The sequence below is a fragment of the Balaenoptera musculus genome, chromosome 16 (assembly GCF_009873245.2).
Source record: "Balaenoptera musculus isolate JJ_BM4_2016_0621 chromosome 16, mBalMus1.pri.v3, whole genome shotgun sequence".
NCBI classification, from domain to species: domain Eukaryota; kingdom Metazoa; phylum Chordata; class Mammalia; order Artiodactyla; family Balaenopteridae; genus Balaenoptera; species Balaenoptera musculus.
In genome coordinates, this window is record NC_045800.1 from 41,079,269 (window position 1) to 41,151,357 (window position 72,089).

The 72,089-nt window shown below is 37.3% G+C and overlaps 1 protein-coding gene across 1 annotated transcript; it reads left to right on the top strand.

The window, feature by feature from the left end:
* The first annotated feature begins 21,284 nt into the window (after window positions 1–21,284).
* DKK1 (dickkopf WNT signaling pathway inhibitor 1) lies at window positions 21,285–24,400 on the top strand. Its single transcript, XM_036828886.1, has 4 exons — window positions 21,285–21,702; window positions 21,939–22,101; window positions 23,269–23,412; window positions 23,536–24,400. Exons 1-4 carry the CDS (start codon window positions 21,457–21,459, stop codon window positions 23,787–23,789), a joined length of 807 nt encoding a protein of 268 aa, XP_036684781.1. The 5' UTR covers window positions 21,285–21,456; the 3' UTR covers window positions 23,790–24,400.
* The last annotated feature ends 47,689 nt before the right edge of the window (window positions 24,401–72,089 follow it).

The window sequence follows — 72,089 nt, forward strand, 5'->3', positions numbered from 1 at the left end:
CCAGGGACAACTTCCCCGGGAGAACACACGGTGTGCCACAGGCTGCTGCAACGTCACACTGGCCTCTGCCACCGCAGGCTCACCCCGCATTCCGTACCCCTCCCTCCCCCCGGCCAGAGTGAGCCAGAGCCCCCGAAGCAGCTGCTCCTTTAACCCCGTCCTGTCTGAGTGAAGAACAGATGCCCTCAGGCGACCTACAGGCAGAGGCGGGTCCAAATCCAAAGCTGAACCCCGGGAGCTGGGCGAACAAAGAAGAGAAAGGGAAATCTCTCCCAGCAGCCTCAGGAGCAGCGGATTAAATCTCCACAATCAACCGGATATACCTTGCATCTGTGGAATACCTGAATAGACGATGAATCATCCCAAATTGAGGAGGTGGACTTTGGGAGCAAAGGTATATATATTTTTTCCCTTTTTCTCTTTTTGTGAGTGTGTATGTGTATGCTTCTGTGTGTGATTTTGTCTGCATAGCTTTGCTTTTACATTTCTCCTAGGGATCTGTCTGTCCACTTTTTTTTTTTTAATTACTTAAAAAAATTTTTTTTCTTAATAATTATTTTTTATTTTAATAACTTTTATTTTACTTTATTTTATTTTATTTTAACTTCTTTCTTTCTTTCTTTCTTTTCTCCCTTTTATTCTGAGCCATGTGGAGGACAGGCTCTTGGTGTGCCAGCCAGGTGTCAGGGCAGTGCCACTGAGGTAGGAGAGCCAAGTTCAGGACACTGGTCCACAACAGACCTCCCAGCTCCACGTAATATCAAACGGCAAAAATCTCCCAGAGATCTCCATCTCAGCACCAAGACCCAGCTCCACTCAATGACCAGCAAGCTACAGTGCAGGACACCCTATGCCAAACAACTAGCAAGACAGGAACACAACCCCATCCATTAGCACACAGGCTGCCTAAAATCATAATAAGGCCACAGACACCACAAAACACACCACCAGACTTGGACATGCCCGCCAGAAAGACAAGATCCGCCCTCATCCACCAGAACACAGGCACTAGTCCCCTCCATCAGGAAGCCTACACAACCCACTGAACCAAACTTAGCCACTGGGGACAGACACCAAAAACAACGGAAACTATGAACCTGCAGCCTGCGAAAAGGAGACCCCAAACACAGTAAGTTAAGCAAAATGAGAAGACAGAGAAACACACAGCAGATGAAGAAGCAAGGCAAAAACCCACCAGACCTAAAAAATGAAGAGGAAATAGGCAGTCTACCTGAAAAAGAATTCAGAATAATGATAGTAAAGATGATCCAAAATCTTGGAAATAGAATGGAGAAAATACAAGAAACGTTTAACAAGGACACAGAAGAACTAAAGAGCAAAAAAACAGTGATGAACAACACAATAAATGAAATTAAAAATTCTCTAGAAGGGATCAATAGCAGAATAACTGAGGCAGAAGAATGGATAAGTGACCTGGGAAGATAAAATAGTGGAAATAACTACTGCAAAGCAGAATAAAAAAAAAAGAATGAGAAGAATTGAGGACAGTCTCAGAGACCTCTGGGACAACATTAAATGCACCAACATTCGAATTAAGAGGGGTCCCAGAAGAAGAAGAGAAAAAGAAAGGGACTGAGAAAATATTTGAAGAGATTATAGTTGAAAACTTCCCTAATATGGGAAAGGAAATGGTTAATCAAGTCCTGGAAGCACAAAGAGTCCCATACAGGATAAATCCAAGGAGAAACATGCCAAGACACATATTAATCAAACTATCAAAAATTAAATACAAAGAACAAATATTAAAACAGCAAGGGAAAAACAACAAATAACACATAGGGGGATCCCCATAAGGTTAACAGCTGACCTTTCAGCAGAAACTCTGCAAGCCAGAAGGGAGTAGCAGGACGTATTTAAAGTGATGAAGGAGAAAAACCTACAACCAAGATTACTGTACCCAGCAAGGATCTCATTCAGATTTGATGGAGAAATTAAAACCTTTACAGACAAGCAAAAGCTAAGAGAATTCAGCACCACCAAACCAGCTTTACAACAAATGCTAAAGGAACTTCTCTAGGCGGGAAACACAAGAGAAGGAAAAGATCTACAATAATAAACCCAAAACAATTAAGAAAATGGTAATAGGAACATACATATAGATAATTACCTTAAATGTAAATGGATTAAATGCTCCAACCAAAAGACATAGACTGGCTGAATGGAGACAAAAACAAGACCCATATATATGCTGTCTACAAGAGACCCACTTCAGACCTAGGGACACATACAGACTGAAAGTGAGGGGATGGAAATAGATATTCCATGCAAATGGACATCAAAAGAAAGCTGGAGTAGCAATTCTCATATCAGACAAAATAGACTTTAAAACAAAGACTATTACAAGAGACAAAGAAGGACACTACGTAATGATCAAGGGATCAATCCAAGAAGATATAACAAATGTAAATATTTATGCACCCAACATACGAGCACCTCAATACATAAGGAAAATACTAACAGCCATAAAAGGGGAAATCGACAGTAACACAATCATAGTAGGGGACTTTAACACCCCACTTTCACCAATGGACAGATCATCCAAAATGAAAATAAATAAAGAAACACAAGCTTTAAATGACACATTAAACAAGATGGACTTAATTGATATTTATACAACATTCTATCCAAAAACAACAGAATACACATTCTTCTCAAGTGCTCACAGAACATTCTCCAGGATAGATCATATTTTGGGTCACAAAACAAGCCTTGGTAAATTGAAGAACATTGAAATAGTATCAAGTATCTTTTCCGACCACAATGCTATGAGACTAGATATCAATTACAGGAAAAAATCTGTAAGAAATACAAACAAATGGAGGCTAAACAACACACTACTTAATAACCAAGAGATCACTGAAGAAATCAAAGGGGAAATCAAAAAATACCTAGAAACAAATGACAATGAAAGCACGATGACCCAAAACCTATGGGATGCAGAAAAAGCAGTGCTAAGAGGGAAGTTTATAGCAATACAATCCTACCTCAAGAAACAAGAAACATGTCAAATAAACAACCTAACCTTGCACCTAAAGCAATTAGAGAAAGGAGAACAAAAAAACCCCAAAGTTAGCAGAAGGAAAGAAATCATAAAGATCAGATCAGAAATAAATGAAAAAGAAATGAAGGAAATGATAGCAAAGATCAATAAAACTAAAAGCTGGTTCTTTGAGAAGATAAACAAAATTGATAAACCATTAGCCAGACTTATCAAGGAAAAAAGGGAGAAGACTCAAATCAAAAGAATTAGAAATGAAAAAGGAGAAGTAACAACTGACACTGCAGAAATACAAAGGATCATGAGAGATTACTACAAGCAACTCCATGCCAATAAAATGGACAACCTGGAAGAAATGGACAAATTCTTAGAAATGCACAACCTTCCAAGATCGAACCAGGAAGAAATAAAAAATATGAACAGACCAATCACAAGCACTGAAATTGAAAGTGTGATTAAAAATCTTCCAACAAACAAACGCCCAGGACCAGATGGCTTCACAGGCAAATTCTATCAAACATTTAGAGAAGAGCTAACACCTATCCTTCTCAAAATCTTCCAAAATATAGCAGAGGGAGGAACACTCCCAAACTCATTCTACGAGGCCACCATCACTCTGATACCAAAACCAGACAAAGACGTCACAAAGAAAGAAAACTACAGGCCAATATCACTGATGAACATAGATGCAAAAATCCTCAACAAAATACTAGCAAACAGAATCCAACAGCACATGAAAAGGATCATACACTATGATCAAGTGGGGTTTATTCCAGGAATGCAAGGATTCTTCAATATACGCAAATCAATCAACGTGATACACCATATTAACAAATTGAAGGGGAAAAACCATATGATATCTCAATAGATGCAGAGAAAGCTTTCAACAAAATTCAACACCCATTTATGATAAAAACCCTCCAGAAAGTAGGCATAGAGGGAACTTTCCTCAACATAATAAAGGCCATTATGACAAACCCACAGCCAACATCATCCTCAATGGTGAAAAACTGAAACCATTTCCACTAACATCAGGAACAAGACAAGGTTGCCCACTCTCACCACTATTATTCAACATAGTTTTGGAAGTTTTAGCCACAACAATCAGAGAAGACAAAGAAATAAAAGGAATCCAAATCGGAAAAGAAGAAGTAAAGCTGTCACTGTTTGCAGGTGACATGATACTATACGTAGAGAATACTAAAGATGCTACCAGAAAACTACTAGAGCTAATCAATGAATTTGGTAAAGTAGCAGGATACAAAATTAATACACAGAAATCTCTTGCATTCCTATACACTAATGATGAAAAATCTGAAAGTGAAATTAAGAAAACACGCCCATTTACCACTGCAACAAAAAGAATAAAATATCTAGGAATAAACCTACCTAAGGAGACAAAAGACCTGTTGCAGAAAACTATAAGACAATGATGAAAGAAATTAATGATGATACAAACAGATGGAGAGATATACCATGTTCTTGGATTGGAAGAATCAACACTGTGAAAATGACTCTACTACCCAAAGCAATCTACAGATTCAATGCAATCCCTATCAAACTACCACTGGCATTTTTCACAGAACTAGAACAAAATATTTCACAATTTGTGTGGAAACACAAAAGACCCCGAATAGCCAAAGCAATCTTGAGAAAGAAAAACGGAACCTGAGGAATCAGGCTCCCTGACTTCAGACTATACTACAAAGCTACAGTAATCAAGACAGTATTGTAATGGCACAAAAACAAAAATATAGATCAATGGAACAGGATAGAATGCCCAGAGATAAACCCACACACATATGGTCACCTTATCTTTGATAAAGGAGGCAAGCATATACAGTGGAGAAAAGACAGCCTCTTCAATAAGTGGTGCTGGGAAAACTGGACAGCTACATGTAAAAGAATGAAATTAGAAAACTCTGTAATACCATACGCAAAAATAAACTCAAAATGGATTAAAGACCTAAATGTAAGGCCAGATACCATCAAACTCTTAGAGGAAAACATAGGCAGGATACTCTATGACATAAATCACAGCAAGATCCTTTTTGACCCACCTCCTAGAGAAATGGAAATAAAAACAAAAATAAACAAATGGGACCTAATGAAACTTAAAAGCTTTTGCATAGCAAAGGAAACCATAAACAAGACCAAATGACAACCCCCAGAATGGGAGAAAATATTTGCAAATGAAGCAACTGACAAAGGATTAATCTCCAAGATTTACAAGCAGCTCATGCAGCTCAATAACAAAAAAACAAACAACCCAGTCCAAAAATGGGCAGAAGACCTAAATAGACATTTCTCCAGAGAAGAGATACAGATTGCCAACAAACACATGAAAGAATGCTCAACATCATTAATCATTAGAGAAATGCAAATCAAAACTACAATGAGATATCAGCTCACACCGGTCAGAATGGCCATCATCAAAAAATCTACAAACAATAAATGCTGGAGAGGGTGTGGAGAAAAGGGAAACCTCTTGCACCGTTGGTGGGAATGTAAATTGATACAGCCACTATGGAGAACAGTATGGCGGTTCCTTAAAAAACTACAAATAGAACTACCATACGACCCAGCAATCCCACTACTGGGCATATACCCTGAGAAAACCATAATTCAAAAAGAGTCAGGTACCACAATGTTCAATGCAGCTCTATTTACAATAGCCAGGACATGGAAGCAGCCTAAGTGTCCATCAACAGATGAATGGATAAAGAAGATGTGGCACATATATACAATGGAATATTACTCAGCCATAAAAAGGAACGAAACTGAGTTATCTGGAGTGAGGTGGATGGACCTAGAGACTGTCATACAGAGTGAAGTAAGTTAGAAAGAGAAAAACAAATACCGTATGCTAACACATAAATATGGAATCTAAAAAAAAAAAAAAAAAGGTCAGAAAAACCTAGGGGCAAGACGGGAATAAAGATGCAGACCTACTAGAAAATGGACTTGGGTTATGGGGAGAGGGACGGGTAAGCTGGGACAAAGTGAGAGAATGACATGGACATATATACACTACCAAACGTAAAATAGATAGCTAGTGGAAAGCAGCCGCATAGCAGCGGGAGATCAGCTCGGTGCTTTGTGACCACCTAGAGGGGTGGGATATGGAGGGTGGGAGGGAGGGAGATGCAAGAGGGAAGAGATATGGGAACATATGTATATGTATAACTGATTCATTTTTTATAAAGCAGAAACTAACACACCATTGTAAAGCAAATATACTCTAATAAAGATGTTAAAAAAAATACACTAGAAGGCATCAATAGCAGAAGAAATGAGGCAGAAGAATGAATAAGTGAGCTGGAAGAGAGATTGGTGGAACAAAATAAAGAAAGAAGAAGGAAAGGAAATGAGGACAGTAAAAGAGACCTCTGGGACAATATTAAATGCACCAACATTTGCATTATAGGGGTCCCAGAAGGAGAGGAGAGAGAGAAAAGGCCCAAGAAAATATGTGAGGAGATTATAGCTGAAAACTTTACTAACATGGGAAAGGAAATATTCACTCAAGTTCAGAAAGCACAGAGAGTCCCATACAGGATAAACCGAAGGAGGAACACATCAGACAAATATTAATCAAATTGACAAAAATTAAAGAAAAAGAGAAAATATTAAAAGCAAAACGGGAAAAGCAACAAATGACATACAAGGGAATCCTCATAAGGTTATCAGCTGATAATTCAGCAGAACCTCTTCAAGCCAGAAGGGAGTGGAACAATATATTTAAAGTGATGAAAGGAAAAAACCTACAATCAAGAATACTTTACCAAGCATGGCTCTCATTCAGATTTGACAAAGAAATGAAAAGTTTTACAGACAAGCAAAAGCTAAGAGAATTCAGCACAACCAAACCAGCATTACAATTTGCTACAGGAACTTCTCTACGTGGAAAAGAAAAGGACAAAACTAGAAACAAGAAAATTATGAATAGGAAAGCTAACTGGTAAAGGTGAACAGACAGTAAAGGTATGAAGTCATCCACACACAAATTTGATATCAAAACCACCAATCATGAGAAAAGGAGAGTACAAATGCAGGATATTGTAAATGCATTTGAAATTAAGAGACCAGCAACTTAAAACAATCTTTTATGTATATAGACTGCTATATCAAAACCTCTTGGGAACCACAAATTGAAAACCTACAATATACATTCCATCCAAAAGCAGCAGAATACATATTCTTTTCAAGTGCACATGGAACATCCTCCAGGATAGATCAAATGCTGGGCCACAAAGCAAGCCTCAATAAATTTTAAAAATTGAAATCATATCAAACATCTTTTGTGAGTACAATGCTATGAGATTAGAAATCAACTACAAGAAAAAAACTGTAAAAGTCACAACACGTGGAGGTTAAACAATATGTTACTAAACAAACAATGGATCACTGAAGAAATCAAAGAGGAAATTAAAAAATACCCACAGACAAATGAAAACGAAAACATGACAATCCAAAAGCTATGGGATGCAGCAAAAGCAGTTCTAAGAGGGAAGATTACAGAAATATAATCTTATCTCAAGAAACAAGAAAAATCTCAAATAAACAACCTAAACTTACACCTAAGGCAACTAGAGAAAGAAAAACAAACAAAACCCACAGTTAGTGGAAAGAAAGAAATCATAAACATCAGAGCAGAAATAAATGAAATAGAGACAAAGAAAACAACAGAAAAGATCAAGGAAACTAAAAGCTGGTTCTTTGAAAAGATAAACAAAATTGATAAACCTTTATCCACAGTCACCAAGAAAAAAAGGGAAAGGGATCAAATCAGTAAATGAGAAATTAAAAAGGAGAATTACAACTGACACCACAGACATACAAACAACCATAAGAGACTATTACAAGCAACTATATGCCAATAAAATGGACGACCTACAAGAAATGGACAAATTCTCAGAAAGGTACAGTCTCCCAAGACTGAACCAGGAATAAATAGAAAATATGAACAGATCTATCACAAGTGTTGAAATTTACACTATGATTTAAAATTTTCCAATAAACAACAGTCAAGGACCAGATGGCTTCACAGGTGAATTCCATCAAACATTTAGAGAAGTGATAACACCTATCCTTCTGAAACTCTTCCAAAACAACTGCAGAGGAAGGAACAGTCCCAAACACGTTCTATGAGACCGCCATCACGCTGATACCAAAACCAGACAAAGATACCACAAAAAAAGAAAATTACAGGCCAATATCACTGATGAACATAGACACAAAAATCCTCAACAAAATACTAGCAAACCGAATCCAACAATATACTAAAAGGATCATACACCATGATCAAGTGGGATTTATCCCAGAGATGCAAGGATTTTTCAATATCTGCAAATCAATCAGTGTGATACACCACATCAACAAATTGAAAAATAAAAACAATATGATCATCTCAATACATGCAGAAAAAGCTTTTGACAAAATTTATTACCCACTTATGATAAAAACTCTCGAGAACGTGGGCATAGAGGGAACATACCTCAACATAATAAAGACCATATATGATAAACCCACTGCTAAGAATCAATTTTTAAAAAATGATTATACTATCCAAGGCAATCTACAGATTAAATGCAATCCCTATCAAATTACCAATGGCATTTTTAACAGATCTAGAAGAAAAAAATTTTAAATTTGTATGAAGACACAAAAGACCTTGAATAGCCAAAGCAATCCTGAGAAAGAAAAGTGTATCTGGAGGGATCAGACTTCCTCAGTTCAGACTATATTGCAAAGTTACAGTAATCAAAACAGTATGGTACTGGCACAAAAACAGAAATATAGATCAATGGAAAGGATAGAAAGCCCAGAAATATATCCACGCACCTCTGGTCAATTAATCTATGACAAAGGAGGCAAGAATATACAGTGGAGAAAAGACAGTCTCTTCAATAAGTGGTGCTGGGAAAACTGGACAGCTACATGTAAAAGAATGAAATTGCAACACTCTCTAACACCATACACAAAATGGATTAGAGGCCTAAATGTAAGACCAGATACTATAAAACTCTCAGAGGAAAACATAGGCAGAACACTCTTTCACATAAATCACAGCAATATTGTTTTGGATCCACCCCCTAGAGTAATGAAATTAAAAACAAACAGGACCTAATTAAACTTAAAAGCTTTTGCACTGCAAAGAAAACCCTAAACAAAACAAAAAGACAACCCACAGAATGGGAGAAAATATTTGCAAATGAAGCAACTGAAAAGGGATTAATCTCCAAAATATACAAACAGCTCATGTAGTTTTATATCAAACAAAAACAAACAACCCAATCAAAAAATGGGCAGAAGACTTAAATAGACATTTCTCCAAAGATGGAATACAGATGGCCAAAAAGCACGTGAAAACATGCTCAACATCATTAATTATTAGAGAGATGCAATTCAAAACTACAATGAGGTATCACCTCACTCCAGTCAGAATGGCCATCAACAAAAAATCTACAAACAATAAACGCTGGAGAGGGTGTGGAGAAAAGGGAACCCTACTACACAGTTGATGGTAATGTAAATTGGTACAACCACTATGGAGAACAGTATGGAAGTTCTTTAAAAAAAACTAAAAATAGAGCTTCCATATGATCTGGCAATTGCACTCCTGGGCATATATTCAGAGAAAACTGTAATTCGAAAAGATACATGCACCCCAATGTTCATTGCAGCACTATTTACAATAGCCAAAACATGGAAGCAACCTAAATGTCCACTGACAGAGGAATGGATACAGAAGGTGTGGTACATGTGGCACAATGGAATTTTACTCAGCCATAAAAATGAATGAAATAATTTCATTTGCAGCAACATGGATGGACCTAGAGATTATCATACTAAGTCAGACAGAGAAAGACAAATATCAAATGATATCACTTATCATATGATATCACTTTTATGTGGAATCTAAAGAAAAAGTGATACAAATGAACTTAGTTACAAAACAGAAACAGACTCACAGACTTTGAAAACAAACTTATGGTTACCAAAGGGAAAACCTGGGGGGAGAGGGATAAATTAGAAGTTTGGGATTAACATATACACACTACTATATATAAAATAGATAATCAACAAGGACCTACTGCATAGCACAGGGAACCCTACTTAATATTTTGTAACAACCTATATGGGAAAAGAATCTGAAAAAGAATGGATATAGGTATATGTATAACTGAATCACCTAGCTGTATACCTGAAACTAAGACAACATTGTAAATCAACTATAATATAAAATAAAAATTGAATTTAAAAGAAATTAGCAAAACTAATCGAACTATGTATCATGTTAAAAGTAGCCAACTTGGCTTTATCTCAAAAACACAAAGGTGGTATAACATTAAAAAAAATAATAATAACCTATTTGTATCACTCATCACTTAAAGGAGAAAAACAGCATTATCTTCTCACTTATCTTTTTATGTATAGACTAAGAATAGGGAAAATTAGTGTAATTAAAAATAAATTAATTGCAATTAATGATTGCAATATATATGGTAAGTTATATATATTGCAAATATCTTCTCTTCACCTTCCTTTTAATGTCTTCTTAAGGAAGTTTTCTTTTTTGTGTGTGGTCAAATTACCAATATGTTCTTATATAGTTTATGAGTTGTGTCTTACATTATAAGACTCCTTTGTGAAGTTGTAAGGATACAGAGACAGACTCTTATTATTTACCTCTGAAAATTCTAAAACTTGCTATTTACATTAGGTCTTTAATGTCACTGGAATAAATTTTTAAAATATGTGGGACTCTGTTTTACTTCTATTTTTCCATAGAGATGACCATTTTTTCTAGTTCATTCATTCATATATACATATAAAAGAAAATATATGGGAGAAAATTGGAAGTCTACATATATTTGCCCCTCTCAGCAGTACTATTGTTTAATTAACGTAGTTTTATAAACATTCTTTATATCTTATTAGGCATCTCCCTCCCTGCCTTTGTTATTGTTTTTAAAATTGTCTTAGCTATAGTCTTTTTCTTCCATATAAATATTAAATAGATGGTCAAATTTCATGAAAACTTCTTTTAGGATTTTGATTAGAACTACTTTGAATTTATAGATTAATTTGGAGGAGCAATTATAACCTTATTATACTAACTTTTTCCACCCATGGACATTTTTTTTTCACCCATGGACATTTATACCTCTTTATTATTTACACTTTTTAAAATTCTTTAAAACATTTTATAATAGAATCCATGAATATCTTTTGTTGCTATTTAAATAACATTTTAAAAAATGTTATATTCTTGAACGCTTGAACTCTTTCATGGGCACAGAGAAATTCAATACATTTTTTTGTACATTTTATCTTATGTCCAGCATCCTTGCTGAAATTTTACTAATTCATTTGTCTATCTCTGTGTTATTTCTGAAGATAATACTATCATCTCTGAATAATAAAATGTTTTATTTCATTCTTCCTAGTTCCAATCATTTTTTTCCTTGAAGTAATGGGCTGACTAGGACCCTAAATAAATATAAAATAACAAAATTACATTTGGCATTCTTTCCTTTTTCCAGATTTTAAATTTTATTAGATGTTTGATATAGGTTTTATATACATACACATTATTATGTTAAAAAGTTTTTAGTTTGTCAATCTTTTTAAAAATTATGACCAGCTATTGAATTGCATCAAATTCCTTTTCAGCATGTATTGGAATGGTCACATGGTTTTCTTCTTAACCTGTTTTTGCAATATACTTGGCAGAAGATGCTATGGATTTCTAATATTAAACCACCAGTGCTTCTGTGGCATTAATTCAACTTTGTCATGACATAATTTTAAAACACTGGTATTTTTAATTTTCAATGTTATATTTCAGATTTTTGTGTCTATGATTTCAAGAGAGTAGCCTGTAATTTCCCTTTCTTGAACTGTTCTTGTCTGGTTTGTGTATCAACATTATTTAGCCTAAGGGGTGTTACATCATTAATAATCAGTAACTGTAAGTTGAAAAATTAAATGAAGCCATTTCCATCCAGCTGATTTGCAAATTAAAATTTAAAATAAAAAATGTTGGTCAAAATGTGGAGCAATGCAAAATTCCTGCATGTTCCTGGTACAAATGTGAATTATTACAACTTTGAAGAATTTTGTAATACTTAAAGTTGAAAATGTCTATATTTTACAACTCAGTACCTCTGCTCATTGCTATATTTCCTAGGAACAATTTCACAAATGTTCACAAGGAGCTATATGTAAGGATGCCCACAGAAGATTTGGAAATAGTGAAAAATTTAGAAATAAAAATATTCACCACCTGGATAATAGGCCATTAAATCTGGTATATTCAGACCATAGAATATTATACTGAAGTGAAAAGAAATGTATTAACTAAATTTAATATGGATGAATCTCACAAACAATGCTGAGTAAAAAAATTGCATGATTAACAGTCTGATAGCATTTATATAATTTTTTTAAGTTAAAGAACTTTCATTTCAGGGGAAATGGCAGATTGGGTTATTCAAACTTACCCTCCTACTGAAAAAAAAATGTAAATACTGAGTAAATATATATATATATATATATATATATATATATATATATATATATATATCGTTCTTCTTAAAAGTCTTGAAAGGTTGACAACAGATTAAGAAATAGATAAACAGACAAAATCTAAGGGAAAGGAACCATGAGAAGTGAGTGGGTTACTGAAGGTGTGTTTGCCTTGAGAACAAACACCATGTGGTAAATTTGAGTCTGGTGAAACTAACTTTCGTTTAATGAAATGCCCAGGGATTACCATTTTTAAAAATTAAAGTACATAAATTTACAATTAATTATATTTTTAAAAACAAGGTAGTAAATATGCAAAACTCATCACTTCTTAAGTGTTTTACTTCGACTATTCATCTATGTTATTGAGGTTATTTACATCAGTTGGATCTGTGTGATGGAAATACTTCATAATGGTAAGCTCTCCGATTTCTCACACACTTGCAGGTAAAAGCTCCATTTATTTTTTACCTACTTATTAACTTACTTGTTTTCTAATCTCAGCTACTAATAAAACCACAGCAAGGTAATTTTCCAGATAAATTTAGGACTTTGCCTGCAAATCAACAACTCTAAAAATGAAGTAAACTAATACAGCTTTAGCTTTAGACTTCACAGCTCTAGCCACAGTTCCCTGTTAAAATTATTAGCAAATGCAAATGATAGTAGTAAATGATATTAGCAGAAAGTGATAGGGGGATATGCTTTTAATAGAAAGCTAATTAGGCACTAGATTCTCTGCATGACACTTCCATACCTTCTAAGTAAACTTGTGCCTAAGCTGAATTCACAAAACTGTTGATATTCGCAAAATGCTTTTCACTTGTTTTTAAATTTAGAGCCCACTTTAAAGAGTGCCTTTCTTGTTGTAAATAGAATCAGCTGTATCAAAATAATATTGTGAGAAGAAAATAAAGATACTGGTGGAAAACATAGCCCAATCAAAAATTGTGGAGAGGGTCTAATCAAAACAATGACATTTTGAAAAGGTTGATTGAGGTCAATTTGCTTCTTACCTTAAAGTCATTCTTGTAAATATATTTTAGATTATAATACTGAAATAATAGTGTATAATTTTATGCTTAGCATCTAACATAGCTAAGAATTTAGTACACAAAAATATTTCTTGAATTGAATGTTTAGAGATAGTGTTTCTCACATATCTTCCAGAATCCTTTACTCGTTAAAAGAAATTCTAGTAGTAGAACATTTTTTTCTGCCAGGACTTCTGTTTAAGGAAAATGAGTTATAAGAAAAAATTGGGGAGTAGTTTAGAATTATTAACTGTTAAATAATAACAATATATAACTACCAATAATAATTTTAACTGCTACATATATTATGTAGGAGGTGCGTTTCTAGCATATGTTTTATTAATTTTTCTACTGTTCTTTTTCTACTTGTATAACATGTTGACTTTAAAGAAATTAAAGTACTGATATTAAATAGTGTATTATAACTTATTTTACATAAGCCTATAAGTTTGTATTTTGTTTTTGAACATGGAACTCTGAAACGGTTACTATTTTCTCATTCAAATATATGAAAATTAATATTCTTTTAAAATTTTATTCTCACTGAATAGTTATATATATATATATATATATACGAGCTTTCTTAAGATTCATTTGGCCTTGTAAAATAGATAGCTAGTGGGAAGCAGCCGCATAGCACAGGGAGATCAGCTCGGTGCTTTGTGTCCACTTAGAGGGGTGGGATAGGGAGGGTAGGAGGGAGACGTAAGAGGGAGGAGATATGGGGATATATGTGTATGTACAGCTGATTCACTTTGTTATACTGCGGAAACTAACAGACCATTGTAAAGCAATTATATTCCGGTAAAGATGTTAAAAAAATATATTTATTTGGCCTAGGATGTCCCTATAATAGAATATTTATAACAATCTGTATACCTTGACATTTTAATCTAGGAATGCAATATAGATCCTTTCAACTTCAATCGAACAAAATGAACGTTTATTGAGAACCTATGTCTTGGATCCCAGTTGTCATTTTAATTCTAATTTGCGAAGATTTAAATTATTCTGTGAACAAGGAATTGTGTGGAATATTAAGAAGTACAAGAGATTATTCAACTTCGAAGATGCTGAAACATGAAGAAGGTATACAATATGCAAATAACTGAACCTGGAGACTAAATCTCAAGAGTAAATTGCGTGATTAATAAATCATTTGTATCCTCCCTATGAAGAACTTCTACGGAACTTCCACCAGGGGGCAGCGGAAGAGCGGCTTTCTCCCACTTGCAGTCAGACACAGGGTAGCCTGATGTCGCTCGAAGCTTTTATCTTCCTCTCAGTCACCTTTCCTCTCACCCCACTTTAATTAAGTCAGAAGGGCCCTATATTTATTTGCCCATGAACTGACACAGCAAACCAACAGCAGCCACTGTAGTGTGAATGGATTTGCGACCAGGCAAGAGGCTTCAGCCGAGATTACCCGCCCCGCAGCCGGATGAATGTGCTGAGCACAAAGTCTGCTCAAAGCCGAGCAAACGGACTATTTGTGAAAATGCCATCCTGGCTCAAGTCTGATTAAGACCGGGGGTCCCCAGGCCGTTTGATCTTCACTCATCAAAGAGAGTCTTTAAACAAGCTTCATTTTACACTACTGTATGCTGGCGACAGGTTGTGACACCAAAGTGCAGCCACCGTGAGCAGCCTCCCGGGAGCACGTGAACAATGGGAATTCGCGGCTTGGTTAAGTGCAGGACACCCCGGGGCCTGCCTGCTGGGAAATTATCCAGTACTGGAGGCTGGGTATGGAGCACACGGCACGAGTTTGGAGGTTTCTGGATCTGCCCAACTGGTAGCTCCCCCAACTTGCCTCCTTCCACCCTTCTCTACTCCTGAACTCATCCGAAAATTATTTTTTATTTTTGGGACTTAAGGGTGATGAATAATGCTTGCACAATTTATACATCGCTCCTCTTCCCTGCTGAAATTAATAGTTCTGTTTCTAGCCCATATCCTGGTCCACTCCCTGGCGATTCTAAGACCGGGTCTCGGGACACAAAAGTGTTTTCAAGGTCCTGCTTTCTGTTTTTCACCTCAAGGTCCCATGACAATGCACTAGTCTCAGATTCAGAGATTGTCAAAAAAATTCAGCTCTAAAACGTTACAATCAATTTTGTGAATCAAAAATATTTCTTACTCTCTCTCTTGCTTTCCATCCATATATATGTGCCTGTGTTTGTGTGCATGTGTGTGTAGAAACTAAAAGTAAACAGTGGTTTCCTTTGAGTGGTGGGTTTGCACACAGCATTTATTTTTGTTTTTGAACTCTGTATTTGCTGAATTTCCTCCAAGAGAATGTATGATGTAAACTAGAAATCTCTCTCTCTCTATATATATATATCCATCTTTTTAAAAATATCACCTGGTTCAAGTAATTTACTTTATTTCCAAAGACTTAAACCTTGTATGCTTTCTTCAAAATCAAAATATAGGGCTTCGCTGTTGGCGCAGTGGTTAAGAATCTGCCTGCCAATGCAGGGAACATGGGTTCGATCCCTGGTCCAGGAAGATTCCCACATGCTGCGGAGCAACTAAGCCCGTGTGCCACAACTACTTAGCCTGCACTCTAGAGCCCACGAGCCACAACTACTGAAGCCTGTGTGCCTAGAGCCCATGCTCCGCAGCAAGAGAAGCCACCACAATGAGAAGCCCGCGCACCGCAAGGAAGAGTAGCCCCCGCTTGCTGCAACTAGAGGAAGCCCATGTGCAGCAATGAAGACCCAATGCAGCCAAAAATAAATAAACAAAATATTTTTTAAATGGAAAAAAAAAATCAAAATATAGTATTGATGCCAGGGATTATAATTGTACCTTTAGGCTGCCTGAAAGAACAGGCCTCTTGCAGGATATGCCTATTTAATCAGAGTACAAAAGGCCATGCCCTGGCAGTCCTGAGACAGAGAGAGAGAGAGAGAGACAGAGAGACAGAGAGAGACAGTGAGAGACAGTGAGAGACAGTGAGAGAGAGAGAGAGAGAGAGAGAAAGGTGGGGAGGGGAGGGAGAAAGATGCTTTTGTAGTCGGAAGGGACCTCTCCAACCAGCCCCCCCCATGCCATTTTAAAAGTGAAAGACCAACACCAGCACTGAGAGTGAAGTGGCTTGACCAAGTTCCCATATTAACCAGCCAGCTGGTGGCTGTCACAGTAGCAGTCCCCAGTGCGCAGTGTTCCAGCCCCAGAATCCTGAAACCACGGCACAACACTTTTCTTGGGCATGACCCTTGCAAAGTGCTTTCATTATATAGGGGGTAATAAGAGGAACTCAGTGACATGGAAGGAAATGATTTTTCTCTAGCTCTGGAGACTGTTTTAAGAGGATCTTGCATCCTGCCTTCTGCTGTCATTGGTCTGTCTTCATGGCTGGAAATGTCAAATCCTTTAGGGAATGTTAAAGGGCAGTTTTGTACTCCCTGTAACTACATACCACAGGACCTTTCTGAGTGCAGGACATCAGAAAAGTTCCTCTCCGATTTTTAGTTAAAAGTTTCTGGGTTCTGAGCTCTATTCTCAGATGAGCTTTTAATGTCCTGCTTCCGTAAAACACATCTTCTGAGCTAGGGTAGAAAGCTACCATGGAGCCTGATTTATCAGGGCTGGCCATCTCCACTGACCAAATAAACATAATCATTGTCAAATCTCGCCTTCTTTTTTGAGTGAGGAGTGCAGAAAAACCTAATCCATCCTCTCGGGAGTCGTAACTTGGGCCTGGTCTAAAAGCTCTTTTAACATCAGGAAGATCATTAAGACCCAAATCTTTTAAAGGCCAATGAGAAAGTCATAAGAATTTTTTTTTTAAAACTAAACTCAGTAATAAGGACTCCCTACTCTAAATTCAAGATCAGTACTCCAAAAATGTTGGCAACACTCACCATAAGGAATGACATTTATTCAGTGTTTCCCAGTGAAGTAAAATTAAATGGCAACAGATCTGCTTCCTTTGATTTAACAAAAAGAAAGAAGCAAAGAAGGAGGGAAGGAAGGGAGAGAGGGAGGAAGAAGAAAGGAAGAGAGGAAGGTAATGAATTAAAAATGTAGCAGTTACATAAGAATCTGAAATAGCAAAGATGGAAAACAGTTTGAAAACAGCATGGTGATTTTTGGAGTGTATTTTCCTGTCTCCCTCATGGATGAAGAGGCTGATGAATAGTCTATGCCAGACATACAGCACTTAGAATGTGAGGAAGGCACACATTATGCCCTTCCTGAGTTACGTGGTTCAATTCCACATTGGTAAACATTTCACCTATTCTAAAATCTAATCCACAGTATTAAACTTACTGCGTTAACTATGGTTCTATTTAAACCAGATCAAATAAGAGGCAGGGTTTCCCTAAATAAGCTAGGCCTAATAAACTAAATACACCTGCCCCAACTTCTATCACCTCTGTCATCTATCTGCCGGGAGAGACTCAGAGTCATCAGAACACTCTTTCCCAAGGTTTGCTGGTCACAACTCCTTGACCTAATATGTCCCAAAATATAATCTTCCCCATGACCTAACATGTACCAAAGTATAATCTGTTTTGGAAAAGCTCTTCCTCCATTCCATGTAGGTATATTTGTTTCCCCAACTACTCTACTATAGACAGAAAGCTTTCTGAGGACAAAAAGGCTGCCTTTAATATTTTGCGGGTATATTCCCAAAGGGACTAGGGTAGCATTCTGCATCTAATGGTCACTCACTGAATTTAAACTGGATGCTGGTGGAACAACGAACTTCACTTTATCTCCTTACTCATCCTGCTCTTTTGTGGCCACTGAGCAAACTCAATCATGAAAAGGATGTTCAAATTGAGATTCCATTGACAAACTAAGTTTTCCCATTTGGAACAGAGGGTTGGCCTGCTACAGACCCAGCTCTCTCTGAGGACCTCCTACATAAGTTCTTTCTTGTATAATTTAAGAGCTTACTTCCCCTCCCCCCCTCTAAATTATTTGTAGATAGATAACCTGAGTACTCATCTTTTTTCACACAGCACCACATACACCACATACAGTGCTTAGCTCATAGTAGGAACTCAGATATTGACCAATTCACTATTATTAGCTTTCAAATCATGACTTCAGGAGGAACGTGGGAAGTGGGGAAGGATCCGCTCATGAAACCCTAACCTTGGCTTAGCTTCTCTAACTCATCACAACAGACTCTGTCTAAGCTTAATGAATATTAGACCATAACAGACGTACATGTTCAGGGATCAAGACTGAATTTATGCAACATGCCTTTTTTTTTTTTTTTTTTTTTGCAACATGCCTTTTTGTTGAAGTTTTCCTTTTACTGATTAAACTGTTGCACTTTTTTTTTTTTTGGCCTCTAAACAATGGTTTCATTTGTGAATTCAAGTTCTTAATGGACTAAATTCGTTAAATGTTTTAACATTTACCATCTCTTCCAAAAAGAGGAAAAGAAATTGGCTTTCAGTGTGGCAAAGCATATTGTATATTTAAATATTTAAATGGGAGAATGGGAGTAGGAAGAAATATTTTAATCCATCCCAAGGGCATGGGATTCTTACTCCACATTTCAACACTGTAAGAATTTAAGACAGACTCTAGACTTTCTACCACACGGAAGGTACTCAACACACTGATTACTGACATTGTTATCAATATTCTGCAGGTGATAATATGGCACCTAAAATCCCCTATGCCTTTACCTTTTTACCCTACAATACCTCTCCATCTATATAAACTTCATGTTGGCTGAGGGTCATGGCATATCTGCCCAGGGGAGACCTGGTTCATTGCTGATTCTCAATAAAAGGTGTATTGGCTTGTTCATTTCTTAGGCTCATTTTTAAAAAGCCAATATAAACAACCTCCCCTTTGTTTCTGAATTTCAATTTGTTCCAAAAATTTTTAGAGTAGTAGCCAAGTCTAAGTTACTGTACATGTTCTTAACAAAATCTAAAGAAATATGTGGGAGTTAATCCATGTTAGAATTTTAAGGAGGAATTATCAGTAAACCAGGGGAAATTTCACAGGATAGATAGAATTTGGGATAGGACGGAGGGGCACCAGTGCACATAGAGGCATTATTAAATAATTGTTTAAAAGATATTCTTAATATGACCTCTGAAACCCAAGGAATTAGAACACAGAAGATTACAAACTGGTTTTTAAAACTACCCCTCCCTCTCTTAACTTTAGGATTATTATACTACTGCAAGACTACCACTGGCTACACTTGGTGGCGGTCCCAGTAATCAATATAGTAGGTCGGTATGTAGAGTGATTATAAATACCCTGCAGGTTAGGGAGCACTAAATAAATACACCCTAGGCTTTTTCATTCAATAGTGATTATTCAATCATCTCTTCTGTTTCTAAATTCACGTAGTAGTTGTCCATCTTCTGATACTTACAACATCAACCTGCTTTAAAAAGAACTGTGTACATTTCTTATCTGTATTATTACTTTAGTTAGAATATTTGTATTCAATGCACCCCCGCGCCCACCGCCCCCCCCCCCCAACAGGGCAACAACGCGAAGGATAGCCCACTGCCAGGGCACTAGGCTTCCAATATGTTTTTGTTGAATCAATTATTTGCAATGCATGAGCAGGACGGCATTCTTACACACTAGCCTTACTTTACTATTTTTATACACTGACTTACATGACGACAAATTCACTTTCAGCTTCCCCTTTCCAGAAGCTAGTCTCTTATCTCCCTAGAGCGAGTATTCCCTGGTTCCGGTAACTGTCTGAGTTGGAATCAAACACAGGCGTTCTCAAGCTTTGCAATATGAAATACTAATGAGGAAGGCGCTAAGCCTTAAGGGTTTCTTATCTCCCTGCGTTAACCCACCGCTGAGAAGGGGGAATCAGGGAAGGACCACTGACCCAGCCGTTGGACCCTGTCCGCTTTCGCTCCTGCCACTTTGATCTTGCGCGTCTGCCTAATCAAGTTCATCTACTGCCGCGACTGCTCGGATTCAAAGAACAACATTAAATAGCTTGATTATCGGATGGTCATTTCCCTCTTCCCTCCACCCCTGATCTAATTTCCAAACACCAGTCTCTCGCCTCCCTCTCTAAACTTCCCATCAAAAGAGAATTAGTTCTTCCTTCTTACCCTCGTTTGATGTGCAAATGTCTTTCTCTTTGCACATTTTTCTCGTGGGGGCGGGGGGGAGGGGAAGAAGGGGGGGAGGAATTGAACGAACTTAAAACCGAGGATCTCACCCCAAATCTGCAAACCGTGACTCTAAAGGGTTAATCAGCAACTTGCAAGGGCCACCTGGCCCTCTCGCTGAGACGTTTTGGTAGAGACTTTGAATTACTGATCTGGCTGTATTTAATACTGAATATTATTTGTGTGCACAACAAAAAATAGTACTGGCGTAAAGAAGAAAGGAGAAAAGCGGTTTTGCAGAGAATATCACAATGCCTGACTAAAAAGTATTTCAGATCTCAATGCTCCTACCCCTACTGCAAGGCAAGGGCACCCGAGTTCCTCCCACTTCCCGCATTTATTAAAGTTGTCTCCTCTAATGCTCACTGATTACCATCACCCCGAAGGTGAGCTGGGCAGGGGAACGACTGCGCAAGGGAGGGGCGGGGTGAAGAGTGTCAAAGGCTCCCCTTCATGTACACAAACACACCCCCTTCCAGCCCCTCCCAACGCTTTGAAATCCCAACCCGGCTTTGTTGTCTCCCCCCCCGAGGGGCCGGAATGCTCACAGCCCACAGTATAAAGGCAGCCGCGGTGGCGGTGGCGGAGCAGAGCCCCGCAGTCAGGACTCTGGGACCGGTGGAGGCTCTCGGAACCCTAACTCCGCAGCTGCGCCAGCACAGCTTCGCGGGGACCAGGCTTGCAAAGCGACATTCCTCCTTTCTCTTTGTCTCCCTTGAGTCCTTCTGAGATGACGGCTCTGGGCACAGCGGGTGCTGCCCGGGTGTTGGTTACCCTAGTAGCTGCGGCTCTTTGCGGTCACCCTCTGTTCGGAGTCAGTGCCACCTTGAACTCGGTTCTTCTCAATTCCAACGCCATCAAGAACCTACCCCCACCGCTGGGCGGCGCTGCCGGGCACCCAGGCTTCGCAGTCAGCGCTGCTCCGGGAATTCTGTTGGAGGGCGGCAACAAGTACCAGACCATTGACAACTACCAGGTGAGAAGGGTCTTGGGGACCTGGGGACGCTGTAACCCTGAAGGGATCTTATTGGGGGAGGAGGGCGTAGAACGTGCTGTGTGCAGTTCAAGGCGCATTTGGAAACTCTGCCTTTGGGAGCAGCGGCCGGCAGCAGCAGCTTTTGGAGAGGTGGACAGAAAGGGACCGTGATGAGTCCAGGAGTGTGGTACCTGGCTGCCCAGGTGCCTCACCCTCTCCTGGCCCCCTTCCCGCAGCCGTACCCGTGCGCCGAGGACGAGGAGTGCAGCACCGATGAGTACTGCGCGAGTTCCACCCGCGGAGCGGGTGCAGGCGCGCAAATCTGCCTCTCCTGCAGGAAGCGTCGAAAACGCTGCATGCGTCACGCTATGTGCTGCCCTGGGAATTACTGCAAAAATGGTGAGTCGGGTAGCTTCCTTTCGGACTCAAACCATCCCGCGCTTGTGCGCCTACAGTTGGGAGACAATGCTCTCAGCTTTGAGAACGCTGTGGCACCACCTGCAAATGGGAGTTCAGTGTGCGAGGTTCCCCTGAAATGTTTTCAGGTTAGTGTTTAACCAGGGAGCAAAGAGAAGTACAGAGAGGTATTGGAGCTCCTTATCTCCCTTTGTGCCCCTCGATTACTTAACACGACGTCTTACCTCAGAGTGGACCCTTCCATAAAAATTTGTCTAGAGAGAGTCTTGATACCATTTGAGAAAGAAGATGGGGAGGGAGGTGGAATTATACAGAGACCAAGGAAACCAGACTGGGCGTTTAGTTGCCTTTTCCATTTTTCTTATGGTGCCTCTCACAGCTCTGCCAGACTAGCCTCTCCCTCAAGATCCCTGTTCAAACAGCTGTCAGTCAGAAGACAGAGTGATTTATCTGTGCTGGCCGTTCTTAAAGGAGATCTTGATGCCCTCACATCCTGGCTTCTCCATCCCTCTCTGCCTCTACCTCCTGCTACCTTAAAATAAGTACTCCTCCCCCCAACCACAGATCCACAAAAGTTTAATGTCTCAAAGAGGTAGACTCAGCCAAAGAAGTCTCCAGAAATAAACTTAAGGGTGGCGATCCTCCTTAGGACCCAGTAATACTCCGGGTGAACTAACTAAATCTCTGTAATATAGAAATTATACAGTAAAGTAACTGGTGGTAAAGAGTGTAATCTTCCAGGCAGCAGGCATTGCATTTGCTTAACTTAGTCTGGCAGTACCTATATAGCACCAAGGGCAGAGAAGTTATTTTTAAAAACAATTTTTTAAGTGATTTTATTTTTCTTACCCCAAGGGTGATATTAAAATGGGCAGAAATTTCACTGCCACTACCGCAGTTGGTGGGAAAGTATTTTAAGTGGCTAGATTGGGGATGTTACATGTGAGTGCACAGTGTACAGACTGATGCTTCTGTCCATCTGGGGAGTTTTGCTTTAACACTTGGAAGGAAGTTTGGCTCATGTTTAAATTAACGTCACTACAGTGAGGTATCTCAGATTGGGGCAGGCATAACAGACTGCCACTGTCACAGCTATTAGCAGTAACAAGTAACAGCTCAGGAGTTAATCACTATCTCCTGTTTCCTTAGGAATATGTATGCCTTCTGATCACAATCATTTCAATCGAGGAGAAATTGAGGAAACCATTATTGAAAGCTTTGGTAATGATCACAGCACCTTGGATGGGTACTCCAGAAGAACTACACTGTCTTCAAAAATGTATCATACCAAAGGTAGGTTAAAGGATCTAAAGACTCATCCTTTTTTGTTAGCACATCAGAAGTGTCTTTCGGATCACCTTAATGAAATAACGCAGGCTTAGCAGTGACCATGTACTTTCCCTATTGTCTTCCTAGGACAAGAAGGTTCTGTCTGTCTCCGATCATCAGACTGTGCTACAGGGTTGTGTTGTGCTAGACATTTCTGGTCCAAGATCTGTAAACCTGTTCTCAAAGAAGGTCAAGTGTGCACCAAGCACAGGAGAAAAGGCTCTCACGGGCTGGAGATATTCCAGCGTTGTTACTGTGGAGAAGGTCTGTCTTGCCGGATACAGAAAGAGCACCATCAAGCCAGTAATTCTTCTAGGCTTCACACCTGTCAGAGACACTAAGCCAGCTGTCTGAACACAGTGGACTCCATTTACATAATATATGCTATGAAAACTGTTTGTGACTTCTGTGAGCTCAATCCTTAAGGATGTACAAATTCTGTGGTTACAGTTAAGCATTCCAATAATACCTTCTGAAAATCTGGAGTGTGAGAGCTTTGTTTCTTTGTGGAACTCCCCTGTCATTGATTGCAGTAAATTACTGTGTTGTAAATTTTCAGTGTGGCACTTACCTGTAAATGCAACAAAACTTTTAATTATTTTTCTAAACGTGCTGCATTGTCTATTGTTCCTCTTGTTATGTAAATGTTTGTATACATTGTTATCTTGATTCTGATAAATACTCTATATTGAATTGAAATAAATACTTTCAGCCTATTCCATATTGAATTGAAATAAATACTTTCAGCTTATACTTCTTAAATGCAAAACCCTTTCCCCTTTTAATTCTAGAATCTAGAACGTAAGGAACTTTTGGAATGACAAGTGATAGGTATGTAAGATTTATCATGAAAATATTAGCTTATTTTCCAAAATGTACTCTCTCAGTGCTTAGATTATATTTATCTCTAGGCTGTGATAGTCCTTGAAATAAAATTTAACTTTTAATACCATGAAATATTACAAGTATAAATAAATTTTGGCAGTGTGATCTTAGAGGGCTGTTATGTGTGTGGTCTGTGTGTAAATACAGTTGACAAATACATGCAGATTTTGTACCAAATTAGTCAGTTTGAAGTATCTTAAATACTACTTCATGCCAGGAAGACTTGGTTCCAATTACTTTGATTTTTAAATAATTATTACCTAAAAATTACAAATCCTCTCTCATTTTGTTCTTTGCTTCTCTTGCTAGGTGAACTGAATATTTTAGTTTTTGCTCAACCAGAAATCTGTTCATTGGAAGAGGATAGGGGTATATTGTTTAAAAGAAAACCCATAGAAATGAAGTCTAAACTGGCTTTGTGTTTTCATTTGCCAACTTTGATACTGACAAATCTGATACTGGGGAAGGAGAGAGCAACTGTCCCAGTTTACACTTATTCTGTAATATTCAAACATCTACATCAAAACCACAAAATGCTGGGTTTAAGGGACTCCAGAGGACAGTGACTGATAAATTGTCTAAAAAGTTTCCTTAAATAACACAGATGTCCTAGAATGTTTGTTGTTTTTGTATTCCCGGAAGTGGTTCAATTTCAAGGAGTTTTGCCAACAGGACACAAGGGTTGGTTGGTTCTTCCCTGAGAAGGGAACTGGCAGGATGTCTGCTGTTACATTCCTTTTGTTTGGAAGTTTCGGCTTCCTCACCCTGGAAAAACTTTCTTTTTCTACATGTGCTAGTTTGCTGATGTGCCAGGAAGGCCAATTCTAAGGCCTGCCATCTCCAATAAAGCACAACAGAGGAGAGGAAACAGGAAACCCTTTCTTCAAAAAGAAGAAAGAAGGGCCTCTGTTTCAAGAGGGGAGAGGAGGAATCATTTAAAGGGCCTTGGCTATGGGATTCCTTCATTTATGCTGGAACTGGCCGTGGCCAGAGATGGTCCACCTCTGCACATCTTAGCACATCAGCCCTGGTTCTAGCCCTCCTTGCTCCCCACTGCATGATGCAGATGGGAGAATGAGAAACCAACCAAGGAGGGATGCCTCTTCTTCCTATCCAGCTGAGGACTTAGGAAGGGATATCAAAAAGAAATTCTGCACATTTATAAAGGTGAAAAAAGAATATAAAAAAAACCTGTAGTTACTTTATTAGCTAGTAATGGAGGCTGGAAGATGGAAGTCAGGTACAATACAAAATCAAAAGAGGATCATTTAGGGAATCTCAAACATTTTAGAGTTTGAGACATTTGGCTATACTGTAATTTAAAGAGTCATTATTGAGAGACATCTAAATTGTTGCCAGTGTTTTTGTTATAAAAAATATTGTGCCATCAGTATAGATTTTGTGCGTGTGTTCATGTGCTGATATAGTTGGAGGATAAGATAATGACTCATTTTTGTAGGAAAACCCAAATTTAAAAAGCATGGTTGCTGTAGCTACTCATAAGGGGTGGCATGCGCAAAATGACAAGATGTCTGTTTATCACTGATCTAGTGATGATTAAACTCTTGCTAAATTGTGTCAAAGGAGGAAGAGGGAAGAGGTTTATCCTATCAATTTTACAGTAAATAGTAATCTGTGGCATTCAGTTAAAGGTAGACTTGTTAGGATTAATCTCCAAAATATACAAGCAGCTCATGCAGCTCAATATCAAAAAAACAAACAACCCAATCCAAAAATGGGCAGCAGACCTAAATAGACATTTCTCCAAAGAAGATATACAGATTGCCAACAAACACATGAAAGGATGCTCAACATCACTAATCATTAGAGAAATGCAAATCAAAACTACAATGAGGTATCACCTCACACCTGTCAGAATGGCCATCATCAAAAAATCTACGAACAATAAAGCCTGGAGAGGGTGTGGAGAAAAGGGAACCCTCTTGCACTGTTGGTGGGAATGTAAGTTGATACAGCCACTATGGAGAACAGTATGGAGGTTCCTCAAAAAACAAAAATAGAACTACCATACGACCCAGCAATCCCACTACTAGGCATATACTCTGAGAAAACCATAATTCAAAAAAAGTTATGTACCACAATGTTCACTGCAGCTCTATTTACAATAGCCAGGACATGGAAGCAACCTAAGTGTCCATCAACAGATGAATGGATAAAGAAGATGTGGTACATACATACAATGGAATATTACTCATCCATAAAAAGAAGTGAAATTGAGTTATTTGTAGTGAGGTGGATGGACCTAGAGTCTGTCATACAGAGTGAAGTAAGTCAGAAAGAGAAAAACAAATACCATATGCTAACATATATATATATGGAATCTAGAAAAAAAAACAGGTGGTTCTGAAGAACATAGGGGCAGGACAGGAATAAAGACGCAGACATAGAGAATGGACTTGAGGACATGGGAAGGGGGAAGGGTAAGCTGGGATGAAGTGAGAGAGTGGCATGGACATATATACACTACCAAATGTAAAATAGATAGCTAGTGGGAAGCAGCTGCATAGCACAGGGAGATCAGCTCGGTGCTTTGTGTCCACCTAGAGGAGTGGGATAGGGAGGGTGGGAGGGAGATGCAAGAGGGAGGAGATATGGAGATGTATGTATATGTATAGCTGATTCACTTTGTTATACAGCAGAAACTATCACACCATTGTAAAGCAATTATACTTCAATAAAGATGTTTAAAAAAAGGTAGACTAATTCCTTTGATTTTAAAATAATTATTAAATAAAATTACAAACAAGTCATTTCCCCATCCCTTTTTTCTTGTTTTGCTAGGAGTTAAATATTTCAAATTTTGTTTAACCTGAAATCTATTGATAGGAATGAAGATGGGAATATATTGTTTAAAAGAAAAATACAGACATGCAGCCTAAATATGACTGTTCATATTTCAGCAGATCAAAACACTTTATGGACTTTTCCCATGGTAAATCAAATTGCATTAATTCAATCATGGAATTAGTAACATAATTATACAGTTAGAAATTGTATCAGTTTCAGTATTTCTATTGCATGGCCAAATTAGCACTCATTGCCACTTATGGAAATTTCAGGTAAAATCATTAAAATTTCCTTCACTTTCCTTCACTGACTGTAGCATCTATCATGTTACTGCCTTTTTTTTATAGTCTCAAAGAGAAATGGATGATGCTACCATTAGGTTTGTAAAATGTGTTCCACTGAGTTCTATATTACAATTTTCATACTTTCTCAATTACTACTGAGTACAGTATCAAAATATAAAATAAATACATTATTTGTCTCCACACTGAAGAAACAGAAAATAAAGAATCTCCATAATTTAGGCATCTGATGTTTGTACAAATGTGTGTATATATGTGGGCCTTTATGTTTGTCCTAATGTTAACTGCTTAGAAACAGTCAAATCAATAATCAGAGACTACAATCTGGATAATGCTAGAGAATTTTAATTCAATTAACGTGTATTGAGCCTTTGGTATTCAATAGGTACTATCCTAACAACTGAAACAACGTACATAATATGCTAACTTCAAGGAACTCACCATTTAGCAAGAGATGATAAACAACTATTAGTGCTGGGGGTTGGTTTAATATAGTGGTTTGAGACATAGCGCCTGGAATCAGATAGACTTGGCATGGAATCATGGCTCCCTCTGCTTCCACTAATGATGTTGGGCAAAGGATAGAACCTCATTAATAATATGGAGTGAATGCCAACTTCAGAGTGTTGATGTGAGAATAATGCATACATTATAATAACACTTAGCATTATGTACAGTTTATAGTAAGCACTCAATTTTAGGTCTTCACTATTGAAAAAACAATTAATGATAAGATATTGTATCATATATACGAATACCTAACAACAGATTAAAAGTAATTAAATCTGTCTATAGGTGCTCTGTTAAAGCTTCAGGGAAGCAATGGTATTTGAACTGTCTTCTTTTCAAGGCCCTTTTATTTCAAGGAAGAGAAATCATTTAAACTAGAGAAAGTAAAAAATGTTACATGGATTGGAATGCTACCTCTTATGAAAATTAGTATGGAAACCATTCTGCAGACTGGCTTCATAGCTTGCTAATGATTTCTGCTGTACTGTAATTTGCACACATCTAAGGCTTGACAAAGTGGCATATATTCTGTCCCCAGTAAAAGTGACCTTCAGGTTCAGCTCTGCTCAGCAAACTGCTTAGCCTCTCAGCGACTATTCCAGATTCCTCGGCAAGCGTTTTGATTAGCGCAGCTTTGCTCAGGTGTTCACCTCTGGTGCACTTGGCTAGCTTGGTTACCCAGATCCTACAATACAAACATGGCTGACTATGTCCAGTCCACCTTTCATAGGAAGGAACTTTGGTAGTTCTATGAGGAGTGTGTAGGAACAGGCACCACGTGTCACATCTACCACACATACTTTTAAAGAATGAGAAGGAGCTCACAAAGAAAAGAAAGGGTATTGGAGGCAGAGGAAGCAATGTGAGCCAAATTACAAAGCTGAAAAAATTAAAATACATACCGTAATTTTTTAAAAGTGCAATGATCCCCTGTGGCTAGAGTGTGGGGTACCTGGGAGAAGCATGACTTTGCTGATTTTTTTTTTTAATTTGTTATAAAGGAAAGAAGTAAAAACTCTTCATTTTCAGCAACAGTTACCAAATTAGGTGAAAGTGGAGCTGAAGATGATATGCTCGAGACATACATTGTCTCAAAAGATTACTAGACTGTCTTTGCAAGTCGTGGTGATTATTTTGCCAAAAAAAGTTACAAAATAAGGATACTATTACTTCATTTCCAGCACGAGTTGTTATATTACATGGAGTTGAAGGCAAAGGAATTATATTTGACGGCTTCCCTGGTGGCGCAGTGGTTGAGAATCTGCCTGCCAATGCAGGGGACACGGGTTCGAGCCCTGGTCTGGGAAGATCCCACATGCCGCGGAGCAACTAGGTCCGTGAGCCACAATTGCTGAGCCTGCGCGTCTGGAGCCTGTGCTCCGCAACAAGAGAGGCCGCAATAGTGAGAGGCCCGCGCACCACGATGAAGAGTGGCCCCCACTTGCCGCAACTAGAGAAAGCCCTCGCACAGAAACGAAGACCCAACACAGCCATAAATAAATAAATAAATAAATAAATAAAATTAAAACAAAAAAAAAGAAATTATATTTGAGACAATTCTGTTTTTGACTGATGATGTAATTAATACAGCTTTCACAAATCATGGATTTTTTTTTTTGCCAAAGAAGTTATAAATTAAAATCATGACAGTCTCTATTATAAACGTAAAATTACATTTGAAGGCCAGTGATAATCGACCCCCTCCAATTATAAACTATTAAACAAATTCTAATAAGAGAGTAAAATTGGCAGAAGACATGAAGCATGTCTGAGCATGATAACACCATGTTACATTTCACAGTCTTTCACACTAACTTTATCCTGATGAGCAAAATTTACTTTTTAAAAGAGTGATACTTTTGTGGGCTTCCCTCGTGGCACAGTGGTTAAGAATCTGCCTGCCAACACAGGGGAAATGGGTTCGAGCCCTGGTCCGGGAAGATCCCACATGCTGCGGAGCAACTAAGCCCGTGCACCACAGCTACTGAGCCCATACACCACAACTACTGACACAGTGCTCTAGAGCCCGCGAGCCACAACTACTGAGCCCAAGTGCCACAACTACTGAAGCCCGCATGCCTTAGAGCCTGTGCTCCACAACAAGAGAAGCCACCACAGTGAGAAGCCTGCGCACCGCAACGAAGAGTAGCCCCCGCCCACTGCAACTAGAGAAAGCCCACACCCAGCAACAAAGACCCAACACAGCCATAAATAAATAAATAAATAAATAAAATTAAAAAAAAAAAAAGAGTGATACTTTTGTAACATTTCAAATAACTGTGAGACTCTGAAGTTCAAATTAAAAGGAGATGGTAATAATTAGTCTCGGCAGAGGGGCAGAAAACAGGACACTCATACACCACTGGTAGGAACTGCAACTGGCTTTACCTTTCTGAAAGGCAATTTGGCAAGTGTTTTTAAAATCTGAAAATTCTTTGATGCAGCATTTTAATCTCCAGAAATTTTAAGAACAGAATCATGAGTGTATACAAAAATTCATCTGCAGTGACATAATAGCACAAATTAAAAATGAATTGTATCCAACGAGAGAACTGTTCAGATAAGTTATGATATGTCCCCAAAATATTCTGCAATCATCAAACTTATCTGGAGAAATGTTCATAATCTGTGCTGACTTACTTCCTATGGTTCTTCGAGAGGAGAGAAAGAATCTCATCTCCCATTGTCCTGAATGAATTAAGAGAATTATTGTTGACAGACACAATGGACCCAAAATTTCTGCTCTGAATTAAGTCTAAAAAAAAAAGAATCAGACCACCATTTCCAACAAAATGTTCATAAATGTTCATTATCTGGAGAAATGTTCATTCTTCATGTGAGAATGTTTTAAAAAATCATATTACAGAACATATATAGTATTATCAGAGTTACATCAGATATGTTAGTCTAGATGGTCATATCAGGAAGATAGGATTGTGAGAACTATTTAACCATTCTTTTTAACCATTTCCATTTTTCTATAACAATCAGGCAAGATATTACTATTAGCAGAAAATCTAAACTAAAACTTGCATTCTCCTCATAAACTTTTGGACATATTAGGCAAATATCTTAATGAACCTCATTCTGATTAAGGAAGTTACTGGCAGTGCAGAGTTTCTCCTTCCTGAACTTCCCAGAAAGTACAGAAAAGAATATCCTCCCCTTAATGACCAAATTCTTTTCCTTTCAAGGAATACTGACTGGGAGAACCTTATCTGGTACAGAGAAGAAACCAAGTATTTGTTGAATGAAGGAATAATGAATAAAAGAGAAATAGGAATATTTGTACAAATTTCAGTAAAACTATAAACAAAACATACTAAAATACTTTAAAGGATCCAAAAGAAGGAACGGGGAATAGGCAAAAGGAAAAAAAAAGTCGCAATTCTGTTATAATAAACTGTTTTCTATGATCTTTCATCTTTATATTTGTTAACCAATAGATATTGTGATAGACTGTTTGATATGGTACATAAATCACACAAATACATAAACTACCAAAGCGGGACATGGCCTTTAGTTTAGACATCTTTATTGGTAAGAAAAATCTCACCTTCCTCTTCCTGACAATTTAGTTGTCCTCTCAGACAGCTTGGCTTTTAATCTTACAGGCAGGGGGACTGGATTTTATAACTATCCTAAACAGAGAGCTAGAGACAACAAAGAAGATGGAAATTCTTTATTCAGGGATCTCTGCACATTTCACAGTTTTATTACCAGTCTTGATTATCTTTTTGATCAAGTGGGACGGACTAAGTGCTATGTCTGACACTCAGTCAGCATATTGCAGAACACGTTTAAAACAAATAAAAAAGCCAGAACTTCCACTTTTCTAAGGATGGGTCACTGTTTGGCAAAATTCAGAAACTGGCCAATGGTTTTCTTATATTAACACTTCATTCAGCAACTTTCTCCTTGTCGCTCACATCATCTCTGTCCCTTTAAGAAGCCCTATTCCTATCTCCATAGTTTTCATCCATCCCTTCTCATCTATTCCCTTACTCTTTCCCTAAGACTCTCAATGTCTTATTTGTATTTTCCATTCTGATTACCTAACTTTTTTTTGCAGCTGCATCCTCCCAGACCTTTCCTTTCAGACCTTGTGTCTGAAACTGTAATCTATTCACCAAACCAGTTTTCCTTTCCTCCTAAGCACGTTTCCTAGCCTTCTTTGCAGCCACGTGACTGACCTTGGCCAAGGGGATGTTTGCCTGGAGACACTGCACTAGTTTCTCCTCCATCTGCGGATCTCTGGGGAGATAATGTCAGACTTGCAATTCAGTGGAAGAGCCACTCTCGGCCTGCATTTCTAAACAGTAGCAGGAGCAAATTCCCCTGCCCCCATCCTCCACTTGCATGAACAAGAAATAAACTTTGGGGGCTTCCCTGGTGGCGCAGTGGTTAAGAATCTGCCTGCCAATGCAGCGGACACGGGTTCGAGCCCTGGTCTGGGAAGATCCCACATGCCGCGGAACAACTAAGCCCGTGAGCCACAACTACTGAGCCTGCGTGTCTGGAGCCTGTGCTCCGCAACGGGAGAGGCCGCGACAGTGAGAGGCCCGCGCACCGCGATGAAGAGTGACCCCTGCTCGCCGCAACTAGAGAAAGCCCTCGCACAGAAACGAAGACCCAACACAGCCAAAAATAAATAAATAAATAAATTTATTAAAAAAAAAGAAAAAAGAAATAAACTTTGTGATATGCCACTGAGATTTAGGGGTTTTTGTTTTACTTTAATACGCAGTTTTACCTTTCTCCTTCCTTCCCTTTGTTCTCCAAAACGCTACCATTCTGTCATTGGTCTGATAAACGATAAGTGCATGAAATTGTGGGGGTGCAAAGGAACCCATATTGTTACCATTTATATGAGAATGTGAAAGCATGCACCGTTGTGCTTGACCAGCAGTAGGAATTCAATTAATATTTTTACTTTTTCATAACTGGGGACTGTACAAATAAAACCTCCTCCCAACTAAGCAATACAACTGGCAGGAAATGATCATGATAGCAACTTTTGAGAGCATCTTTCAGGTTCCAAAAGCTAACTTAAATGTTCCACATATATTTATTTCATTCTCACAGTACCTCTATGAGGGAGGTATGTTTATTACTCCTATTTTAAAGATGAGGAAACAGAAATTAAGAAAGCTTAAGGTGTTGACCTGAGGTCATGAAGCTACTGAGTTTCAGTCAGAATTTGAAATCAGAAAGTCTGCTCCAAACTTTAGGCTCTTAACCACTACCAATAGGGCTGGGTATTCAACCATCTAAAGTTTCTGTATCCCATAAGTTATTTAATAGTATATTTAAAATAGGCTAAAGATTTATCTGGTGACTTGGAAAATGCAGTACCTCAAGTTTCTGAATTGAAAAACTTCTTTGAAATTCTATTTAAAGATATATTTGAATGTAATAACCTATATGGTCTTTCTTGTGTGTTTAAATGAAAGAAAAAAGGAGTGAAAGGTTAAACTAATAAAACTGTAAAACTGCTTTAAAGTTAAAAATTATAATCTTTCTTGATTAGAGAAATAGTTTAATGAATTACCAGAAGTTTAGTCACTGTTAGATTTTTATGCTATTTCTCCATCTAAGAGAATGCTTTCTACACGGTAATATAACTATATTACGGTAAAATCCTTGCATTTAGGTCCAGTTTCAAATCACCTACACACAATGTGTACTATTTCACAAATGTTGTTCTTGCATTCTGTTTATAGTTGCTTTTCCTTTAAGTCCATCCTTCAAATTATACCTTGTGTGGTGACAGCAAATGATAACCATAAATGTAGTTATTAACAGATGAGGGCTGAGTGGTTTCAACTTCCAGAAGAAGAAAAAATCTGGTATAATTATATCATGGATTCATCGTAAAGAGCTAAAAATAGCGCGCGCGCGCACACACGCACACGCACACACACACACACATACCTAAGTTCAGTGTTTCTTAAGTGATTGTTTTTCTTAGAGCACAAAATTGATAAACTCACAACTTTGAGGTAGAACTTGGAGTCAGGGTTGAATTTTTGCATAGCTTTAGGTCTTAGGATAGTGCCTGACACAAGTACGAGAGTAATAAGTGGTTGTTCTTCTACGAGTGTGCATTGACTCCAATGTGGAAGAATTTTCCGTGTGTCCTTGTATGAAAACTATTTCAGCCCACTTGTTAATTCAGGATGCTATAATTACATCATGATGGTGTTGTGTCTTGTGCCATCAGGAAGGGATTTTCCAAGCCAGTTTAGATTCAATTAGAAGTCAAGGTATTGAATTTTAGCCCTATATATGCTGATTACATTTCAAAAGGGATGATCATTTTATAGCTTTCTTATGTAAGTGGTTTCTAAACTCAGCTCACCATCTGAAACACCTGAGATTTTTTTTTTTTTTTTAAACTTTGGGGTTTTTAAATTTATTTATTTATGGCTGTGTTGAGTCTTCGTTTCTGTGCGAGGGCTTTCTCTAGTTGCAGCAAGTGGGGTCCACTCTTCATTGCGGTGCGCGGGCCTCTCACTATCGTGGCCTCTCTTGTTGCGGAGCACAGGCTCCAGACGCGCAGGCTCAGTAATTGTGGCTCGCGGGCCTAGTTGCTCCGCGGTATGTGGGATCTTCCCAGACCAGGGCTCGAACCCGTGTCCCCTGCATTGGCAGGCAGATTCTCAACCACTGCGCCACCAGGGAAGCCCTGAGATATTTTTAAAACTACAGATAACTGGGCCCCTTACAAGAGCTACTGAATCAAAATCTCTTGGGATTAGATCTATGCATTTTTAAAGCTCTTTCATTGATTGATATTGTACATCTAATTTTGGAACCCACTGCTACATGTCCTTTAATCAAAATTACTTTGAACAGAATAACCATGTGGAAAGAAAGGAGCTATTGGTTGAGCACTCATACACCAGTATTTGAGCTTGGGTATTATATCATTTCATGTGATTCATTCAGCAACCCTAGCAGCTGTATATACATGTTCACTATATCAACAAGGCAATGAGACAAGGAGATGCTGAGAGGTAAACTGATGTCCTTAACGTCGCACAGCTAGGAAGTGGCAGAGTGATGACTGAGAGCTGGATGCTTATGGTCCCAAAGCCCACTTTATGTCAATGGTGATAAAAATGCTAATTTTTTTTCTTTTTTTTTTTAGGTGTTAGAGTTAACTTTGTACGTTTGCAGACACTCCTTTGAGAAAACTCATTTTTACTGAATTTCAAACTTGGATGAGAGAAACAAACACACAAAAATGAAAACCCTTCACTGGAGTCACCCCCACTTTCTTGTAATACCAGTTTTGTCTCATGAAGTCCCAGCTTCCTTCTCAGGGAAGCCTTCCTTGACCCACCATTTATTACAGGCCAAGTCAGATGTTTCATGTTCTCTCATAAGTTCTTCTGCATAGCTCTTATGACAATGCTAATAAGCTGTTTTTATATTTATTTATTAAAGTGGATTTCTTCCTCATTAAACTGTAGACTTCATGAGTACAAGGATCCTGCTCATCTTCCTCCCCACAGCACCCAGTTCAGGGCTAACCCCATAGTATTTACTCATTAAGGCCTTGTTGAATGAATCAACAAACTCCTGTGCTCTTTCCCCTTAATGGATGTCTATTATTTGTAATGTACATAAATATACCAAAAGGTTCAGTAACTACATCATTTTTTTCTATAATAGGACTATTTAAGAGCATTAAGAGTTTTAATTACCTAATTACAAAGAATTAGGTAATTAATAAAGTTAACTCAAATAAAATTAAGTATTAACTCATAATTAATAATTAAATCAAATTTAGACAAAAATTACTTTTTGATTTACATTATTTGTCATTGTTTTGGGACTTATATTACAGAAATATAATCTGATCAAAACCAGGAATTAATCACAAAGCATTAAAATACGCATTAATAATTTCTTCTGTTGTAAAGTAGTCTCATGTATTTTGCTTGTATAATGATTAGATGGTTTTGAGAAGAACCTGATAAATGGTTTGACTTTTTCTGGCTTTCATAAAAAGAAATTTTACTTTCTGTTGTAATTCACATTCATTGAGATAAAGTAACCACAGAGATCCCTCTGGCCTCACTTGTTCCTGTAATCTGACCATAAAACAGATATTTTCATTATTAAAGAATCTATCTTTCAAGGAAGATAGAATGATAGATTCAACACCTGGACTGAAACTCAGACAATAGCCTCAAATAAATTAAAACAAATTCTGTGGGTGCCATTAATTGGTAGTTCCAATTATTTCCTTCACATTGGGATCACCTGGAAAGCTTTAAAAATTACAAATGCCCGTGACGCTTCCCCCAGAGATTGTGATTGATTGGTCTGAGGTGTGATATCAGTTTTGGAATTTTGACAGGTGATTCTAATGGGGACAAGTTTGGGAACCATTATTATTAGTTTCTGCCTCTTCAGACAAAGTAGCAGAAGTATTGATGTTTCCACCCTAATATTGAAATAGATTTGTAGAATGCCATGTTAACTCTGAAACTGGAATTTAGACCTGAATTTTAGACCTAAGCTTGCCTGCAAAGGATTGCAGCTAGGAGTGAGAATACTTTGGGCATTTCTTAACTTGGGAATCTTTCATATCCTATGTGTCAAGACCTGAGACTGGGACCAATTCCAATAGAAGTTTTGAAAGTAAGTTTACCACCAAATGGGAAAGTTGAAAAGGAGTAAGAATAATATATGGATTTTTAAAACCAGCCCTTCCCTACTCTTCAAAACATAGCTGAATTGAGCAGCTTGAATTATAACTCTGTATTAGTTGAAAAGTGGGGATTAAAGTGAGTTTAACATGACACGATTTATTAGCTGAAGAGATCAATCATAGCAAGCTCTACTGAAGTACCAGTTAAATGATCTTGTAACGGAGAAATTTATGGTCTTAGAGGGAACACACACATTAACACTGTTATTAATATCGCTGTGTGCTGACTTCACAAAATAGTCTTTCCAAAGCATAGAAAGCAGTTCAAAAATCAGTTGTTTCTAAACCAGAGATTAAAGAGACAATGTAAAAAAATCAGTGAAACTAAGAGCTGTTTTTTTGAAAAGAATATTGGCAAACCTTTAGCTAGACTCACCAAAAAAAAGGACTCAAAAATCAGAAATGAAAGAGGAGATATTACAACTGATACCACTGAAATACAATGGATCACAAGAAACTAATAAGGGAAAATATGCTCAACATCACTAATCATCAGGGAAATGCAAATCAAAACCGCAATGAGCTATCACTTCACAGCTGTCAGAATGGCTATATCAAAAAAGAAAACAAATACCAACTGTTGGCCAGAAGAAAAGGGAAATCTTATGCACTGTCAGTGTGAATATAAACTGGCGCAGACACTATAGAAAAGAGTATGGAGGTTCCTCAAAAAACTTAAAACAACTATCACACGACCTAGCAATTCCATTTCTGGGGATTTATCTGAAGAAAATGAAAACACTAACTCAAAGACATATGCACCCCCATGTTCATTGCAACTTTATTTACAACAGCCAAGATATAAAAGCAACTTAAGTATCTATCAATTGATGAATGAATAAAGAAAACGTGGTGTACACACACACACACACACACAGAATATTATTCAGCCATAAAAAAAGAATGAAATTTTGCCATTTGTGACAACATGCATGATCCTTGAGGGCATTATGCTATGTGAAATATCAGAGAAAGAAATACCCTGTGAACTCACTTATATGTTGAATCTAAAAAATAAAGTAAGAAAACTCAAGGATACAGGGAACAGATTGGTGGTTGCCAGAGGCAGGAGTTGGGCAGAGGGAGGGCACAACAAATAAAGGGGGTTAAAAGAACAAACTTTGAGCTATAAAATAAATAAGTCATAGGGACGTAACATACAGGATGGTGACTGCACTTAATAATACTGTATAGTGTATTTGAAAGCTGCTGAAAGTAGATCTTAAAAGGGCTCATCAAAAGAAAAAAATTTGTAGCTGTGTGATGATGGATGTTGACTTATTGTAATAATTTTGCAGTATATACAAATATCGAATCATTATGTCGTACACCTGAAATTAATGTTAACTTTCAATTGAAAGAAAATGGGAAAGGAGCAGGTGGGGAGGAAAGGGAAGACTTGTCAGCTTAACTTCAGGCTTCAGAATTTATAACTATAGTGGTCATTGATTGATTCCATTAAACCGTTTGTTTCTTGGGTGATGACAGGCCGCTTTTTTCAACTAGATTCATCTGGATTAACCAAAAATTGTACGAACTGCTTAAGAGATTTGAACACAGATAATAAGACTGAAAACATGCTACCACTCAATGTTTCTTAAACCAAAAGAGCTTCAGTCTATAGTTGTCCCTTAATAGCAAAGACACCAAATTTAGTTTAAAAAAATTTTTTTTAATGAGCTATAAAACCAGACCGCAGTCATTTTCAGTAAAATTTTAAAACAGGGAGTCCAAACCCACCTGAGTCTCGCTTTAGGCAAGAAGCCCAAGACAGAAACAAAGGCTCCTTAAACTACACAAGGCGTTCTTGATGCCAGAGTTTTTATACTGACTCAAAAAACTCACAGTAAGGTCTCTACCCCTGACAAGTTCTCTCTGTTATACGACACCAAGGCCTGGGATGAGGCTGAGGAAGGAGACAGGTTGACGCTTTCAGTCATAGTCAATCGTACGCAAAGGCAGAAGCTAAGGCGTGAGTCCACTCAATGTCTAATGCCACTACTGGTTATCACAAATAACTAGCTTCCAAAAACTAGTTTACTGATATTACTGAAGTAAGTTCATAATAACGGAAATAAAGCGGCTTCCCCCACTTTCCACCCCTCCAGACCAAACCCCAGCCAACCGGCTAAAGACCTGAGTCCACCTCCCCCGAGCGCAAACAGAGAAGACAAGACGAGGCCCACTGATGTTTAAAGACTTACCAAAGGTCCTGCAGTTGGGGGGCCGTACATCTAGGGGGCCAGAGGCTGGTTCCGGGGACCCCGGATCGGAGCACCAGAAGGGCAGGAGGAGAAAGAAGAGGAGCGAATTGGCAACTAGAAAGCTGGTGTGGAGAGGAAGAGGGAAAGGCATGAGGATAAGCCGGATTGGCTGGGCCAGACCTCGTCTCCCTCCCCTTCCCAAGTCACAGGTCTTTTCATTGGTGGAATTTTCCCCCAGCCCATTTAAATATGTCTTGATCACACCTCAAGCCAAATCAGGTGGTGGCCATTAACAGAGTGGAAAGTGAGAACTGAAAGAATTATGTAAACCATTCTCTTGACCTCTGCTGAAGCTGGGGTTGTCCTCCACTGCTTCTGGAAAAGCTAGGGGTTGCTCCCTCTTTTGACAAAAAGAAGCTCCTCCACTGGGGTCCAGGGCTGAGCACACATTTCTAGGCTGCTTCTGGTGCCCCGCTCCCTCAGACCTCTCAGCTCCTCCTTCACACACACGCAAAAACACACAAACAAAACAAAACCAGAATAAACAAAACCTGTGGTTTCTGTGCCTAAACGGACATTTAAAAACCGTTAAACTTCTGAAAAGCTTGTGGTCTTAAAAATGGCTGAAATTTGTGTTCCAACAGCACATATTTAAACATCTACTGTGGCCATAAGGCCTTTTATGTTTCTTTCTTTCTTTTTGAAATGGATGAGCAGACACATATTCCAACGCCCTGAAAGCTTTGTTCAGTGACTGCCAGGTGACACAGGCCTGCTGTAGAGGCACAGAGAATATGCAGAAAGTTGTTTAAGTACCAAAACCAGAAAAAGAGTAAACCACCTGCTTAAGCTGATCTCTAGTATCTTCTAATTCTTTGGACTCTAGTCTCTAAATAATTGAACCTTGATCTCATTTGAGGTGGGGAAAATACACACAGGTGGCCTAACTTCTAATTATTTCATTTCCAATGAAAGGCACAGGTGTCAGTCTTAACGACTGTGGCCCTTCATTTAAGGCTCTAAATCTTGTTTTTTTCTTTTAAACAAAACACCAACTGCCCTGTTAATCCAACACGGTGTCTGTGGCTCCTTTTACCTTGCACTATTACTTCTACTACTTCTTCTGGCTGCTCCAATTTGCTGTGGGCACTGCTGCTCTGAAAGTCTTTAATGTTCTCAAGGACGATAGTTCTCAGCTTTAGCGGCTTTTCAGATCATGTGTGCCGCTCTAAAAACTACTGAGGCCCATGTCCCACCAAAGGAGTTTCTGATATAATTGGTATGGAGTGAAGCTCAGCCACTGGGAGTTTTAAAATCTCCCCAGGTGATTCCATATTCTTCAAAGTTCCAGAATGACTATTCCAGGATCTTTCTCCAGAGCTGACCTCGAATCAGCCATCTTTGACCTCGCATTCATGAATATTTGGTGATGAAATGTACAATGCAACTACATAGTAGGAGGGCATTGTCAACTTAGTAAACCTGTTGAGTGTGTTTTATCAGTTACTGCATTTACTTTTAGCATAGACTGGACTTGGTCCCGGCACAATGGAAATGGATGTGTATTACCATAGAATGCAGAAGATGCCAGAACATTATCTGACAACTGCTTATTCAGTTATGCAAACAAATTAAAAGAAATGAAATAAGCATATCTAGAGAGAGCTATACCTATTTCTGACTCTAAATCTAAATAATATTAGAAAGTGAAAACCACCAGCGATTGTATAATGAGAATACAAGCTTGTCTCTCTCCTGAGAATGAGCAATGACTTAAAATCAGATATTTAATTTGGAATAATGATGCACCACATTAATCCAGATTTTACCAACTAAGACTTTGTAATTCTGAAATGGCCTAGATACTTCTACCTGCATTCGGAGTGACTTGTTTTCTTTTTTCTTTCTTTCTTTTTTTTTTAAAATCTGTGAATTTCTTAAAGCAAGAAGAATTCAGACTAAAAGCATTGTTTTCAAATGGTTTTAATAAAATGAGAATTCTGGGCTGAGCTATTCTTTTAGAGTACTTATTGGATAAACACTATTATAGCAATAGAAACCAAATTGAAAGAAAGAAAATTTAACAGGCAGCCATGATATCCCAACAAAGCATAGTACTTTCATAGTTGAAGGTTAACTTGTTATCCTTGTATATATAAGCAAGCAATTTAACAATTCCTCTAGGCAAAAATTTTCTTTCTGATAATGATACATTTTTATATAGATCTGATCTTCCATGGATTTAATTTTTTATTGACGTGCTTCATTTTATTTATTAAACTTATACCTTAGTTTATAAGGGATACTACTCTTGGAAAAATCAAGAGTAAGACACATTTTTTAAAACAATGCCCCATAAGCAAACCTCTCCCACTTCCTAAAAATTAGTGAGACTTGGCTATATTTTAAAATCTACTTATTTTTGAACTTTGTTGCTTATTTTCTTCTACCTCCTTTTAATTCATGAATATGTTTTATTGTAAAAAAAATTTAAAGGATATAGGTTGAAAGCCTTCCTTCAGGGTTTCCTTCCCCTTGCCCAAACCCTCCACTTACCTAGTTGTAATTATTGTGTTTCAGATATATCCTTCTTGAATAAATGGGACAGTTCTATATTAATTGGCTTCAAATTCTTTTTTATCCACTAAATATGTCTTGGAGAGTTTTCAGAATGAAATATATGGATGCTTGCCACATTCTTCTATAAAGATTTTATACTCTTCTATGGCGCACACGTTCCTGGGTTATTAATCATTTCCTTCTTGATTGATGATATGCTCCCAATTTTGCATTCTTCCAAACAATGAAATGCTGAACATTCTTATACATTCCTTTCTGCATATATACAAGTCTTCCTTAAACAAATCTTTCACTTAACAGTTGATAGATATTGCTAATTGCCTTTGAATACTCTCTGCCATATTACATTCCTACTATCAATGTTTGTGAGGGAATTCCTTGCATCTTTAATAGTGATAGATAACACCAATCTTTAATTTTTAACAAGCAAATGGGTGAAAATAGTTCACATTGTTTTAGGTTGCTTTTCACTGTTTATTAATGAAATTGAGTTTATTTAGAGTATTTATTGTCCATTCATATTCCTTTTCTATCTTTATTGCAGAATTGAACTCTCTAATCTCTTTTATGGCTATTGGTCTCCACACCAGCATTCTAATTAAGACCAATCTCCTTGGCAGAATTTTTAAATTATTACCAGGAACCAATGCATCGTGGTTTACTAAAGCATCAAACTGTCTGATGATGTTTACCTTGATCTCACAATCCTACTAATATGAGTGTTCCTTCAACTAGGCTGCCTGCATCAGAAATACTCAGGTGCTGGGGCTTCCCTGGTGGCACAGCAGTTAAGAATTCACCTGCCAGTGCAGGGGACACAGGTTCAAGCCCTGGTCTGGGAAGATCTCACATGCTACGGAGCAACTAAGTCTGTGCGCTACAACTACTGAAGCCCGCATGCCTAGAGCCCATGCTCCGCAACAAGAGAAGCCACCGCAATGAGAAGCTTGTGCACCGCAAGGAAGAGTAGCCCCTGCTCGCCACAACTAGAGAAAGCCCGCGCACAGCAACAAAGACCCAATGCAGCCAAAAAGAAATAAATTAAAAAAAATATATATATATATATATATATGAAATACTCAGCTTCTTATGTAAAATGTAAACTCCATAGTCCTTGGGTGACTCATGACAACTGGGAAGGAAGACATGAAATCTGCATTTCAAATAAATCTCACAGAAAATTCTGAAGAACAGTAAATTCATAAGTAATTAACTAGACATGTTTTGGACTTTTATTCATTTTTTAAAAAAGTAAAGTGGGGAATATGTTGGATTAAAGAGGACATAAATTCTTAAATTTCCATGGGAAAAATGACACAGATATTAAATTTAATGACATTCATAAGATCTCTCCAAGTGGATAAAACATTAGCAACTTAAAATTTTACATTTACTTAAAAATTATAATAGCTTGCTTCCTGCAAGAGCTGATCAAGTAATTTCTATTTGTTCCCATAATTAATAGAAACATTCTAATCTCAAAGACAATCTTTCTGTTTTAAAAAAAAGTTGTCTGTGTGGCATGCTAATTGCTAGCAGGATTTGCATCTATGGGAAAGAGGTCCTGGGAATGAAGGAAGGGGCACTGAGATCTGAATCCAAGCCTGTGATGGGATGACATGCTCTGTCTCAGACAGACACGAAAGGAGGGATGCGGGACATCTGCCAAGCAGAGATGTCACTAAGGAACAAGAGCCAAAGGGAGAGGACAGGGGAGAGATGGTGAAGCAGGGGAAACCAAGAAACCATCATTTAAAAAAAAAAAAAAAAAGAAAGCTGGGATGGGGCGAAAGAAGTAGTAAGGAAAACATTAAGAACACATCCACATCGAATATATTTCTTTACATTAATGGTAAATGGTTAATTTCCAGGTAAATAATTATAATTTTAAGCCCTTCATTGTGATTGATTTGTGTGATTTTGACTAACATTTTGGTAAATTGTGATGTTCGTTTGCATTTCTGTTTCATTTCTTTGCTGACAGTTTTGTACAAACCATTGCCAACTGTTATTTTTCTTATGCAGATATTTTCACTTGATTATTCTAGAAATTAAACTCAGAAAATTTAAAAAGTGGGAGCAAGCTTTTGAAACAAGAATGGCTTCTGATCAGTGATTTACTGTCATTGTTATCATAATCTTAATCTTCTTCATTTCTTAGCCCTTTTACTTTAAAATGGATTTTCCTGTGACCCAGATATAAGATGATAAACACCTGAATATATTAGATAGAAAATACAGGCTAACTGATTGTATTGAATAAAGTGTCAAGTCACCAACTTTAAGGCATTATATGAACTATAAGGAGGTTTTAATTGCTATAATCAGTATTTTAAAAAATAAGTGACATTGATATCTTATAAACAATACGCTGATTCATGTATCCATCTCATCTTTAAGCCTTTCTTATCTCCCTTCCACAGTAGGAAGCAATAGCTCCTTCATATGATATAGAATTTAGAAGCAGGTTCTAGAATTTTGCCATGAAAACTAAAGGAGTAAAAAAAAAAGAGTTTATAATATCTCCTGCTTGTTTGAGGAAAATTGCAATGAAACAGTCATATTTTTCAGTGAAGGAGTCTTCTGGGTCAGGCTACACATATGCACATAAACTCAAGCAAGTTCACTGATTCTAATTTCATGCATTTATCACTTCACAGGTGAAAGGATATCTCCAAAACATGTATTGATTCTGTTGCCATATTTTGAATTTCAATGATGTAAGTATGTTCAGTGATAACTTGGAGCTTCTAATTATAGGCTCCAATCTTGATTGTTATTTGGCCTTAGTTATTAAGTTTATAAAATAAATACTGCTAAATTGCCTTCTAATGCTTCTGAGTTAAAAGCATTTTAATGGATGCTGCATATTCCTGGATTTAAAGTCTAAACCAGAACTAGCTATTCTAAAAATTGTTAATTCCAGCTGAAATTTTTACTTTATAAAATCTCATACTAATTCCTATATTGCTGTGAAAGATAATTCTTTTGAACTAAAACCAAAGAGAGTGTTTATGGATAACATTTTGCTATATAATAAAGAAAAGATGATATGACATGTAACTATAATGAATTCTTTTTGGACTACCCTATTTTGCTAAATTAAAGAATAAAAATCAGAACTTAGAGGAACATGCTAGGGTGATAAAGTTCTTGGAGAGTCCTATGTGGTTTAGCAGAAAGAGCATGGGCTTTGGTGTTACAGAGACCTAGGTTCAAATTTTGGCTCTATTTATGTTACATTCTCCTTTTAGCAGCTATAAAAAAGGAGGAAAAGAACCTATCTTGCATGATTGTTGTTCAGAATACATAAGAATGTAATAATATATATGAAAACACGATCCTTGCTAATGGCTAATGTTTATTTAAAGACTTTACTACATGACAAGTACTATACCAAGGGTTTTTGATGGATTAGCTCTTCAGAACTAATCTACAGCATAAGTATGATCATTATTACGCTCTTTTTAGGTAACTTCCCCAAGATCAGACGAATAGTCAGTGGGAGACAGAAGGAGCTCAGTCGGGAATCTAAGCTCTGGACCTTGACCAGCCTTTCTCATCTGATAGAGTCAAGTGGATGAGCATTTCAAGGCTCTAGACTGGAATCTGAATCCAGATTTATCACAGACTAGCTTTGGGCCTGAGGCAAGTTACTGAAACTCTCTACACTTAATTTTCCTCCTCCTCATAGCCCATAGGAATGTTGCCAAGTTTATGTAACCTGGACACTAGCTCTGCTTATGAAGTACCTATTAGAGTTTTAGAGCAAAGTAAGAACTCGATAAATGTTAGCTAGATATGGGATTTTTCAAAATGTTAATCTAAAAAGAAATATTAATCCCCTTCCTTGTAGTTCTGTGAGTCGTTTTTTGTTTTCTCTGGAATCAACTTTAAAATGTTGCTAATGCTCCAAGCTGACGAATGCTTACAAATTTCCTCTGTTTGAAAACATTCACCTTGACTCTCTGTACTTTCCCTCCAAGTTTTTTTTTTTTTTTTTTTTTTGATTTTGGAAAGGTTGAAAGAATAGTACAATGAAAAGCCTTCACCTAGATTAGCAACTGTAAACATTTCATTTTTCACTTTCCTATGTATATATTGCTGAAACATTTTGAAATAAATTGCAGACATTATGCCATTTCTGCTCCCCCCACCTGAATACTTAAGCAGTTATTTCTCAGAATGAGAATATGCTTCTACATAACCAAAATAGCATTATCAAACCAATAATAAAGTTAACCTAGGTAAATAATATTTCCTAATATGCAGTATTTGAATATAGTCAAATTTCTCCAGTCGCCCCTGGAATGCCCTTTATCACATTTACTTTTAATTCTAGATCTAATTTTAAAAAATCACACATTTCACTTGGTTGTTATTGTCTCTTTAGTCTCTTTGATGGAGAAGTTGCCCCACCTTTGTTTTTCCCTTGACACTTTAAGGAAAATTTAAGAAGAGACCAGGCCAGTTGCCACATGTACCACAATTTGTATTAACGTGATCATTTTCTTGTGATGATCTCTGATTAAACTTTTTTGGCAAGTTTACTACATAGGTGGTGTGACTTCCATTTGTTTCACATCAGGAGGCCCACAAGATCAGTTTGTTCCATTACTCATGATGTGAAGTTTGATTATTTTGTTAAGGTGGTATCCACTAGATCTTTCCATTATAAAGTCACCCTTTTTCCTTTATGATCAATATATAAGTAGCCTGAGGGGTAATTGTTTGAGGCCATGTGAACATTCTATTCCTAACTTCTCAGGCAATACGTTTTATATCCATTGATGATCTTTACCAGAGGTATTAGTATGAATTCATGTTTTAAAAAAATATCTAGTTTTTCCTAGCTCTCTCTATTGAAAGCATCTAGAAGCCATGACACTCCAGTAGTAACAAGCACAGCTAGTGTACAGATCTTGATTTCTAAACATCATTTATTTCTTAGGAAAAAAAAATAAAACTGGTGAAGGGAAGAAACTTTTTAAAGAAATTTCTGATTCCAAGTCTGGGATAGGCAAAAGACAAAGTACACCCCAAATACTTTGCTGTGCCAAAAACCCAGGAGGTGCTCCAAGACTAGTGGGGACACGTCAGAAAGACACCACAGCCAGACTGAAAGGGCTCTCCCTGGCCAGATTTGAGCACCAAAAAAAAAAAATTACCATATTATTCAATAATTGCACAATGTGTAGGAAAATATATAATAAAAAAGGGGAAGTGAATTTAGAGTAACAGGGAACTTGGTTAGCCACTGTCTTTTTGAAATTTGACCTGATGACTTAATAGTGGCCTGTAGATCAGAGATTACAGAGCAGTTTCTGGTTTGTCTTATTTTTACCTTTGCTATGAAGGAAAAAAAAGAGGGTAGTTTCATTGTTAACATTTGGCCTTAACACTTCCAAACTGATTTACTGAGCAAAAATGTGTTTCAAATTCTAAAGCAAGGCAGTTGAAAATCTCTTTTATACTTGGAACTAATCTTCTGGGTTGATAGTGGAAACTTTGATGATACTAGATATTGAAATATATTACAAGTTGGGGGAAAAGGTAACATATATTCAAAGTAATAGGAAAAAAGCAAAGCCAATCTACTTCAGAGAAGATGCCAGCTTGAAACGGAATTCCATTCAGAGGGGTTTTATTGAACAGAATTTAATGAAGGGGCTAGTCACAGAGGTGTGGGCAGAGTTGAGGAATCACTGAGAAATTCTGAGAAATATCCCTCAGTAGGAATGAATGGCAAGAAACCATTGTGACTCCTTGGCTTGAAGGAAAGTTAGAGCAGAGAGAACCAGAACCATGGGTGGGGTAGGGGGTGCCCAGCAGAAGCAGAGATAGGGAGGGAGGAAGGGGAAGAAATATCCACAGAGAAATATAAAGTTTGCGAAACTAATTTAAGGTGAGTGTATGTGTGAGAGAGAAAAGAATGGTAAATAAGAAAAGGTCCTGCTTGCGAAGAATTTGCTATCTAGTGGGAGGTGAAGAGCTGATATACAGGAACAATCCAACGTGATAAACGCTAGAATGCAGGGGTATGAACAGGATGTTCCAGGTGGTTTTTATACTGCCCAAGGAAAAGGGAATAGACAAATACAAGGTGACCATAAAGTCCACAAGCATAGATTATTTTATCAGATATTTGAATACATCATCAATAAATCATGTATTATATATCCACCTGAGTTTCCAGGCTTGATAGCTACCCTGTGGATTCCAACAAGTATAACCAGAACTTATCTTGGGACAATATAAGAGATGGTAATGAATGCTGTTAAAAATATTGTGGTATGTCAGGCCACTAAAATTGATTGGTTGTCTAAAATCTGGATTGTCTACACCTATGTAGGTGGTATTTGGGGTTTCCATTACAATCTTAACGTCTACATAATGCAGATATTTCCATTTCTTAGAATTAATGCAGGAAATAATAATATAACTTGCCCTAGGCTTCATTCTGTAGGTACATATAGGTCATAAATTCAGCTTACTTTACCTTTAACTTCTCTCGTAAGTAATTTTGGCAGCCAAGGGTTATATTTTCATGTCTGCTCCCAAATGAAGTAACTACCAAGTGATCCCTACCTAGGCTATGATGCTGTATTTTTTTTGATACCTCAGCTCCCTTAGGGCCCAGAAGCCTTTGCTGAAGGTGACTTCCCCTTCTCTGAGTAATTTTGCATCTGCTGAACAAGCCAGGCCGCCTCCTCTAGTACCTGCTGTAGTCTTCCACTGAGCACTTCAGTCCCTCAAATCAGTACTACCACAGTTGCTGAGAAGTTCCCAAGGGGCTCAGCTGTGGAGTGCAGTTTGGGAGAACACATTATCACACTATGGTTGGAGGTAGCAGCAAACTAGCGTTTCTAATGCCCCAACGTTTTACAGAGATTTGAGTAAACTAGCTTTTCCTGCAAAGCCCCCATCTATATAGACCCACTTGCATTGGTCCAGAGAGGGGTTGGGTCATGATCTAAAATCATCAGTGTAAAACCTGTAGCTTCTTTTAAGAGCTCTCCTATCATTGATGCAGTATCGGCGGAAAGCCTAATTTCATGAAGAATATCATTTGTTTTCATCATAAATTGAGAGCAGAACCTCTATTAGCTTGAACAGTAAACCTGTAGTTAGGAAATAGCTTTTCCCCCAAACGTGTGAAACATGGAAAAACCACTATTAAGATATTATGAAAGATGGCAGATGTTATTAGTAATGTCTACTAGATTAAAAAATAGTTGAAAAGCTTAGTAGATACCTTTTAACATGAGCCCAGTTCAGAGAGCCTGCTCCTTTCTCAGGGAACTGCCTCTGATCTATGGGGTGAAACCCTTCCTACCTGGCATTGCAAGGGGATTAGGGATAGGCGTGTGATCCAAGCCTGGCCAATTGGATTCCTGTTCCAAAGATTTAGAATTAGGCCCCAGCAGGAGCAAATTAACCTCTGCATTTCACTGGGACTATGTAATATATCAGCTGGGGCTATTTAATTCTGTAATAGAGGGGGAGTGGAAGAAGGGACAGGGGAGGGGGAAGAGGGAAGAGGGAAGAGGGGAGAAAAAAGAGAGTCCTTGCAATTTTCCAAATTTTAGTTTTAGCCTGTATTTGAGAATTGAGTTCTGAGAGACACTCCTAAAACCCTATGATAAAAATCCACCTTATCTTATTTCAATTTAATTTTTTTTGCCTATAATGAAAGTCCTGATGAATACCAAGAATTAGACAAAATATCTATTTTGTGACTCTATTTTGGAATCAGAAAAATTTAAATACTGAATAGCACCACTCAATCTCCCTTCCCATTATTTGCAGATATTTAATAAGGAATATTAGGGGAAAAGTATATATAATAATCTTATATATTGTTAGCTATTATAAATTACTTTCCTAATATTTCCCCCAACTCCCAAAAAATAGTGCTGTAAGGGAGGGGAAATCACATCCACTCTGAAAGATCTGGGATGGTCTCAGAGATATGGCGTTCTTGCAAGGGTTTTGGATAAACTGAGATGGGGGCTAGGAAAAGGCATCTGGACACAGGCAACCAAAAAATACGAGGCAGAAAAAAAGGTGTTGGTCCTACTGAGGGAACACCAAAGTGGTTGCTTTTGACTGGATTTTCAGGACTGAGTACAAGAGTGATCCAAATAGAAATCTGGTTATTATGTTAGATCCATAATGATGCTGATAGTGACAATGAACACAAATCAATACAGGTTTCTTATGAACAAGGTACTCTAGAACAGTGCTTGAATTACTAAATAGACATTTTCACACTGAATTCTCACAAAACTGTCCTATAAAGAAGGTACTGTTATTAGCTCCATTTTACAGTTGAGGAAATTGAATTTCAAAGATATTAAGCAACTTGCTCAAGTCTCCCAGCAGGTAAATGGTAGAACCAGGATTCAATCATAATCATTTTGAGGCCAGAACCTGTGCTTTTGAGAGTTAAGCTGCACTGCCTGCCATATCCTACTGTAGAGATCACAAATTTGTATTTAAAACAGGAGCTGAGGGAGAACTTGATTGAGTGACAAGCTTCAGAGGGTACTTTGACCACAGTATCTATGATGAGTGGATTAGAGTGAAAATTACCCAGCAGGTGAAGGATCTTTCAGGAGGCCATTGTCAATGCTAGGAGGAGAGTGCCTGAGCTGGAGGACATAGTAATTTTAGAGAAATTTTACAGGGACAAATATTGCCTTCAAGTTGGTTAGCTGACTATGCCACAGGGCTTGTGCAGATGGGTGTTTAAATCCGTGGGGTACTATCAAGTATTTGTACCCACCCATATTCCATAAATTGGAGAGTGCAAGGAGGGAGGCTGGAGAGGGTGGGGAGAGGAAAGGAATGGAGAGAGATTCCAAAAGCTTAGAAAATAAAGTTCCTATCCTTCACTGGGTTTAACATTGTATTGAAGAAGCTTGATGGAGAGAGATTGGAACATATGAAAATACTGGAGAACAATTGAAGATCACTGGCAATTGTGTGAAGTAAATTCTAGGTGAGGTAGACCTTGGTGAAAGGAGAAAACAAAGGAATAGGATAGACAGGTAAAGGGTGGGAAGCCTCTGAATCACTGAGTGAGGACACTAAAAACCCTTAAAGTGTAATCTCCTCAGAAGAGAACTAGGAGAGGTCACTGAGATGGAATACCAAGCTCCCTCCACCCTCCCAAGCTCTAGTATGTGCTCTTCTCTGCTTTGCTTTTTGACAGTCTATTCATAAGCACCAATTCATTTTACTAGTGTTTGAAGAACTCTCTGGGTGAGACCAATTTGTTGTCAGAGATTGACCCAGCTGCTTGACATTTCTAGGGGCTGCTTCAGTATTTTGCAGCTGCTCACAGTATTTACAGCCCACTGTAGGGTGAGCTTGGTTAGAATCACCTGAAAAGCTTGGCTAAGGTGTATTGATAGATTCCTGGTCTTCGGAGTTAGAGCACCAGCACGCAATCTGCCTGCCCAAATCAAACCCCAACTCCACCTTGGGCTGGGTGTGTGACCTCACTCTGTGTTAGTTTCCTCACTGGTAAATAGGAGTAATAGTAATAGATAGTAGCTATCTTTACAGGGTTTAGTGGTAGGATAAAATGAGACAATACCTACACGCAAGGGGTTTAGCACAATGCCTGGCACATAGTTAAGGATCACTAATTATTATAATTAATTCCTAAAGTGCCAAGGATATTGCAAATGACATACTTTGTAATTTAAAATTTCCAGTGTGACTGCTGGGAAAAAGAAGAGAGAGAACAGCTGCTGTCATACTCCTTGCCACAGCTCCAGATCACTTTCAAGGCCCCCAGGCCCCAGGTTTTCTCATTCTAAGCTTGTTCAGAGTCTCCCCTCCAGCCTGCATGCTTCCTTCTGGCTGTCCTGGGTCCTATCCATTCTATGAGCTCCAGCTAGATGAATGTTCTAGAGCCACGGTGGTATTTTCAAGAGGGAATTATGCAACACGACCATTTAGTTTATTGAAATAGCATTTATCCAACTGACCTGGCTTAAATGGTTCCAATAAATGTCACAGAGAATTAGAAATACTTTTTCTCAGATTTACTATAATTAAGTCTGTCAAAATAGTATTTTGCTAAAATGCTGCATCAGTGATCTGTAAGAATGAAATAAACTTCTGAGCTGTACTTTGCTGCCTGTTGTGAAGGATTCCTACCTCAGAGGTTGGCAAACTTTTTCTGTACAGGGACCAATGGTGAAGATTTAGGCTTTGCAGGCCGTACTGTCTCTGTTGCAACTGTTCTACTCTGCTGTTTTGTAGAAAAGCAGCCACTGGTAGTATGTAAATTAGATTACCTGTATTTTAATAAAACTGACACTGAAATTTGAATTTCATAACACTTTTATGTCATGAAAAAGTCTTTTTCATCTTTTTGGATCACTTAAAAATATAAAAGAAATTCTTAACTTGTAGGGTGTACAAAAACAGGCAGTGGGTTGGATCTGGCCCACAGATCGTAGTTTGCCAATTCCTGTTCTAAACTTTATTAGTGTTTTTGTTGTTTTGTTTTTGATAATAGGATGAGAAACTGTCTTACTGGCAGAAAATGGCATGGTCTAACCATAATATATAATGCAATTGTAAGAAATAAGGCAATCTGTACACCCATGTTTATAGCAGCATTATTCATAATAGCCAAAATGTGGAAAAAACTCTAGTGTCTATCAACAGTTGAATGTATAAACAAAATGTGGTCTATACATACAATGGAATATTATTCAGCCTTAAAAAGGAAAGAAATTCTGACACATGCAACAACATGAATCAACCTTGAGGACATTATGCTAAATAAAAGAGCCAGTCACAAAAAGACAAATCCTGTATGATTCCACCTGTAAAAGTTACCTAAATTAGTTAAGTTCATAGAGATAGAAAGCAGAATAGTGGCTGCCTCCCCCAGGGGCTGGGTGAGGGGGAATGGAGAGTTGTTTTTTAATGGGTACAGAGTTTCAGTTTACAAGATGGAAAGAGTTCTTGAGATTGGTTGCACGGCAATATGAATGTACTTAACACTACTGATTTGTCTACTTGAAAAATGGTTAAGATGGTGAATTTTACGTTATATGTAAAACATACAATTAAAAATAAAACTTTTAAAATGAGGTAGTGTAAGATTTTACAAGTAAATTCTAAGACCCAAACTGGATATCAATACGCAGAGTTTGCAGTGAATATCTCTGGCTCACGTTCTATTTTCATGGTTCTTCTCACAATTTCCTTTTAGCCACATTGCTGAAAGTAATAGCTATGCTGTTCAGTTCAAAAGGGCTTTTTAAAATCACCTCTTTGTGCCAAAGAATCACTTGGAAAGTATGGATACAAGCATGATTACAACACAGTCCCAAGTGTTGTAATTGATTTATGAGCCCCAAGCTATCATTCCCTTCTAGTGGTATTAAAAATTCATACCCTTGCCATGGCTTTATGGCAGGTGGAGTATAATTCCTTACCCCTTGACTTTGGGCTTGCCCACATGATTCATTCTAACCAATGGGACGTGGATGTTAGTGGACTTGAAACGTGCTTGCACTTCTGCCATTGCCATAAAAACATTTCAGAATGAGACACATGGAACTGACTCGACTGGACCGGAAGCTAAAAGCCCTGCCCAGCCCAACCCAGCCCAGGTTTGTCAAACCCTTATCCATCCACAGAGCTGTGAAGATGAAAATCAATGATTTGTTCCTTAAAGTAACACAGAATTATTGTGGCTAGAGCAAAGGATAGATTATCTTTGAGAAGCCTACAGGCTTATGTAGGTGCATAGGCATGATTCGCTTCTCTTCTAAACTCATCTCCAAAAAGCAGTAGTTCTCAAACTCTGGCATGTATAAGAATAACTTAAAGAGCATGATAAAATTTTGGATTCTCAGGGACCATTGCCAGAGATTCTGGTGTGGTAGGCAGGGCATGGTGCCCAGAAATGTGCATTTTTTGGAAGCACCCCAAACAATTCTGATGCAGGTGAACCCAGGCTTGCGATAGCCTCATTATATTGTAGGTTGTTAGTGATGGAGAAAGATTCTTGCTTGCAAAAACTCACAGGGATGAGAGAGAATTGATAGCAGAAAAACAAAAACAATATCTGCATATTACAAAGTCTATATAATAACTAGGCAAAGTAGTTAGTCACTTACCCAGGAAGATTTGAGGTAACTCTGTGGGGTACATGGAAATAGCGCCACAACTGAACTTCCTTTGCCTTCTTCCAGCCTGAAATTCAACAAGTAGAGTCATTCCTCTGGGTCAGTCAGAAGCCTAATACATCTTCATTTCCTTTGTCACCATCATAGTTCCAGGCTGTCATCAAATCAGAGCTGATTCTCCAAAACCTTCCTAAATTGATGTTTCTCCTGCCAGGTTTCCCCCTTCCTATAAAGCCTGCCTTTCTGTCAGCAATTTCCTCATATCCCTCCTCTGCCCCTGTATCTACAGTTATTATTCACCAGCACTTTGATGTGATATCCAATATTACTCATAGTATTTAAAGGTTTATTTTTTAGTGACAAAACAAATGGATGGTTAAGTTCATCACCTGGCTGTCACTCCAGAAGCTAGCAGCCTTTCCCATCTTAAGACTGATCACTTCAATAATACCTTTTGTGATAACATCTGATTCTTGACAATTCATCACCTTTACTATAATTTAGCTTATGTTCAATTTAGTAGTTTCCCAAATACCATCTTTAGAATGCTCTTTAATTATTTCTTTAAATACCTGTTTGTTGTCTTTCCAAACTGGAAAAGCACTTTTATATTTGTTTGATATCTACCATTAGAACTGGGGTACTATTGATCCCACAGTACTTGGTGAACCAAACTGAATTGTGGCATGAGTTTACTTTTTGAAATATATAATGATGGTAATAATAACAGTAACTCAAAATAAGAACATTTGAAAGTTAACTGAAAAAATTTTATGCCCTGGTAAATACGCTATTTAATTACACTTTCTGTTTTATTTACTGTTTATAGCAACCCAGGAGGAAAGCACTCATAGTATTTCCATTTGTCAGTTAACAAAAGTGAGGGATGCGACTTGTCTAAGGTAACAGTGCTACTTGGTAAGGATTTGACCTGAGACAGAGCAATGGACTATTTCTTTACCTTGTCTCCATTTAAACAAATATACTGGCAACAAGGAGTTTTTCTTTTCTTTCAAACCCTTTTCTTAAAAAAAAAAGTTTGTTATTTTGATTTTCTTTACATTAAAATAACACAAAGAATGGTTAAGGGTGTACAATTATAAGGTTTGCTAGATTTAAAGCATCGCTCTGCCAATTTGTATTAATAAACAGCATATTTTAGCCACTTAAAACCCAGTTTATCTATTAGTAAAAAAACGAAAAGGTTGTAATATCACCTAACACATAGAGTTGTTCTGACAATTAAAGAGGAAAATTCATATGAAGGGTATAATTCAGAGTCTGCAACACAGTAGTCAATTAAGGAATGTTTGCTAATACAATGATGATGATGATAAAGGTGATGATGATGATGATGACATTCTCCAGAAGTCCTCTTTCTGAATGGGCAAAAAATTCTCCTAAGCTATAGTCCTTTTTCTCTGGGGAAAAATATGGTAGAGTCTTCACTTGTATTTATTTTACCTGTATGTTTTAGAAAACAGAGTTTTAGACATGGTGACTCCCCAGAATGACTTGCAAAATAAAACTTACCCAGCATCTTCAGAACTTCATGGGCTCTAACTTTCTGAAAAGTAAAAATCTTGGATAACTTCTTAAATCAAGATAGATACACATATTCATGACATTATGCAAAGGAAACCCATTCAGACATGGAGTCCTAGAACTCAGGCTGAAATATTTGTACAGTAATTTGAAGAAAATCATAAACTGAAAAGTATACTAAACATACTACCCATCTCCCTATTTTCTTCTGTTCAGTATAGCAGTTCTGGTAGGTTTTTATTTTCTCACTGAGGACTGCACTACTCTTAAATAAACATGATTATAGCCTAGAAGAGCTACAGACTACTTCAGATGCTAAAAATAAAATAGTTAAAATGGAGAGACTTCAATTAGATGCGGGCTGCTCAACAATTTAACTTCTAATTGTCTTGTGGTTATTCCACAACTAGGAATTGACCATATTCCGTTTAAAGGAGATTGAAGGTCTCAGAAAAAATAAGAAATGAAGTGGAATTTTTTTCTTCCCAAATCCTGATCCCCAGAAAAATGAGCAAAAATGATCATATTTCTACTCTAAAATAAAAATATGGACTCTTAAGTCACATCTTAGAATTTTCTCTTTTCAAAATAGCTTAGTATTCTCCCAGTCGTGGAGATTCAAGCAAACAAATTGCTTATTAGTAATGATGTTTCAGTGAAAACGTTCACTTATTGAGAATGACAGAAACAGTTCTTAATGAAATTCAGTTCAAGTTCTTCTCTCAGTTTCCACTTCATTGGTGAAAATTCTCGATGCCATATGCATTAATCTGATAATTTTCTAATTTGTTTTCTTAACTTTAAAAACATGCTGTTACTTTATAAACTAAAACAAATTCTATCTGTGTTTCTTTTGGCTTGTGATATTGAAAAGAAGCAATGAATCATTTGATAATTCAGTGTGAAGGCAAATATATCATTTTTCATATTATGGTGGTGAAAGGGCTATTTTAAAAGCGTTCACGTGAACAGTATAGAAAAAAATACACATATAGGAAAAAATGTAATTATATATATTTATAGTCTTGCCACCCCCAGACCTAAATCCATAGTTATTTAGATTTACATAACATTTAGATATTATTAGCATCCCAATCCCAAGCACACTGAAATAAAGTCTAGATTATTGGGTGGGTGAAGTGAGTTTTAAACAACTCAAGTGAACAATCTAGTTCTCAACACGGCCTCCATGGCATATTTTACTGACTGGATCTTCTTTGTTTATGTGGATAGTTTTTTTTCTCTCCCCAACCCTTACATTCTGGGTTTCATTCATGTCTGTATTCTCAATTATCACTTCTCCTACTTTCTTTGAGCAATTTCACCTTTGTACTTTGTTTGAACTGCCATTTAGACACCGACAATTCCAATATGTGTATGTATTCAATATACATGCATATACCTAAATATACATACATATATATGTATGGTATGTGTATGTGTGTATGTGTGTGTGTGTGTGTGTGTGTGTGTGTTTAAAAAGAAAGAAAAGGACTCTAAAGTTATTCTTAAGCTATAGAATCTTTTCATCCACTTGCTGACTGGACATCTCTCTCCACCTTGAAGACCCACAGATGTTCAAAGCCAATACATCTAAAACTGAACTTGAATGTAATTGTCCAAATTGCTGTTCTTTCTACCTCAGTTTTCAATTGGTGACATCCATTCTGTCACCAAACCAAAAAATTGGGATTTAATCAATATCTTTCTTAAGCCTTACTTGTATATCCATCGAATCCATTCCTTACATGATTCAAGATTTTAAACTACTTTATTTACTTAATCTTTATTTTCACTGATGTATTTAGGTCTTTTTCATCTTTTTTTGGATTATTGGAATAACCTCCTAACCATTTCCTATAAAAATATGTCTGGTATAAAAAGATTAATACATGAGATCTCTTTGGGGGGGAAATCCAACTTTCTCTAACCTAATCCCCAATCCCCCCATTTATTCCTCTACTCTAATTTGTTATTCAAAATACTGAGAAATTCTAATACACCAAACTCTTTCAAATTCCTCTGTCTTCTCTCATATTTTCCATCAACCTAGAGTGCTTTTTCCCCATTAGTTGCCTAGGTAATCCCCTTGTTTACTCTTAAAAACCATACTCAGATTTCACCCAATTTGAAGAGTCTTTTCTGAGTCAGACAGAATTAATCAGTCCCTTTGTTCTCATTATATATTTTTGTGTAACAAACAACCCCAAAACTTAGTGGCTTAAAGTGACAACCATTTTATTATGTGTCCTGATTTTGTGGGTCAGGAAGTTGGGCAGTGCTCAGTTGGCTGATTCTTTACACAACACATGGTTACTTGGTGATTTTCAGCTGGTGGCTTGGCAGGTTTGAGGATTTAACATGGTTTCACTCACAAGCTGGGTACCTTGATGGGGATGGCTGAAAAGCAGGACTCAGATGAACCCCTATCTTTCTCCATGTAGTCTCAATAGCTCTCCATGTGATGTCTCCAGCAGGGTAATAGAGCTTCTTACATGATAGCATAATCTCCCAGGGACCAAGGAAAGAAGTTGCCAGTCCTCTTAAAACTAAGCAGGAATAGCCTAAACCATTGCATTTGCTTTGCTATTTTAATCTTTTCTACAATAAAGATTCATCTAAACTTTGAGATCTCATTTTCAAAACACTGTTCAGAACGTATTTAGTTCAAACATAAGGTGTCAGTTTCACACAGAATACAAATAGTGTATTACTGAAAAATTTTTAGCAATTGACCATTTCAATGATCCACTAAAGGTCAAGGAAATTTCCTGCTGTCTTTGTCTATAACATGCCCACATGCCAGTTCAGGGACTGACGTTGTATAACCTTTTTAAGATTCTTTTAAAAGGATGGTGTCAGGAATTGGCAGAAAAGCAGAATAGAGTTGTGCACAGGAGTATGTGTCAGGAGACCCAACCACCCCTGTGACCTTAGTTAACCCACTTATCACTTCTATGAATTCAGAATGTCCATAACTCAATATTTTGAACCACACTAATTCTGTTGTTTATGCTATCATTCCCCCACACTCAAATTTATGTATTATCAAATGCCAAATACAGTTGACCCTTAAACAACATGGTTTTGAACTGTGCAGGTCCACTTATATGCAGATTTTTTTCAATAAATATATTGGAAAATTCTGGGAAGATTTGCAACAATTTAAAAAAATTTGTAGATCAACTGCATAGCCTAGAGATGTTTAAAAAATTAAGAAAAATATATGTCATGAATGCATAAGATGTACATAGATAGTAGTCTCTCTTTACACAGGCATAAATTATATTTAATATAAAATCAGTGTGTTAGTTTTCTTACTGTTTTATAAATTTGCTTTCAAAGAATTACATTACTGTACAGTAGTCTGTTTTGACTAAAGGGCATAGAAAGCCAAAGTTGTTTGAATAACTAGGTAAATGAATGAATAAAGGAATATTTTGTGAGTGACTATAAATTCCTTAGTAAGTTCATTCCCATCGTAATTGGAGAAACTATGTATAAGACTATCATCATAGGTGTTTTATTTCAAAAATGCAACAATGTTTCTAATACTGTATTATGAACATGATTGTAATACTGTATGCCATAAAAATCTTATAACCATTCATTAATGTAAAGGCAAAGCTATTGTGAAGCAATTATACCAATTACACTAGACTACCATATAGCAATCACAATGCTGCTTCTTCATTATCAATGCATGAATTGTTATACCTGTAAATAAATATGAATTACTTTTTCACATTATCTTTTTATTTTTTATGTCAACCGTTAGTAATATACATAACATCTAGAGTGTTTTGCTTCATATAAGACAATATTGATATAGGTACTGACAGATAATTCATCTTGTAAACAGATGACAAACTTATGGTATCAACAAATATAGTACAGTACTGTAAATGGATTTTCTCTTCCTTATGATTTTCTTAATAACATTTTATTTTCTCTAGCTTACTTTATTATAAGAATACAGTATATAATACACATAACATTAAAAATGTGTTAACTGTTAATGTGACTGTTTATGTTATTGCTAAGTCTTCTGGTCAACAGTATGCTAGTTAGTAGTTAAGTTTTGGGGAATTCAAAATTTATACATACTTTCAACTGCACATGGGGTCCGTGCCCCTAACCCCTGCATTGTTTAAGGATCAACTGTAATGATATTTTTTACTTAAAAAGATCCATCACGTATATCTCTACTGACAATTCTATGTTGATTTTCACGAAGGCCCTATTACCTGTCCAGGGTTTGGAGAGCTTCTGGGTTGTTGAACAAGCACATACTCACACACAGGGAGAGTGGCATCTCCAAACTCCACAGGGACAGAAGCTCCTGTGCTTGCAACTCTTCAAGACCTCACCTTTTCAATCTCTTCATCTGTGTGTTTATTTGTATCCTTTAATATCCTTTGTAATATACTGATAATCTATTAGGTAAACTGTTTTCCTGAGTTCTGTGAGCCACTCTAGAAATTAATCCACCCGAGGAGGTAGTCGCAGGAACCTCTGATTTACAATCACTCAGTCAGAGCAACCTGGATTTTCAGAATCAAACTGATTATAGGACTCCCAGCTGGTGTTGCAGAATTGCTTGGTGTGGGAAAACCCCACACGCGTTGGAGTACAGAGTACTGCATGAGTAGTGAGTAAAGGAAAACAAGAGTGTTTTTATTACACTCTGGTATGAGGTTTTAAGGCAAAAATCCTTAAAACCATTTGAACTATTTCTAGGCTCTTTGTACTCTAATGTATCCCACACCTGCTACTGATTGAATCTCCATGAAGCAAGGCTATATGGCTTCAATTTGACTTTCTAGTCTTAACCCTAACTTTTCTAACATGTACCTTATTATCTTAATCCAACTAGTCTTACAACTCACTGTTCTCCAGGAATGTTTTGAGTATTTTTCATCCATTACCTTTGCTCTAGCTCTTTGCTTGAATGTCTAATGCATGCCTCACCTTATTTCCATATCTATGAGTATTTCACAAATATCCATCTTCTATAAGGTTTAATTGATTCCGTATATCAAATGTATCTCTCCTCACTTGAGCCAACAAAACACTTTGTTCATGCTCCTGCTCCTCTTTATTGTTTCTTTAATGTGAAGAACACAGGCTTCAGGGCAAGATAAACCTTGATCTACTTACTGTGTGACCTTAGACAAGTATCCTAATTTCACAGTATCACAGACTCACCTGTAAAATGGGGCAGAAGGTAAAGAGCCATTCTTACCTTGCAGAATTATTGTGAGGATAAAATGCAGCAAAGTTTATGAAGAGACCAGTGCAGAGCTGGCCCAAGAATGAATGACAACTATTATTCATATTAAATTAGATATAAATTTAAAATATATATAATTAATAAAATATATGCCTTCTAAATGGCAGAGGCCCAATAATTGTTGACTTTAAAGACTAGAAAAATCATCACTTGAAAAAATTTTCTTCCACTGGTAGGTAAGCCACCTACTACCATGATAAGAATGACTACATTGTACAGTCTTAGAGGTTTTTCTGCACAAATAACCAAGGAGATGTCTGTGACTACAAACCTACCACAGTAAGAAACAAATTTAAAAGTAGTTGAAAAAATTAGAGCAGGAACTAAGTACCCAAATCTTGCCAACTGTCAGCAAAATGCTAACCTGCTTGAACATTTTCTTGGTTTCTGTTTTAAAAACATGAGGGCTAATGTACTAAAATTTGTGATCCAAAACTAAACTTAGTAAGACACAAATAACAGCTTAAATGTTTTGGTTGTGTCACCCATCCTACTTTGGTTGATGGAACTTGGGGAAACAGACAGTGATGTCCATGACTGTTCGATCACTGACACATCCTGTATTACGCAAGTATGGAAGAGGGCAACATAAAGGGCTGCTGTCCTCAGGAAAATTTGACCTCTGTGCTATTCATGGCTCAGAATGTGATGTTAACATAGCAAATGAAATGGAGCTCAAAAGAGACCATATTCCTTAAACTGAGTACTTTACCAGCAAAACTAATTCTAAAATCATTATACTTCCATGGGGCCTTCGGTCAACATCTCAAACCTTACCAGTCAATGAATAGAAGAGGGAATTTGGGAATGATATGGGAGCAAAAGGAAGAGGAACCCCTTTGATTTCACAGTGTATATGATCCTATAAAGAACTCGAAAAATTCCAGTTGAGGATTTACCTAGTAGTTCTTCCCTTCTGCTTGGTCCTAAACTCTTTCATCTTCAGTTTCTGGGGCGAATTGTTTCCTATGTAACCTTCTATTCTATTCTACCCACTCTCTTTCTTCCCAGTCTTTTAAATTCAGGATGAAGACTAAGCTCTTTCTATGACAGGCATTCAACATTAGTCATTCTTAATAGCTGAGACAGGGTTTGGCTGTGATATATTGCAGAAAATAATTTAGTACAGCATATTCAATGTATTCTAATTAGCAACCTTTTATAGAAAATATATTCAGGCACAACAGAACAGAGTTCTACTCTTCCCCTTTCTTCCTTTTTTTTTTTTAATTCCCTCATTCATAAAATGGGGATGATGATAGTAAACTCCCTTGAAAGTTTTTGAAAATATTAAATAAGAAAATTCACACACTGTTCCTGATGTCTAATAAGTACTCTATAAAGTATAGTTATCATTTTTAAGATATTGCCTCCCTAATTATGCTAGTCAGCAAATATTTATTGAACATCTATTTTGCACAATGTCCAGGGATAAAAATACTGTAAGTGCTGCCCTCAAGGTGTTCTCATGTTAGAAGGAGTAACATGATTTCTTACAAAATAAGACGAAAATCAGTAGATGCTATGAGAGCTCTAAGGAGAATGATCTGACTCAATCTGGGATGGAGGAAGATGTCAGGGAAGGCTGCACAAGGGAGGCAATGAGTCTTGAACAATCTGGTAAATAAAGAAGTGATTTGGTAAATAAAGAAGTGATTTGGATGGACTTGAGGATATGGGGAGGGGGTGGGGTGAGATGTGACAGGGTGAGAGAGTGTCATGGACATATATACACTACCAAATGTAAAATAGATAGCTAGTGGGAAGCAGCCGCATAGCACAGGGAGATCAGCTCAGTGCTTTGTGACCACCTAGAGGGGTGGGAGGGAGGGAGATGCAAGAGGGAAGAGATATGGGAACATATTGTATATGTATAACTGATTCACTTGGTTATAAAGCAGAAGCTAACACACCATTGTAAGGCAATTATACTTCAATAAAGATGTTAAAAAAAAAAAAAAAAAAAAGAAGTGATTTGGTAATAAAAAAGGTAGAAGAAAAACATTGAAAAGGCCCAGAGATCAGAGAGACTAGCGTGTCTGAGAAACTGAAAGGGGCTCTGCAAAATAGTTTAGAATTTGTGAGTGTTGGGGAAAGACAGGGAGAAAGGAGTCTGTGGAGAAAGGAGGCTGTCTGGGACCATGTGCCACGGCCAGGAGCCTTGTATGTCAGAGTTAGGAGGTTGAGATTCAAACTGAGGGAAATTGGTAGGCACAGAAAATTTTAAGGGAGGGCTTGGGAATGACAGGATTAAATCCACGTTTTCAAAAGATTACTGGCAGCAGCCAGGATGGATTAGAGAGGATTAAACAAAAGAAAGGAGACCAGTTCGGGAGCCATTCCAACAGCCCACACTCAAAGAGGTAAGCTAGGCAGGAGAGTAAAAAGAAAGGTTCAGACTGAGTGCTTTGTGGTAGTCCATTGTTTTTCACTCAATCAACATGATCTTATTTAGTTTCGAGTTTTTGGTATTTAGAAATTTTAAAATTTTGTTCAATGGGAATTCACATTTCTAAAATTGTTCTTTTATTTAGGACTTCATACTTTTTTCTTCTTCTTAGTGAGAACCTGCAAAATAGTGTGAATGACTTGAAGAGCTACTCAGGTAGTTGAGTGTAAAAAAGAAAGTGAGTAAGTGAAAATAATCAGGAATGGCTACACTATATTTTCTTCTTGCTTTGTACCAGTCATATTGCCCAGCAGTTTAAATGCCTCAGAAGCAACAAAAGCTAAAACAAACAAGTGAGCTACATCAAACTAAAAAAAACGCTTCTGCACAACAAAGGAAACCATCAACAAAATGAAAAGGCAACCTATGGAATGGGAGAAGAGAATTGCAAGTCATATATTTGATAAGGGGTTAATATCTGAAGTATTTAAAGAACTCATACAACTCAACAGTAAGTAAGTAAATAAGTAAATAAATAAATGATTTTAAAATGGGCAAAGGACCTGAATAGACATTTTCCCAAAGAAGACATACAAATGGCCTATATGAAAAGATGCTCAACATCACTAATCATCAAGGAAATGCAATCAAAACCACAATGAGATACTACCTCACACCTGTTAGGATGGCTATTATCAAAAAAAACAAGAGATAAGTGTTGGTGACAATGTGGAGAAAAGGGAACACTCAGCACTCTTGAGGGGAATGTAAATTGGTGCAGCCATTATGGAAAACAGTATGGAGGTTACTCAATAAATTTAAAAACGGAATTACCATATAATCCAGCCATCTCACCTCTGGGAATATATCCAAAGGAAATGAAAACACTGTCTCTAAGAGATATCTGCATTCACATGTTTGTTGCAGCATTATTTACAATAGCCAAGACATGGAAACAATCTTAGTGTCCATCAAGGGAAGAATGGATAAAGAAGATGTGATATATATACTATATATACAATGGAATATTATTCAGCTATTAAAAAAAGAAGGAAATCTTGCCATTTGAGACAACATGGGGGTGCACCTTGATGGCAAGAAGACAAATACTGTATGATCTCACTTCCATGTGGTATCTAAAGAAGTTGAACTCATAAAAACAGAGATTAGAATGATGGTTGCCAGAGGCTCAGGGGTGAGGGAAATGGAGAGATATTTGTCAAAGGATACAGACTTCCAGTTATAAGATGAACAAGTTCTGGGAATGTAACATTTGACATGGTGATTATAATTAACAATAGCATACTGTATACTTGAAATTTGCTAGGAGAGTAGATCTTAAATGTACTCACCACAAAAGAAAAGAATATATATGTGGGGTGATAGATGTGTTAACTAACTTTATTGTGGTAATCATTTTACAATATATATGTATATCAAACTGTCATACGTCTTAAATGTATACTATTTTATTTGGCAATTATACATCAATAGAGCTGGGGGTGGGGGAAGAAAAAAAATGCCTCAAGGAAAGTACTAAAGAGGTAAGTAGTAACATCTTCATTTTACCTAGCAGATTCTGCCCCTGAGAGAAGTCTAGAATTTGCCAAGGCCACCCACCTAATTAGAAGTGGCGTTGGGCCACCATGTCTGCAGTATCTCCAGATCACATTAGTAGGAATTTGGGCATTTGCCTCTTGGGGAGGAGTAGCTTGAATTCTTCAGGGAAAGATGGGAGTGGTGATTAACTTCCTGCTCCAGGGACATTATGCAGAATATTTCTAAACCCTAGAAACTTATTACACACACACACACACACCACTTTCACGCAGGCCGGGGTGAAAAACCGTTTAGAAGGAATATAGCGATAAGAGAGGTGGAATTCACTTTCTATCACAAATAGGTACAAACTTTCTCAGTCTTTCAGTAACACTTTCCTTAAGTCACATGTGGACATCCTCTTCACAGTCTCTGCATTTACCTACTAAGAAAAAGGGAACATGGCTGATGAATCCTTTGATATTGGGTTTTAACTTCAGGAGAAAGCTGGAATGGGATTCCAGCAGCAGACCACATCAAGAAACATGGGGCGATAAAGATAAGGGAGGTAGATTGATCAAAACATAAAAAGAACAGCAATAAATTCCATCCAAGACTAGGATTTATCCTGGGCTTTTACAGGTAAGGGCTGTTAACACTACTTCTTGCTTCTCTCTATTCAGTTATATTTTCCAAGTACATTGCACTATGCCTGATTGAGGAGTTAAACTCTTCTGCTTTTAATCTTTGGTATGCTCTTGATAACCTTTACAAGCGGGTTAGATAATGTATTTAGTGCCCTATGTTTCTGGGTTTTGATCTTTGTCTTGCTGATCTCCTAGTATGCTTTCTTTTTTCTCTTTTACTTAACAAAGGAGACTAGCAATATATTAGACATTTATTTACCAAAAATTAGTTGTTAGTGGATTAAGATAATATTTTTATCCCATCAAGGCCCGGAATAGTGACATCACGAGGGACTTTCAAGAAATTCTTCAGTTTACACATTTATCTAATTCTTTTTCTTTTTCTTTTCCTTTTTCTCCCTCCTAATCAGCCCTGTAGAGACGTTAAGGACAGGTTTAATCCAGATGAGAAAACACAAATAAAGATAAGTCAAATAACTTGCCAATCAATAGGTATAGTACTGTGTTCTTTTGAATTGCATACCAAGGCTCTGACTGCCAGCCAGTACGTCAATGAAATTTAGAACAATTAATTATTAAATGTATGTAAAAGGGGTGGGAGAGAGTAGCAAAATCAAATACTTTCGATTGTACAAACAAAACAGTTGACCAAATTTTTAATGTTTGTACAGTGGTACACAGTGAGATTTAACTAACTTTTATGTTACCATTCATGAAGACTGGAAACTTTGCATAAATATGGAATCCAATCCAAGGTTGGATCTTCTGCTCTTCTCTAGTCAGATACAGTGCTTTTCCCTTTGAGAGGCTCTTGCTATTTAAATAGAAAAAAATTTTTCAGCAAGCAAATATCTTATGGTATCTTAACCATCTGTAAATCCACTGTTATTTTATAGAAAGGAATCAAAAGTTTTAAGCTTTTCTTGGCTATTTAAAGCAAATAAATTCATGCTGAGAATATTTTCTTTTCTTCTTTACTGTTGTAAATTGACTTAGTCCTTAGCTGAAGTGAGATTATATAGGATTTTAAAACATGAAACCATGCAGATTAAAGACTAAACATGGAACTCTAGAAGTCAGTCTTTGCCTGCATTTGCCACAAATTCCTCCCACATTCTTGGCTTCTCCAAGACAGCATTAAGAATTACTGAAGGGCTAAAGAAAATAATGTCTAATTTTTTAAAAATTGCAATTAGTATAGTGTGAAGATTAGACTAATTAATCCATTATTCAAATCAAACTTTATATAAGTACTATTAAATGAGCCAAATCTGAATACCTTGCTGTAATTTTTTCCCATCGATGACATGCAAATAATACATTTTTCTCCTCTCCCCAACATCTCCTAAAATTTTTGCTCTCTTCATCTTGAGCAGCATTGAGATGCATTGAATAAATACAACTAGTTTGATGTAAATCAAACTTATTTTCATTCTAAAAAAGGAATCACTTGCTTAGCTTCTCTATCCTGACTGGGGACTTTGTTATCTCCCATATCTTTTAAACACACAGCATCCCTTTCTTCCTCCTTATCCATGCTGTCACCAAACCTTTTTACTTCTTGCTCAACAGTCTCTTAAACCCTATCTTCTCTTTGGTCCTTTTTGCCAAAGCCCATATGCTGATTAGGTCTTCTCTTGTTTGTTTTAAACTCCTTGATTTTCCCTTCCCTGCTTGCCATCTTTTTGCGAGAATTATCTTTTGTTTCTGGGATTTCCATTAAAGCATTAAAAAAATTTTCCCTTCTAAGTGAAATTAAAAATGTCTGTCTAATAAGCACCATGCTGTCCCCAGGAGTCAAGAATAGAGATATACATTTGGTTTACCATGTGTTTATCTTCTTATTAGTTTCCTGGGAAGGCTGTTATGAGTTTTAAAAATGCATGCTAGTATCTAAAAATACAGAACATTAATATTTCTTATATTTATCAGTTGCCTACTATATACCAGTCACTTTATATAAATAATGATATTTCACTCTAACAACCCTTCAGGTAATAAGCACTATCCCCATTTTCCTACTGAAGGAACTGAATGCAGATAATTGACTTGCACTTTGCTTCACATCACATGACCCGCTGTAACAGCCACTCACCTTTTATCTTCACATTGCTCACTTCTTTCTTCTGTTAGTAGTGTAATAAACTTCTTCATGCCAGCAATATTCTCTTCAAGAATTCCTAAAAGAACTGAGTTGACCAGAAATATGGTTCCTGGCTCAAAAGTGATTTTTTAAGACTCCCTGTAGCAGAGCTCTGGGCCTGAACTATGGGGAAATGAGCATTGTCTTACTTCTCAGCTAGACATTAAAGGTGTGGTTTTGTCTACTTTTCATTAGTACAAATTAATTGTTCCTTTAAATTTAAAGGCAGGGGATGAGATTTAAGATAAAGGAGTTTTTGAAAGAAGGTAGAGGAAAATTTGAAGGCATCCGAAAAGGTAGGTCCAGAGAGTACCCAAGACAAGAAGGGAATTGACTAGGCCTCCAGGAAATGAGAGAATTTTGAGAACAGCAAAGCCTTAATTGCTAAAGATTTAGAAAGAGCCAAAAGTTCTCCTTACATCCCAAGATCTCCTATCTAAAATGCCTCCTTTCATTCCTTTTCATTTTTATTCATAATTTGACCATTTATTGAGCTCAGTGAAAATTATTTTCCATTTAATCTTCACAATAATCACCTGAGTTTGATGAGGTTATTTCTTTTTTTTTTAATAATTCTTTATTTTATTTATTTATTTTTGGCTGTGTTGGGTCTTCGTTTCTGTGCGAGGGCTTTCTCTAGTTGCGGCAAGCGGGGGCCACTCTTCATCGCGGTGCGCGGGCCTCTCACTATCGCGGCCTTTCTTGTTGCGGAGCACAGGCTCCAGACGCGCAGGCTCAGTAGTTGTGGCTCACGGGCCTAGTTGCTCCGCGGCATGTGGGATCTTCCCAGACCAGGGCTCGAACCCGTGTCCCCTGCATTGGCAGGCAGATTCTCAACCACTGCGCCACCAGGGAAGCCCCAGGTTATTTCATTTTTAATATGTGTAACAGGTCTTAGACAGGTTAAGTGATTTGCCTAAGATCACTTGTTAGTAGTAGGTAAAAGAGGGAGAATTTGAACCCAAATCACTCTGACCTCAAAAGTTAGGGCTATTAACCATTACCCTCAACTGCTTTTTCTAAAGCCTTCTATGTATCTACTTTGTGCCACTGAGGATAAGAGATTGAATTAGAGGTTATCCCTGACATCAAAAATTCTATAGCCCAAGAAGGAAGGTTGACGAGAGAAAGAGAATTGCATTATGTGGTAAGGAGTTATTGCAGAGAAACTAGCCCAGGGTTCTAACTCTACTGGGTGATAGAAAAAAATTTTTTCCTGTAGCCTGCCCCCAATACCATTCTCTAAAAGTAGATTGGCCAAATCTTTCTTCTCTAGAAGAATATTAAGGAATAATTCACATAAAAACATAAGCAGGAGGTGAGAGCAAAAGGCAAAGTTTGCTGTGAAGCAGAGAAGGAGAGGGAATTATGTTAAGTAGTCTTCATCTTAAGAATGTTAAGTAAAGATTGTAAGAAAATTCATAATATGTTAAACTTAAAAGAGCAAGATGTACAATGATACATTTTAAACTATTCTCTTTCCAGAAAAACAAGCAAATAAAACCCCTCGCTCAGACATGTATGTGGGTTTATGTGTATATGAGGAAGGAGAAAGGAATGCATGCCACTGGCTACCACAAGGGGCTATAATTGGAAGGAGGTATCATGTTAAAGATTAGTGTTGTGGTTATGCATCTCTACGTTGTATTATTTCACTCATTACACCAAGCATGAGTTCCTTTGTAATCTGAAAGACATAAAAATGGGGAAACACAGGAATTATTTAGAAACATGAAATAAGCCGTACTATATCAGATTGTAAGACTGTGGTTTAGGAATCAAAGACAGGTTCATAAGAAGTGACAAATATGAATGTTCATCTATAGGGACAATTTGAAATACAATTGAGATTGTTTTGGAAAATTCAAGAAATATTTTCTTTCTTTCTTTCTTTTTTTTTTTTTTAACCTAACAAGGAAGAGAATGGCAAGGAAGAGGAAAGAAATAATATTTATTTATTGAATATACTTGACTTAGTATCAGGCTCTGTGTTCAGAACTTTATAACATGATCTCTTCTATTCAATATTGTCAATACCCACAAAAGGTAGGCATTATTATTTCTTACAAATAAGAAAACAGGAGTAGAGACGTTTGTATCTTGCCCAAGGTCATACAATCAATTATCAGAGTCAGGAGTCAAATCTAGGCCTGTGGGACATCAAAGTTCATGTTTATAGCTTTTGCCACAATGGTTAGAGCTCTGTCATGTGCATTTATTATGTTAAGACATTGAAATGACAGTTAAAAAAATTGTAAACATGTATTTTTCCTCAAGGAAGTATGTATGTACAATCCATTTTCCTTTCCTCCAAGTAGGACCCCTGACTGGGTGAAATCATTGCTGTTATTGTCACTTCTACTGGGACTTTTTTTTTTTTTTTGGCCTGAAATAGGAGCAGAGAGTGTAGACAAATACAGATGGGAGGGGAAGAAATATCTCCAATTTGATTCTTGATCTTGGCCAGGAATTTGGTCCTCAGCTTTGTCTCAGCAAGTCACATGATCTCAATATTACTAATTAAGGAATATACTTCAGTGTATGACTTAGTTCTTTAGTCCAAAAGACTAATAAATAACAGCTGATATTTATTAAACATTTCTTATGAGCCCAACACTTCAATCATCTACAATTCTTACCACAACTCAGCAGAACAGGTATTAACAACCACTGTTTACCAAAGAGAAAAAGAGAGTCTGGAGAATGAATAAATTTCCAAAAGTGGTAAATCTAAGACTCTAGCACAAGCATGTATGACTTTAGAACCGGGCCTATCGGATTGTAAAGAAAAAAAAAAAGGACTAGAGCATTCCAGGCCTGCAGAAATGACCAGAGGAACAGACTGGATTCTGACCCTCTGAGAAGGGATTATGATTTGTCAGTAACGGCGCCAAAACTTCCTCACAAACAGTTCTGTGAACAGGTTGTTTTTTTTTTTTTTAATACATGTATCCACTTATTTATTTATGGCTGTGTTGGGTCTTCGTTTCTGTGCGAGGGCTTTCTCTAGTTGCGGCGAGCGGGGGCCACTCTTCATCGCGGTGCGCGGGCCTCTCACTATCGCGGCCTCTTTTGTTGCGGAGCACAGGCTCCAGACGCGCAGGCTCAGTAATTGTGGCTCAGTAATTGTGAGCACAGGCTCCAGACGCGCAGGCTCAGTAATTGTGGCCTAGTTGCTACGCAGCATGTGGGATCTTCCCAGACCAGGGCTCAAACCCCTGTCCCCTGCAATGGCAGGCAGATTCTCAACCACTGCGCCACCAGGGAAGCCCCTGTGAACAGGTTTTTTGACCGAACTCTTCCATAGAAGGAAATATTTTTGCCCTGATAAGGAGAAAAAGGTAAGTATTACTCAATTAAGATTGCAAAGGTACTTAAGCATTTCCTTGGTATATCTAACATTATCTTTCTCTGGCTACATAACAATAGGTCAACATAAAATAATTAAAAATAATGTTTAGCTACAAAAGTAATCCATGTTTGCTGAAAATAAATTATATAAAAAGATGATAGAGAACCCCTCCCCAGTCCACCTGCGGTTAACTTCTATCTCCCAGAAAATAATAATTTGGTGTATATCTGACTCAAAATTTCATCTGGAAGGAAGAGTACGTATTGTAAGCAAAATATGAAGGAGGTTAGATACAAAGAACAGAGTTATCATTAAGCTAGCAGTTCTTTCATGGAGCAAGGCGTGCTTATAAAACATTAATAACGTTGAACACATAATTTTTTCTGCTTCTTGCCTCCCCAAGGAACAGATTATTCCAAAGTATTCTCCTCTCATACCCTACCCATCTGGTTCTTTGTTATGTCTTCCCAATTCTACCTCCTTGGACAATTCTCCTCTCTGATCTCCCCTTTTTGTTCCTATTGCTGCTCTCCTAGTTCAGATCTCCATTCCTCCTACTTGGACAGCTGTGAGAGATTTCTCATAGAGCTCTCTATACCCCTGGCTTTTCCCTACTCCCATCAGCGCTACATATACACTGCCAAGTTAATTTCCTAGAACACGGCTCTACCTCTGTTATCTATTTCTCTCATAAACTTTTTAAAGCAGGTTTATTGAGGTATAACACACATACCATAAAATTCACCGGTTTTAAGTGTACAATTTGATAATTTTCAGTAATTTATGGAGTTGTGCAACAATCATCAAATCCAGTTTTAGGACATTTCTGTCACCCCTAGAAGCCCTCTATGGTTTATATACAAATTTATATTCAACGTTTATATTCAATCCTTATTCCCTCTCCGTATCCCCTGGCAAATACTAATCTACGTTCTGTCTCTATAGATTTGCCTTTTCTAGACATTTCATATAAATGGAATTATACAAAAGTGTGGTCATTTCAATCTGGCTTCTTTCACTTAGCATAATATTTAAAAAATTTAGCCATGTGGTAGCATTTATCAGTAGTTAATAGTAGTCCACTGTTTAGATATACAATATTTTGTTTATTCAGAAATTGATAGTTATCTGGATTGTTTCCAGTTTGGGGCTATTGTGAATAATGCTGCTATGAAAATATATTTACAAGTTTTTGTGTAGGCATATGCTTTCTTTTCTTTTGGATATATACTAAGAATTGGAATTGCTGGATAATAGAGTAACTCTATGTTTAAACATTTGAGGAACTACCAAACTGTTTTCCAAAGTGGTTTCACTGTTTTGCATCCCCTACAGTAGTGTAATGAGAGTTCCAGTTTCTCTACATCTTCATCAATGATTATTACAGTTATTTTATGATAGCCATTCTAGTGGGTGTGAAGTTGTATCTCTTTGTGGTTTTAACTTCCTTTTCTCTAACGACTAATGAGGTTGAGTATCTTTTCTTGTGATTGTTAGCCACCTATATATCTTCTTTGGTGAAAGGTCTATTCAAATCCCCTCCTCCCTTTTTAAA

What these genes read in the sequence shown, in the direction of transcription:
- DKK1 (XM_036828886.1), top strand. Translation starts at nt 21,457, where the DNA reads ATGACGGCTCTGGGCACAGCGGGTGCTGCCCGGGTGTTGGTTACCCTA. An exon ending in TGGGAATTACTGCAAAAATG is followed by an intron (nt 22,102 to 23,268) that starts GTGAGTCGGGTA and finishes CTGTTTCCTTAG; the next exon opens with GAATATGTATGCCTTCTGAT. An exon ending in AAAAATGTATCATACCAAAG is followed by an intron (nt 23,413 to 23,535) that starts GTAGGTTAAAGG and finishes TTGTCTTCCTAG; the next exon opens with GACAAGAAGGTTCTGTCTGT.